The sequence below is a fragment of the Mustela putorius genome, unplaced genomic scaffold (genome assembly GCF_011764305.1).
Source record: "Mustela putorius furo isolate JIRA1106 unplaced genomic scaffold, ASM1176430v1.1 tig00003834_pilon_pilon_pilon, whole genome shotgun sequence".
In the NCBI taxonomy this organism is placed as follows: Eukaryota; Metazoa; Chordata; class Mammalia; order Carnivora; family Mustelidae; genus Mustela; species Mustela putorius.
Window position 1 is genome coordinate 84700805 of NW_025421987.1, and position 50754 is coordinate 84751558.

Here is a 50754-nt window from a genome sequence, read left to right on the forward strand (position 1 = left end):
CAGGACAAACTAAGGGTTGCTGAGGGAGTGGGGGTGAGAGGGATAGGGTGGCTGGGTGATGAACTTTGGGGAGGGTATGTGCTATGGTGAGTGCTGTGAACTGTGTAAGACTGATGATTCACAGACCTGTACCCCTGAAGCAAATAATACATGTTAATTTAAAAAAATAAAATAAGATAAAGGAATTTAAAGAAAAATACAATCTTAAACAAGAAAAACAAAGGACATGATCCCTGACCTCAGGGATCTCAGTTGAGACATGCAAATGTTTATAATGAGAGATGGAAAAGAGGCCTAAAAAGCATATTTTAAATGCTTTCTTTATTATTTCCATCACTGGTCATTGGAACACATTCCATTATTTAACAAGGGCATGGCTGTATTCATAAAGTATAGAAGAGAGAGAAGTTATAACTCCGGTATCAGAAGCCAAAAACTAGTTAAATGTTTCAAAATCAGGAGGTATATTCATCCTTAAAAATATATATACTTGCAGAAACAAAGGAACAAAATATGCCTTAAGGAATCTATGTACCTTGGAAAATAGGGATTTGCAACAACATTATAACACTTGCATGCACGTTTAAAATTAAGAGGTAACCTAGAATTTGATATGACCGACATGAACAGATTTGCAGGGAAAGGCGGTTTGTCTGGGCTGTCTAGCGACCGGAGTTCTAGTCCCTTTCACCTCTCAGGCCCTCAAATTTCCCGATTGTTTATCAAGGGGTCAAATAAAAAGATCTCTATGTCCTCGGCCCAATTCTGAGAATTCTTGGTAATGTGCTTTTGCCTTGGGACGTGGCAATAAACATACGACTCAGGTTTCTCACTAAGGCTCCTAACATGGATGGATTTCCTTAACCCGTCTCTAACTAAAGCAAAGTGTTTCCGAATCAGCAACCCCTGGACTGGGTTTCCTCACACTCCGCACAGACACCCGCGCTATAGCGGGAAACCCAAGCGGCCCCGGCAGGCGCCCCCGGAGTGGAAACTACATATCCCAGGATGCCCCAGGGCAGGGGGCGCCCACTCGGATTGGCCAGGGGTCGGTGACGCTCAGTGTTTTGGCCCCGGCGGTCACATGTTTCCTTTGTTGTGAGCTGCTGCAAACACTGGTGGTTGGAGGGAGACGCCGGCGCTGGAGAGAGCGCTGCGCCGCCAGCCGCTGAGGGAAGTCAGGAGCTGCCGCTGCTGGCCACTGCTGCTGGCTCTTTCCAGCCTTCGCTGAGAGGTACCCGGGGATGACAGCTCCGGAACTATCCGAGAGGCGAGGAACCGACTAGAACCGGGGGCGGAGGGGCGGCTGAGGTCGCTACCATGGGGGTGCCTGCAGGAGGGAAGCCGGCGTTGGCCAGCGTCTCGGAGCCAGACGTGGGGTCTGAGGAGAGATTGAGGCTGGGACTTGCAGCGTCTCTGTCTGGGGCGCGGGGTCTCCTTCAGTGCCGTCGCGGTAACGGCAGTCCTGAAGGGAGGGCACCCCCGCCTCCTGGCACTACCGCCCCGGAACCGCGGCGTTGCTGGCGCAGCCCTCCGGGGGCGGGTTGGGAGGAGCATGGCCGCCGGGGCTGGGGGTAGCAGGTGCGGGTCCCCCTCTGCCCCAGGGGCAGGGGCAGCTGGTGCACAGGGCTGGGCGGACGGCCCCCGCATGTTGCCAATGGGCTTTGAACCAGGCGCTGCTCTTTTTTAATCGAAGGAAGCACTAAGAATGCGAAGGTCTCGAGCCAATACGTTTCGTTTGGTGGGGGCAATCATTGGTCCTGTTCGGGAGGGCTGAGGGGGTCAAGGTGGGTCTCAGGGCATCGGGCCAGAGAAGCCCCATTAAAGCAGTTGCGAAATGTGCCAGGCACCGTCACCTGACCGTTACCCCCGCCCCCACCCCCCGTGAGCCTTTGTTTACCACGGATGGCGGCTGAGCCAGCGCCGGGAACCCGGCCCTAGAGCGACCGTCCCCGGGGAGTCGGGGCGGGCGGGGGCGCAGGCTTTTAGCCTGCAGAGTCCCCGCCTAACCTCCCCACCTTCCTACCAGTCCCGGACGCGGATTCTTAATTTAGTTCCTAATGTTCCCGCCCCCAAGTTCTGGACACTCGAGGCGCAGACGGTTACTACAGCTGGGATTGGGCGCCTGCGGCGGACTGTGGGCGGGACGACGGGGCAAGTTCCGAGTGTTTATTGGCGGACGTCTAGTCGCTGTGCCCTTAGCCGTTCTCCCCCGCCCCCTTGAAGGTGATCTGGAGGACGCGCGGAAACGCGCGTTCTCGCCTCTGGTGCCGCTGCGGCCCAACTGTAGCTAGCGGCGCGCGTTCCCGCGCGGAAGGACTGGCGTTCTAGGACGGGCCACCTTGTTGTTCCTCGGTGACCGCCGCCGCTTCTGCCCCAGCCTTAGGCAGTTCTGGGACTGCAGCGGACGGCAGCTCCCTTCGAAGACCGGAAAATTAGCCCCCTTTAACTAGTGCCGCTTTATTACCGAGATGGTGGGAAGGAAGTTCTCTTGCGAAATTGTCTTTGCTGGTTCTGTAAACAAGGTTTAAGTAGCGAAATAAGGACTTTAACGCCATATTTTAGGATGCCTCACTCACCTCTGAGGCAATGACTATTCACAATTGAGTTTAGTGGTTAATCACTTGCTTCCAAGCAGCTTTTGAAGAATTACGCTTACTATTTGCAGCTATGGCCTTTTAGGACCACCAGCTGAGTTTGATTTTTATAAGGAGTGTAAAACATTTAAAATCTGACCCGCGTCGACCAAGATTAAAATTAGAATTCTACTTTTAAAAAGATACAGCTTAGGGGCGCCTGGGTGGCTCAGTGGGTTAAAGCCTCTGCCTTTGTCTCGATCCCAGGATCGAGCCCCGCATCGGGCTCCCTGCTCGGCAGCGAGCCTGTTGTGTTGTGTTTTGTTTTGTTTTGTTTTGTTTTTTAAGAGGACTATGGCACAGTCATATATTTACCCACGTTAGTAAAATCTCCAAGAAAATATGCAGTTTGCCTAATTTCATAAGTTAATAGTGTACTTGGGCTTTATCAGATTTTTCTTTCCCTGTAAATTTGTAAGAATTCACCCAAGACCTAATGCATATTTGCAGAAGGTAGATGGAGTTCCCTGGGTGAAGCAGGAACTGAATATGAACAGCTCTCATTTGTTACGCACTCTTAATATATTTTTAATATTCAAGTGGAGATGACTACACCAGAAGGGAGCTTCTGTGATCCCAAACTGTCTCTTCACTTGTGCATTGAGGACACTTAACATATAAATAAGTACAAACTGCAAACCTCTAACCTTTTTTTAAAATCAACACTCAGAAGCTTGCTTATCTAGACAAAGCCTGTAACTTTGTCTCAGAACAGGAAAAAGAAATGAGTTAAGGCTCTTAAGCTTTAATTTAAACTTTCCTACCTTTTGTTCAGGTTGCTAAAACCTTAATACTTAAAAATAAAACAAACTTCCTTGTTTTTCTGCCATTTCATTAAAACCCAAAAGTCAAGCCTGTGAAAAATAAATACTATTAAATAAATGACAGCAGTTATTTTGTATATACCTTTTTATACTTATTTTGTATATACTTTTTTAGTTCTTTTTATTTTATTTTATTATTACTTTATTTCTAGTTATTTTGTAAATACTTTTTTTGTATATACTTTTTATACTGTACACTCCACCTCTTTTTTTATAAAACAACTACCAGAGACTTCATGCGTTCTTTTTTATTTTTTTTTTTAAGATTTTATTTATTTATTTGACACAGAGAGAGATCACAAGTAGGCAGAGAGGTGGGGGGTGGGGAAGCAGGCTCCCCACTGAGCAGAGAGCCCGATGTGGGGCTCAGTCCCAGGACGCTGAGATCAGGACCTGAGCCAAAGACAGAGGCCCAACCCACTGAGCCACCCAGGTGCCCCTACACTCCACCTCTTTAATGACTGGACTTTTTTTTTTAACTTATTTATTTGACAGAGAGAAAGAGAGACAGGGGGAGCAGGAACACAAGCAGGGGGAGTGGGAGAGGGAGAAGCAGGCTTCCCGCTGAGCAGGGAGTGGGAGGCCTCAGCTGGGCTCAATCCCAGGACCCTGGGATCATGACCTGAGCAGAAGCCAGATGCTTAACGACTGAGCCACCCAAGTGCCCCATATATACTTTTACCTAGAAATTTGAGACATCCTTTTTCAATAAATATTTAGGTATGGACTGTATGCTGACAAATGTAAATAAAATAGGCTTATAAGTATATCCATCTAACTGAAGTTTTATATGATCCTAATTGTGTGACTAAAACAAAATGTGGCCATCTGACAACTTGATATTTTGAAACTTTTATTCTTTCTACTATTAAAAACACAATAGCTAAACTTTTAATTGATGAGTTTGTCATTCTGCCTAAATTCATTACCCAAGGGTTTATAATTTTTCAGCATTTGGCACATCTTAAAGTCTACTAAATGATGTTTAAAAGTGATTAGGCCTGGGGCACCTGGGTGGCTCAGTTGGTTAAGTGTCCAACTCTTGATTTCAGCTCAGGTCTTGATCTTGGGGTTGTGAATTCAAGCCCCACATTAGACTCCACGCTGGGCTTGGAGCCTACTTTTAAAAAGAGTGATTAGGTTTTACTCTTTACTCAATAGTTTCTAAAAGTTATTTCTGTAAATAATTTCTGTCACCCCTAAGGTAAATATAAATCACTAACAAAGATATTTTATACATAAAGAAGTCATCCAAAATACTAGATCTTAAACTTGGTCTGGTCGAGTGGCAGAGCAGTAGGTAGTGTCCTTGCAGATTTAATTTGATTTTAATATGGAACAATGTATTAAATACCATGTTTCTAAAAGAAACATGTTAGCAGGGTAAAACCAAATGACATTAAGTCTACAGGTTAAGTCTAGTGAGAAGCATGAATTGGCTTAATAGGGAGCTTGATAGTAGGTGTGATGTTTGATAATTAACATTTTTTTCCTCCTTTGTGGGTTGGGGAATATTAGTATGCAAAAGTTTTAAGGCAAGGGAGAGAAACACTGAATGAAGGTATTTGATTATTTTGTTCTGTTATTTAAGATCATATTCTTTTTTAGTTACAGGACCATATTGTTAAGTCTGACACATTGTTTAAGCACTGCTAAATTTTTCATCATTAGACACTTAGTTTTTTTCTCTCATTAATCAGAATGTATTCACCATTTGAATTCTAGTCAACAAGGGATAACCACTTGTTGCTCTAATCCTAGGGAAAGAAATTGAAGTGTCAGTTGGTTTCTAATGTCTGATGGTAAATGTGTTCTTGATTCAACATTTAAAATGTTGAAAATAACATCTTGTTTATTTACTGTTTATTTTTTATTTAGCTGTGTAAAATAAACATTTATTTAGCTATGTAAAATAAACTCTTCTTCCTCCCCTCAAAAGAAAAGAACACCTTGAAGACTGGACTTTAAATACTGAATTTGTAAAACTTGGTTCAGTTTTACAGATGCTCCCAAAGTAAAGCTTTATTTTTTTTTTTAAAGATTTTATTTATTTTATTTTATTTGACAGACAGAGATCACAAGTAGGCAGAGAGGCAGGCAGAGAGAGAGGGGAAGAAGCAGGCTCCCTGCTGAGCAAAGAGCTCAATGTGGGGCTCGATCCCAGGACCCTGGGATCATGACCTGAGCCGAAGGCAGAGGCTTTAACCCACTGAGCCACCCAGGCGCCCCCAAAGTAAAGCTTTAAATTGAAATTTTAAGAGTGTAAATTTATAGTTTTTAAAAAGTCATTAAATAGAATGGTTCAAATAAATAAATTAGCTTTTGTGAAAATCGGGTGAAAGTATTTGAAATGTATAAAAATATAAAATGTATAAAAATATATAAAATCTGCATGATTTTATGTAGTACCATGTTAAGTATAATTTTCTAGTCATTTTTAAATAATGGACTTACTATGTTATACTTTTCTGGCTTTCTTTTGCTTTATATCTATATAGCTTTATATTAAAAATAAACCTCTTCTTGGTTAGTCTTCTCATTGCTGTTTTCTGCACTCAAAGTTAAATTTGCGAAAATGTAGCGTAGAACATAGTATGTGACAGCTCACTATCACTAGTTGTAGGGACCACATTAGTGAAAATGTTGGTTTCCTTTGCTATATGGTATGTATTGTCTTAAAAGCTCCTCCTTAACCCACACAATCTTTTAAGATTGATGATAATTTCTTTATTTTGTATAGGATTCCTGCATTCTGAAGAAAAATTGGGCTTAGTTGCAGTACAGCTACATTCTAGATCAGTTCTGATATTATAACTCCTTTGGGCTTTGTACACTGACCTCCTCTGTCCTTTGCTTTTACCTGTTAGGCTGGTAAGTATTTCCTTAAAACTCCACTCAAAATGCCCTAGTGAATTGCCTTGCCCTTCTACTCCTTAAGGTAGTAATTCTAGACCAGGTCAATCATGAGAAAAATCTATTCCAATCTGTGTTTTCTACTAGCAAAACACTAAAAATTTGAATCTATTTTAGTATCAGTCCTGGAGTAGTTGTTGTTCTCCTTTTTTTGTTTGTTTGTTTGTTTAAATAAACTGTATACCCAGTGTGGGGCTCCAACTCACAACCCAGAGATCAAGTTACATGCTCTGCCTAGCCAGCTAGGTACACCAGCCCTATAGAGTCTTGAATTGAATCTGAATCCAGTATTTATGATCCCAGTGCCAGACAGAAACACATTTCTTCAGTTGACTTGGATGCCTACATTGGCTCAGGATTTTATTGTCCATTGGGAAAAAAACCACTTACTTAGCTAGGATTAACAGTCTCCTAATTTGACCAAGTTGAAATATTCTTTACCAGGGATACACCCAAGTTATACTTACTTCTGGGAGTAAGGAAATGTTCAAAATAACTTCTATTTTACAATTGTAGTATAATCAGGGCATAGAGATGTATTTGTGTACATATGTAGGGAAAAATGAGTAGTTCATATCTTGGTTTTCATGATCAACTTTTAAAAATTTGCCTTTTTAACACTTTATGAGTTCTGTTTGTAGATATCTGGGCCAGACACCAGAACCACTTGTGTTTAATTACTATTGCTGTTCTCTGCACAGTTCAGGGTTCTAGTACTTTCTCTTAAGCATTCCTCTCCTTCCCATCCTTCAAAAGAAAAAAAAAAAAGAACTGTGCTGAATTAATTGGTTTTCACAGGTACTAAGTTTATAAGGTTTAACAAAGTAGAAGAAATAATATATATTAATGCATTAAAATGCATGTATAATAATGCATTTATATATTCTAAAATAATTATTTGAGATTCTATATGGATAATCTAGATAACTAAGGATTAAAAACGAATTTTTTCTTGAATTACCAAGATATTTTCTGATTTTCTCAAACTGATTCCATAGTTTTATAATACATAATGACTAAACTGTCAATTTTTGTATTATTGATAGACAAACTCAGAATTATTTAATGACCCCAAACTCAGATGAGACCTCAACTACCAGCTACTCTTCAAATAGCCATAGTGGAATAGTCACAGGATATATATTTTGTCATCTCAGTGCCACCAGTTAACTTGCTATTGACACAAATCTTTGTTTACTCATCTTTCAAGAAACTTTACTCCAAGATAATATTGTCAAGTAAGGAAGTTGACCAATAAGGAAACTAATTTGTATGTAAAAGAGCATAAAATTATTAATTTGCTTTAAGGAATTGTTATTCAGTAGTGATTTCCTATGCAAAAGTAAACTTTTAAACTATGTAGAAGTCAGAAACTGAAGGCTAAAAACTTCTTTAACATATTAGCAAGTAAAGCCAACTATGCTTTGAGTGATTAGTATCTGATAATACATTGCTGTTCTCCATTTATTTTAGGTGTGGAAGTTAAAACAACACAAATATTTTGACTGGGGATTTGGTCAAACAAATGCTAAAAAGGTATTATTTACATTATATTTACATTTATAATATTTATAAAATACCTAAGGGGTGCCTGGGTGGCACAGTTGGTTGAGTGTCTGACTTTTGATTCTGGCTCAAGTTGTAATCTCAGGGCCCTTGAGATTGAGCCCTGTGTCAGGCTGTGCATTCAGTGAGGAATCTACTTGGGATTCTTTCTCCTTCTCCCTTTACCCCTCCCACTTGCATGCTCTCTCACTCTCTCTCTCTCAAATAAATCTTTAAAAAAGAAAAACAAAACTAAGCATTGTTATTGGAGAATCCAAACCATTTTCCTTTCTTTAACCAGGGATTACTTAAGCCTGTCAGTGTATTGGGAAACAATTCTGTCCTCAAGATTATAAAAGGAAACAGTCCCTCTTCTACATTTTTCTACAGAAAATGGAGATATTAAGGAAATTCTCCTCATTTTTCTGAGACACAGGCCAAAAATAATTTTAAATCTCTACCTAGCAGTCAGGAATTAGATCTACAACATGCTTGAGTTCTGCAGTTGGAAATAAACCCTAGAGTACCTTTAACCAGAAAAATCCTTCGTTAAAAATCTTCCTTTCAGGGGCGCCTGAGTGGCTCAGTGGGTTAAAGCCTCTGCCTTCAGCTCAAGTCATAATCCCAAAGACCTGGGATCGAGCCCCACATCAGGCTCTCTGCTCAGTAGGGAGCCTGTTTCCTCCTCTCTCTCTGCCTACTTGTGATCTCTCTCTCTCTGTCAAATAAATAAATAAAATATTTTTTTTTTTTAAATCTTCCTCTCAAGTGAGAGTATTGCTTCAGAAATAAAGCTCCTGGGACGCCTGGGTGGCTCAGTTGGTTGGATGACTGCCTTCAGCTCAGGTCATGATCCCGGAGTCCCGGGATCGAGTCCCGCATCGGGCTCCCAGCTCCATGGGGAGTCTGCTTCTCCCTCTGACCTTCTCCTCGCTCATGCTCTCTCTCACTGTCTCTCTCTCTCATAAATAAATAAATAAAATCTTAAAAAAAAAAAAAAGAAAAGAAAAAAGAAATAAAGCTCCTGAAGACGTAAGCAAGGGAAAGAAAGATACTCCCTTTTCTAGACAAATCATGCAACTGGCAGTCAGGCACTGACATGACAGTCTGATCACCCTTGCATTTGCTACCTTTATCTAGATAAAACTTTGTCGTTGTATTTCTTTGGAACAAACATTTTCCCTCTTACTTTGGTTAGAGATGCTTATTTAGTTGCTTACTTTTTCCTGAAAGGAATGATGATGCTTTGATATTTGTTAAATTTTTAGAAGAATTCTACCTGTTATTTATGTTTTGTTTGCTTGATTGTATATAAATTCATTTATTATAAATCTTGAACCTATATTAGATACTGTACTCTGAGATGTGGTTAAACCTGTGTTCACATTTTCAACCATTACTAGTTAAAATAAAATACTTTGTGTAAAATGGGAAAACAAAAGCTGGTAAATTAAATCTGGAAGCTCAAAAGATACACTTTGAAATACTTCTCCTATTTCTAAGATCTTCTTTTTTATTTTTTAAGATTTTATTTATTTATTTGACAGAGAGAGATCACAAGTAGACAGAGAGGCACGCAGAGAGAGAGAGGGAAGCAGGCTCCCTGCTGAGCAGAGAGCCCGCTGTGGGACTCGATCCCAGGACCCCGAGATCATGACCTGAGCCAAAGGCAGCGGCTTAACCCACTGAGCCACCCAGGTACCCTCTAAGATCTTCTTGCGTGAATTATTTACCCTGTATAGGAAGAGTTTACATTTCGTGTTGTGGACACTGGTTAATGGGAGAGTTGTCAGAAAGTCTAGCAAAAGTGAGGATGTACAAAAAGCTAGGCCAAAGCTGCTTGGAAGGAAACAGCCCAGATCTGTGAGATAGCCTCCCCAAGTACAAAGCAGTAAACAAGTATCTTGTTGCTGTTGAATACTTTGTAATAGCAGCAGGTGATTTTATAGCTGTTATAGTCAGGATTTTCAGTTTTACACTGGGCGAAAGCAGTGGAAGACCTCTTGTCAGTCAACAGTCAAGGAACCAGCTACAAGAATAAGAGGCAGAAAATAACATGAAAGACAAACCTTTAACTCCTACAAAGGTCTAATCAGCCTTATATTAATACATAACTTGCTCAATCTATTATCTCCAAATTTATCAGATAGAGATACTAGGTAACAAATACCAGACACAGTAAGATTATTGGATACAGAAAGCAGAGTATCTTTTCACTTGTTTTCTTTCTTGTCCCTTTTAGCCAAAAGGGAAATTCTTAGTCCTTATAGTCTGTTATTTTGTTTTGCATTTTGTTTGTATTCTGTTGCATTATTTTGTTTCATTTAAACATTGAGAAGGGGCACCTGGGTGGCTAAGTCAGTTGGGCATCTGACTCTTGATTTTGGCCTGGGTCGTGATCTTGGCTTTGTGGGATTGCACCCTGCTTCTGGCTCTGAGCTTGGTGCAGTTCTGCTTAGGATTCTGTCTCTTTCTTTCCCTCTAGCCCTCCCTTGGCTCACGAGCTCCTGCCCCCACAAAATAAATGAATAAATTAAAAAAAAATTCAAATACTGAGAGAACAAAAATGTAGAACAGGAAAGGTATAAAGGTGAAAATTTATGTTGTCAGTAATGCCAGTAATAATATCACTAATCAAAAACAATAATTTGTGAATTTTGTTTTAATCTAAAACACAGTAAGAATTTAAGTAAGCTGATTTGAAGATAAATTCTTTATTTGGGAAGCTGTTTTATGACTGATTCAACCATGAATCAGTGAATCATGAATTTAGCTTGGTAAAGCATTAAGGTTAAAATAAGTTCTATTCCATATCATATTTATTTATGTTCATTATAATTGAATGGTTATCACTTGTGATACTATGTGCCTTGAACTTTTTTCAGTTTCAAGAACAAAAATTGGCCTTCGGGCACAGTAGTGATCTCTCACCTATGGGAGATAGGTTTCTGTGTATTGAACCATTATTGAGATAACTTCATGTTAAAAGTGTATTTGAGGGGCACTGGGTGGCTCAGTCAGTTAAGCATCTGCCTTCAGCTCAGGTCATGATCTCAGGGTCCTGGGATCAAGCCCCACATCAGGCTCCTGGCTTTGCGGAGACTCTGCTTCTCCCTCTCCCACCGCCCCTCCCCTGCTCATGCTCTCTCTGTCTCTCTCTGCTGTCTCTCAAATAAATAAATAAAATCTTTTTTTAAAAAAGTATATTTGAGATATGTGCACATGTCTGGGAGCTTGCAATTTAGAATTGATATGTATTATAAGTGAATTTTTTTTTTTTTTTTTAAAGATTTTATTTATTTATTTGACAGAGAGAGATCACAAGTAGGCAGAGAGGCAGGCAGAGAGAAAGAGAGAGGAGGAAGCAGGCTCCCCGCTGAGCAGAGAGCCTGATGCGGGACTCGATCCCAGGACCCTGAGATCATGACCTGAGCCGAAGGCAGCGGCTTAACCCACTGAGCCACCCAGGCGCCCCTAAGTGAATTTTTTAAAAAGATTTTATTTATCCATTTGACAGCGAGAGGGCACAAGCAAGGGGAGCTGGAGGCAGAAGCAGAGGGAGGAGATGCAGGCTCCCCGCTGAGCAGGGAGCCTGATGTTGGGCTTGATCCCAGGATCCTGGGATCATGACCCGAGCCAAAGGCAGACACTTAATGACTGAGCCACTCAAGTGCCCTATAAGGGAATTTCTACATTTTAACCCATGTATATGTATTTGTGGGTAGCACCCACTTGCATGGGCATCCATAACCCAAGAAGTTTAATGACCTACAATAAGGCAAACTTGAACTCTCTAGTCAGGAAAATCTCCAGAGAGATGGGAGGAAACATCTCCCTTTTTTTTAGTTCTTGAAAATATATTTAATACATTTATGTTCTTGATAATACATTTTAAAATATTTTAAACTCATGTAATTTTATTCATTTAGGTATTAAAATGAACAAAAAATGATTTTTTTAAAAAAGCTTTTCTTCTTAAATTTTATTTATTTATCTGGGAGAGAGAGAGAGAATGAGCACAAGGAGGGAGAGCTGCAGGCAGAGGGAGAAGCAGTCTCCCTGCTGAGCAAGGAGCCCAATGAGGGACTGAATCCCAGGACCCTGGGACCAGGGCCCAAGCCAAAGGCAGATGCTTAACTGACTGAGCCACCCAGGTGTGCCTAAAATGAACAAAAGAAGATTTTTATTCTTAGGAAAATCTGTTACCTAAAACCTCCAAAACATAATAGATTACAGTTCAAAATTTGGCTTTCTAGGACCAGAATGTATGTGTAGACAAATATTTCCTCAAATTTAAGAAAAACTAATTTTACTGACTAAATACCCAGTAATTGACATTGCTCCAAAAAACAGTTATTCATAAGCATTCTCTTAGGTTTTTTTTTTTCTCTTAGGTTTATTTTTATTTGTGTGTTTATTTAAATAAGCTTTCTACATGAGTTTCCACTGCTATATAACAGTTTCATTATATTATAAACTTTGTTATACATTTTGAAAATAATATATAATATTTGAATACTTAAAATTTTCTGTTTGTTTTCTTAAATGTAGAAGTGAGGGTAAAAATTATCCCTGTCAGTCTTTCGCTTACTTTACAAATAGTTTCTGCCTATTTAGAAAAATCTGTCTTAATCCTGTGTATAAAGATAAAGTCCTAAGGCTATAAACAATTTTTCTTGTTAATTGTAGTAACAACCTCATAAGATTGTTGGGAGGTTTAAATTAAATCTCTATGAAGAATTTAGACAGTTGAGGCACCTGGGTGGTTCATTGGTGAGACATCCAACTCTTAGTTTTGGCTGGGGTTGTAATTTCATGGGTGGTCGAATCAAGCCCTCTGTTGGACTCCACACTGAGAGGGGAATCTACCTGAGGATTCTCTCCCTCTGCCCCTCCCTCTTCAAATAAATAAATAAATAAATAAATCTTACCTTAAAAAAAAAAAAAAGATTTATTTATTTATTTATTTATTTAAGAGAGAGCAGAGGAGGGGCAGAGGGAGAGGGACAGAATCTCAAGCAGACTATCTACTGAGAGCCCCTTGTGGGGCTCTGTGACCCTGAGATCATGACCTGAGCCAAAATCAAGAATCAGTTGTTTAACCAGCTGAGGCATCCAGGCACCCCACTAAATTATCTTTAAAAAAAGAGAGAGAGGGATGGCTGGGTGGCTCAGTTGGTTAAGTGACTGCCTTCGGCTCAGGTGGTGATCCTGGAGTCCCTGGATGGAGTCCCACATCGGGCTCTCTGTTCAGCACGGAGTCTGCTTGTCCTAACCCTCCCCTTCTCTTGTTCTCTCTCTCTCTCTCATTCTCTTTCAAATACATAATCCTTAAAAACATAAAAAATAAAAAAGAGAATTTAGAAAATGCCAGGCACATAGCAAGCATATTTTTAAAAAGATTGTTGTGATTTTAAAAAGTGTTGTTCTGTTTTTTTAATGTATTTAAGGAAATATAGCCCCCATGGCATCGTCAAACCAGTTAATACACAATTAGTACGCAGATTTGGCTCTTAATAGTTCCTACAGCGTTACTTGGTAGATTTCCAAGAACTTCCTTAGTTTTAGCCAGAATTCTTAGAGGGAACCAAAATGACCCTCCTTCGGTCATTTTAGCATGTTTTAAATCCACATGAACACAATAGAAATGTCCCTATTAGCATACTGCCTCTGAATCCCCACCTGGTGATCGATCCCAAATAAAAATAGTGTTTATTTTACTTGCATCTTTATTCCATTTGATAACATTGCTTGAATTTTTTTCTGACTTTACCTGCAAAATTAGGAGATAAAGAGAGGGATGGAAGAGAAAGGATTTTGTACGTGCAAACATTTAGGCGACCTTCAAATGTTATTACAACCAGGTACTTTTTCCTACTAATTAGAATAGCCTTGGGCAACTGGGTGGCTCAGTGGGTTAGGCCACTGCCTTCGGCTCAGGTCATAATCTCTGGGTCCTAGGATCAAGTCCCACATCGGGTTCTCTGCTCAGCGGGGAGCCTGCTTCCTCCTCTCTCTCTGCCTGCCTCTCTGCCTCCTGTGGTCTCTGCCTGTCAAATAAATAAATAAAATCTTTAAAAAAAAAAATGGTTTAGAATAGCCTGGTGTACATCTGCCCAGGGAAAATCCTATCACTGGGACTTAAGAAAGATTAAGTGCTAATTTATATGAAGAGGTAAAAAATATTTAATAGAACCTTAAGTGGGAACTGTCTATAGTAGTGTGGTATCATATTGCCTTTGCTACCTTATTAATCTTTTTGTGAATATGCTTTGTCTTAGCTATATATATTAAAACAAAAAAAACCACCTCAGCTGCAATATCTAGTAATATCCTACATCTCCAAAAACTATAGGCTAAGCACAGTATCCTGGCAATGGTAGACACACAATAAACATTTGTTGATAATGTTAGAAAATGGAAGTGACGGGGCACCTGGGTGGCTCAGTGGGTTAGGCCGCTGCCTTCGGCTCAGGTCATGATCTCAGGGTCCTGGGATCGAGTCCCACATCGGGCTCTCTGCTCGGCGGGGAGCCTGCTTCCTCCTCTCTCTCTCCTGCCTCTCTGCCTACTTGTGATCTCTCTCTGTCGGATAAATAAATAAAATCTTTAAAAAAAAAAAAAAGAAAGAAAGAAAATGGAAGTGACAAGGTTAAATACACTCAGTGAAGGAATTGATGAAAGTTGGAAGTATCTAGTGAATATTGCAACTAGGGCATCTGGGTCATTAGTGTGATGAGAAAAGAAGGCAAATATAAGAACAAATTAGGGGGCGCCAGGGTGGCTCAGTCGGTTAAGTGTCTGCCTTCAACTCTGGTCATGATCCCAGGGTCCTAGGAATGAGCCCCAAGTCAGGCTTCCTGCTTGGTACTTGTCCTTCTGCCTTCCCAACTTGTGTGCACGCACTCTCTCTCTCAAATAAATAAAATCTTGAAAAAAAGAATAAATTAGAATATGAAAGAGAATATAATAGCATGAGTTGCTTCTTGGTTTTGGTATTTCATATTTTCTTATTTCACATAAGGATTTTTAAAATGGGGTACAATTTAATATGCGAGGGTTATACAAAAAAACAGGTTTTTTTTTTTATTAATTTGTTTTTAGAGAGAGTGCATGTATGCACATACATGAGTAGGGGGAGGGGCAGGAAGAGAGAATCAGTCAAGCCGACTCCCTGCTCAGCTTGCCCTGGCTCAGTCTCAAGACCCATGAGATCATGACCTGAACTGAAACCAAGAGTCAGTGGCTTAACCAATTGGACTACCCAGAAGCCCCACAAAACACAGTTCTAAATTTAGTTTGTTAACTCGCAGGTCTCCATTTTATTTGTGACTTGTGAATGTAGGATGGCATTTCATTAGGGGGTTATCTTTGATCTTCTTAAACCTTCATTAGGCTTAGTTAAGCCTGGATATCTAACTGTTGAAATATTTCAGAAGGAAGCTGGGACCTTTAGAAGCAATTGTGTGTATGAGATTATGAGATCTTGGGAATAGTTGAGAGTTACTCTGAGTGCTCTTAAGCCAGTTACAGAGACCTTTTGGATCACATATTAACTTATGGAGATATGAAAAGAGTGGCAGCAGAAGAACCACATTAAAAATCAAAACTTAAAGAGAATTGATAGCTGTAGCCCATTGCCTCAGTCTGTTGGCTTAGTCAGTTTACCTATTCATCTTCATTTCTGAGAGAAGTTTGGGGATGTTTCTTATTAGTGAAAGGGAGAAGGGCATAGATACATGTGTCTTAAAGATCTCAAAACAAGATACTGCATATTTATAGTAGAAACTGGGTGAAATAGAGGAAACCAGAAGTTAAATAAATCACTTAACATTTTGGCATATGTGCCTCCTTTTTTCTATCCCTAAGATACACTGATAACATAATTTTTTCTATTTTGAGCATATGTTTTATGATCTGCTTTTCACTTATTATCTGATTAATAAGTCCCCCTGTCATTAAATAGTCTACATAATTTTAAATGGCTGCATAGACTGTCTTCAGTCCTTAAGATGTAGTATGGTTTAACTCATCTCCTATTGTAGGGCATTTAGATTGTTATAAGTATTTTCTACTAATAGAGCATTGAACATCACTGTAGATAAATCTTTCCACTTATTCCTATTTCCTTGGGATAGCTTGCTAGGAAGGGACTGCTGGTCAAACAGTACACATTTAAAAAAAAAATCTCGGGACGCCTGGGTGGCTCAGTTGGTTGGACGACTGCCTTCGGCTCAGGTCATGATCCCGGAGTCCCGGGATCGAGTCCCGCATCGGGCTCTCGGCTTCACGGGGAGTCTGCTTCTCTCTCTGACCTTCTCCTCGCTCATGCTCTGTCTCACTTTCTCTATCTCAAATAAATAAATAAATATTAAAATAATAATAATAATAATAATCTCTGTACCCAACATAAGGCTCCCAATTTACAACTACAAGATCAAGAGTCACATCCTGTACTGACTGAGCCAGCCAGGAGCCCCAGTACCCATTTTTTTTTAAGATTTCATTTATTTATTTGACAGAGAGAGAGATCACAAGTAGGCAGAGAGGCAGACAGAGGGAGAAGGAGAAGCAGGCTCCCCGCCGAGCAGAGAGCCCAATGTGGGGCTCAGTCCCAGGACCCTGAGATTATGACCTGATCCAAAGGCAGAGGCTTAACCACATGACCCCACTGAACCACCCAGGTGCCCCCACCAGTACACTACTGATAGATATAACTGAATTCTTCTCTCACAATACTATATTAAGATTCTGAATGTGGTCAAATTCTTTGTCTTACAGCACTCAAACTTAACTCTGCAGTCAGTAGATATAACCCAGTTGTGTAAAAGGAGAGAAAGAAGTTATTAGTAATTCAAAAAGTATATAGCATCTTTGGGGGGTGGCCTTAAGAAGTACTATTGCAAATTGTACCCATAATGCGAATTGTTATTTGTCAATTCTTATTAAAAAGAGTACTCTATACTCCTTATAAGATACATTAAGTATGTGATTTTATTGTAATGTTTACATCAAAATGAGACTATGTCGTTTCAGTGCTGAGTTTTTTGTATATTGAAATGTTTTCTTTTTTTTTCCCCCTATTTTTAGCCTCATAAAGAAGAGCCTTAACATTTCTCAACAATTACATAGTCAACTGATGTAACAATGGTACTAATATTGGGACGAAGACTAAACAGAGAGGATCTTGGGGTTCGTGATTCCCCAGCAACTAAGCGTAAAGTTTTTGAAATGGACCCTAAATCTCTCACAGGCCATGAGTTTTTTGACTTCTCTTCAGGATCATCCCATGCTGAAAACATACTCCAGATATTCAATGAATTCCGAGACAGCCGCTTATTCACAGATGTCATCATTTGTGTGGAAGGCAAAGAATTTCCTTGCCATAGAGCTGTTCTCTCAGCCTGTAGTAGCTACTTCAGAGCTATGTTTTGTAATGACCACAGAGAAAGCCGAGAAATGTTGGTTGAGATCAATGGTATTTTAGCTGAAGCTATGGAATGTTTTTTGCAGTATGTTTATACTGGAAAGGTAAAGATCACTACAGAGAATGTACAATATCTCTTTGAAACGTCAAGCCTCTTTCAGATTAGTGTTCTCCGTGATGCTTGTGCCAAGTTCTTAGAGGAGCAACTTGATCCTTGTAACTGCTTAGGAATCCAGCGCTTTGCTGATACCCATTCTCTCAAAACACTCTTCACAAAATGCAAGAATTTTGCATTACAGACTTTTGAGGATGTGTCACAGCATGAAGAATTTCTTGAGCTTGACAAAGATGAACTTATTGATTATATTTGTAGTGATGAACTTGTTATTGGTAAAGAGGAAATGGTTTTTGAAGCCGTCATGCGTTGGGTCTATCGTGCTGTTGATCTGAGAAGACCACTGTTACATGAGCTCCTGACACATGTGAGACTCCCTCTGTTGCATCCAAACTACTTTGTCCAAACAGTTGAGGTGGACCAATTGATCCAGAATTCTCCTGAGTGTTATCAGCTGTTGCATGAAGCAAGACGGTACCACATACTTGGGAATGAAATGATGTCTCCAAGGACTAGGCCACGCAGGTGAGAGAACCAATTCTAAAGAACTACAACATAATTAACAAAAGTTTTTATTTTTAAAATATTTTTAAACCTCCTGAGTGAAATCTCAGTGTAGTCATTTATATGCATTGTCTAATTATGGCTTTCCATAATTTAAGATTTGTTTTGGATTACATAAATCATTAAAATTTCTCTCCCCCTCCAAAAAGAATTTTTTTTAAAAAGTCTTTCTCAGTGAAGACTAGATTCAACACTATCATTCTTTGTTATTCTGAGCTGTGAAAGGTTATTGCAGAGTGTCTTCACAACTGTGAACGTCTCAGCATATTTCTGCTTATTTCTCTTAATCTTTGTAGGATCCCAAATAATTCCACTTTTCTTTCTAAAGGGTCTTTTGATATAAAGTAGACTCGGACTCTCTTGTACTGCTTCTGCATATAAAAAACAATTGGCAGGGGTGCCCAGTTGGCTTGATTTCAGCTCAGGTCATGATCTCAGAGTCATGAGATCAAGCACTACATTGGGCTCTGCACTCAGTGGAGAGTCTGCTTGAGATTCTCTCTCTCCCGTCATAGAAGTAAGAAAATCTTTAAAAAAAAAAAAAAAAAAAATCTCAGCGTCCTGGGATCAAGCCCCACATTGAGCCCTGCATCAGGCTCTCTGCTCAGCAAGGAGCCTTCTTCCTGCTCGCTCTCTCTCTCTGCCTGCCTCTCTGCCTACTTGTGATCTCTGTCAAATAAATAAAATCTTAACAACAACAAAACCACACACACACACACACAATAGGCAAATTCACAGACTTCCTTTTTTCCTAACAGGCAACTTGAAATATAAAGGTGAAGTAAGTAAACTGGTATATATTGAGTGGATTCTTGATGTAAAACCCAGGTTTCAGACCTCTTCTTATTGCCACAGTTACTTAATGTCAATCTTAATTTTTAAATTTTTTTCTGATTATAAAAATTATATCATCATTAGGGAGAATTTGGAAAATATATTTAGAGGTAGGAATTCAATTCAGTATTAGACTTGTATGTTTTTATAGTGCATTATTTCAGTAAAACATTTTAATTTATAAGCTATAGAAAAATAATCATGTTAATACTTGAAGGAATAATATTAAATGTACTATACTGGACTAAGCGAGAAATGGCTATTGTGAGATATATAGTAAAGAATCTTTCAGGATGCCTGGGTGGCTCAGTTGGTTAAGCATCTGCCTTCTGCTCAGGTCATGATTTCAGGGTCCTGGGATCGAGGCTCACATTGGGCTTCTTGCTCAGGAGGGAGCCTGCTTCTCCCTCTGTTTGCTGCTTCCCCTGCTGTGCTTTTTCTTTCATGCTCTCTCTGACAAATAAAATCTTTAAAAAAAAGGGGAGGGAAAAAAAAATAATAAATAAAAAATAAAAAATAAAAAAATAAAAAAAAGGGGAGGGGACCCTAATATTTTTCTAACAAAGCTAATTTGTTTAAATTGTGGTAAAAAAAATATGGCATAAATTTATTATCTTAATTTTAAAAATTGTGCCACTCAGTAGTGTTAAATATATTCACATTGTTGCAAAACTGGTATTTTTATTTTTTCATATCACCTCCACTTTTCCTATAAATTTATTAGAGCGTAGCTCTCAAACCAAAATTTTAGCTTTGCTTTTGATTATTATTGTTTTGGGATGTGATTAAAAATTCAGCATATGATGAGATGGTATGTCTTTAAAATCTTCACTAGTTTGAATATAGAAAGATGTAATCTGTTTCCTCATATGTAAAGTGAGAATGATAATAAATAGTACTTACCTCACAGGTTCTGCCATTGAAACTTTTTTTTTAAGATTTTATTTACTTATTTGACAGAGAGAGAGAGAGAGAGATCACAGGTAAGCAGAGAGGCAGGCAGAAAGAGAGGGGGAAGCCTGCTCCCTGCTGAGCAGAGCCCGATGTGAGGCTCAATCCTAGGACGCTGAGATCATGACCCAAGCTGAAGGCAGAGGCTTAACCCACTAAGCCACCCTGGCGCCCCTGCCATTGAAACTATTAAGGTACTTATCATTGAAAGTGGTGCATAGAAGTTATTAAAAATTAATAGCTGTTATTATTTATATAGTGTAGTGTAGGTCTGACCCACTTAAGAAAACTCCCAGGGGTGCCTGGTTGGTGTGGTTGGTTAAGCATCCAACCCTTCGTTTCAGTTCAGGTCCTATCTCAGGGTCTTGAGATCAAGGCCTGAGTGGGGCTCCTCTCTTAACTCAGAGTCTGCTTAAGACTCTCTTTCCCTCTCGCTCTACTCCCCCACCTCACTTGTGTGCTCACATGCATGGGCACATGTGCACTCGCTCTCAAATAAATAAATAAATCTGTAAAGAAAACTCACAGTACTTGACAGTCTGAACTTTTTTTTAAGATAGATTTATTTATTTATTTGACACAGAGAGGTCACAAATAGGCAGAGAGGGAGGCAGAGAGCGGGGGGGGGGGGGGGGGAGCAGGCTCCCTGCTGAGCAGAGAGCCGAATATGGGCCTTGATTCCCAAGACCCTGAGATCATGACCTGAGCCAAAAGCAGAGGCTTAACCTATGAGCCACCCAGGCACCCAACAATCTAAACTTTTTATATATTAGATAAAATATTGTGTAATTATTATTATAAAAAATTATTACTTCTTTGTATTAAGGTTAGAGCACATTTTTTTCTTCAAAGTCAACTGACTTTAGTGAAAAATAATAATTGCTTTGTAAGAAAGAAATGTATTTGACTCTTTTTTTTAATTTATTTTTTTTATTTTTTATAAACATATAATATATTTTTATCCCCAGGGGTACAGGTATGTGAATCGCCAGGTTTACACACTTCACAGCACTCACCGTAGCACATACCCTCCCTAATGTCCATAAACCCACCCACCCTCTCCCAATCCCCCCTCCCCCCATCAACCCTCAGTTTGTTTTGTGAGATTAAGAGTCACTTAAGGTTTTTGACTCTGTTTTTTAACAAAGGACAAAAAAAACAATTTTATTATATAAATATACTAATTTTTTTAAGTTTTTTTATAATAAAAAACTTATTATATTCATTCGACAGAGATCACAAGTAGGCAGAGAGGCAGCAGAGATGGGGGGAAGCAGGCTCCCCACTGTGCAGAGAGCCCGATGAGGGGCTTGATCCCAGGACCCTGATCATGACCTGAGCAGAAAGCAGAGGCTTAACCCACTGGGCCACCCAGGTGCCCCAGTTGTTTTTGTTGTTTTTTTTAAGGGCTATTAAGAAGCATGGGCTGACCTTAAAAATGTGAAAGAACAGAGTTTGTTTGTTTGTTTTAAAGATTCTGTTTATTTATTTGACAGAGACACCCTGAGAGGGGCAACAGAAAGAGGGAGAGTGGGAGAGGGAGAAGCAGGCTTCCCACTGAGCAGGGAGCCCAGTGCAAGGCTCTATCCCAGGATACTGGGATCATGACCTGAGCCAGAAGAATGCTGAACAGGAGGTGCCTGGATGGCTCAGTCATTCAGTTAAGCTCTGCCTTCAGCTCAGGTCATGATCTCAGATACCTGAGATCAAGTCCCACATGGGGCTTCCTGTTCAGCAGGGAGTCTGCTTTTCCCTCTGCCCCTTCCTCCTGCTCACTCTGCTCTCATGCTCTCTCTCAAATAAATAAAATCTTTAAAAAAAAAAAAAGTTGAACAGTTTTGGGGCTCTTCTAGAACTTTTCTGGAAACACAGTATCCTTCTAAGGGGAAAAGTGTGTGTTTTCAAACAGATTTGTCCCCTTTTAGCAGACAGAACGGCTTTGGGTCAAATAGGGCTAATAATAACTTTCCAGCATCTGTCTCCTATATATGTACAGGATTAGAATTAGGAATGAAAGGATGTATATTGTAAAATCAAGTAAGTTATTATTAACATTATTTATAAAAATATGACCTAAGTGAAATCAGATTGCCCTCTAAAGGTAATTAGGCTTAGATAATACAGAGATAATTTTCTACTTTGCTTAATTATTTGATTTGTAAACATGTATTTTACATCCAGTTTTTAAGAGAGCCAATCCATTTCATACAGTGAAGCACATCTTTATATAAGATTTCGATGTTATCTTTCTTTAGGAGGCAAATAAGAAAAAAACTATAGTTATATTGAGCTTGCAGATTGTTGTGAATATAATAAAAGGTATTTATTTTATGTAGGCATTGCATAAGGAATATAAAGATAAATCCTTTGTTTTATAACTCTTATCATCACCTTCTGTTCCTTATATTCCTTCACTTACCTGTTACTGCATATTAGTACCAGTCACTAGGAATTTCATTATCTGAACAATGTGTATTGTTTGTCAGGTTCTCATCTTTCTGAGAAATTCCAAACTTCTTTGAAAGAGAAGTGATATCTCCACTTCAATTGTAGTTCATTCCTCTGCTTCCCCTCCAGTCACTTAGCTGAAACTCCTCTCAATCAGGCCATCACTGACCTTCTATTTGTTATTTGTTAGCCTCTTTTCAGTCTTTATTCACCTTGATCTCACTTTAGGATTTGACTTTATCAGTTGCTTTACTTTTTCTTGAAAGTCCTCCCTTAGCTTCTGGAACACCATTTCCTCATGGTCCTCTTCAACTGCTCTTTTTCCCATTTGATCGTTCCTTCTCTGTCTGGCCTTTGAAATGTTGATAGTCCCCTCAGTTCACACCTCTCTGTCTTGCCTTATATCCCATCTTCCTAGGTGATCTCTTTTTTTCTCTTGATTTTAATTACCATACATGTTATTGGCTATCAGACCTAGAACTCTAGCCCAGACTTTCTCTTTCATTTATTCATCCATTCATTCAGCCAGTTTTTAAAAATTTATTTGTTTGTTTATTTTTACCTCAGGACACATCTTTAAAACAATAACATAGGCTAAATAACATCCCGCTTGAAGTTAGTAATATTTCTTTCATATTAACTAATACCCAATCTGTATTCATATTTCCCCAGTCTTTTCCAAACTGTTCTTTAATGAACCTTGATCCAATTTAGTACCACTTATTGCATCTGGTTATTCCCATGAAGTCTCTAAATCCAGAACAGTTTTTTTTTTTTTTTTCCATGATTTTAACTTGTTGATGGGGAAGTTGTCCAGAAAAATAGTCCACCTTCTATATTAGGTTGCTGCCTTACACTGTCACTTAGCTAAATTTAGCTGTGTTTTCTGAAAACTGGAAGTTAGCTCTATAAGCTTCCATTTAATAGAGACAAGTTAAATATTTTTGGCTAGAATTCATCCTAGGTAATGTGTATATTGTATTGCATTACATTAGAAGATACACCATATCTGGTGGTCCCACCATTAGTGATACAAAGATTAACTCTGGATTAGGGTGATAACAGCTTGCTACCACCACTGTTAATTAGGTTATAGTCCTCACATCAGCCAGTATTTCTTCACTGTTTATCCTGTGCCGAGTGTTCTCCACAGTTCAATCCATACTGAATATTCTACCTATACATACCCACGTGTCTCTTAAATAAGAGAGAAAACCTCAACATACGTTAAAAAAACAGAGTATGGGCGCCTGGGTGGCTCAGTGGGTTAAGCCACTGCCTTCGGCTCAGGTCATGATTTCAGGGTCCTGGGATCGAGGCCCACATCGGGCTCTCTGCTCAGCAGGGAGCCTGCTTCCCTCTCTCTCTCTCTGCCTGCCTGTCTACTTGTGATCTCTCTCTGTCAAATAAATAAATAAATAAAATCTTTTAAAAAAAAACAGAGTATGAGTGATGCCTGGGTGGCTCGGTTGTTAAGGGTCTGCCTTCGGCTCAGGTCATGATCCCAGGGTCCTGGGAGTGAGCCCCGCATCAGACTCCCTGCTTGACAGGAAGCCTGCTTCTCCCTCCCCCACTCCCCCTGCTGTGTTCCCTTTCTCGCTATGTCTCTGTCAAATAAATAGATAAAATCTTTTTAAAAAGAAAAAAAACAGGGTATGGTAGCGATTACCTAGAAACAGGATATGGGCTGATCTAAGAGCACAAAAGCTTTGGTAATCTGCACTCTCAGTTGTAAACCCTCAGGAGAAAAAAACAGTAGAAATCAATCATAGGAACAAATCTTACGAATACTTGTCTTTTGATTAATATATATTATGCAACTTGAAATCTCTGTACTACTACATGATGACTATTTTTAAATAAATGGCGAGTAGAAGTACCATGATGTGTTCAGAGTACTGGCTTCAGAATCAGGTCTGGACTGGGATGTGGCTCCATACAAATAGTTAATACCACGACCTTAGACAAAACATTTTAACTTCTGTATCAATTTTCTCACCTGCAAAATTAAGCATAATACCACCTTGTAAGATTGTGAGGATTGGAAATACAATATGAAAAGTATATAACCTAGTATTTCACACAAAAATGCACAGTAAAAATTTTTGCTGGTTTCATAAAGAAAATAATCAAAATAGATTGTAAATTTGTGCTCTACTTTTACAGAATAGGAAATTTGGTTTGAAAGATATGCTTGATATCGAATGGTTTATTTTAAGAATAATTTATTCAGTTCTATGGGAAAAAAATGATGCTCTTTGCCACATTCCATTGAGCAACAGAGATAACTAAGATTTAAGAAGCTTGTCATTTTGAGGTTGGAATTAAGTACTTTTCTAATACTTCTTACTACCTCTTGTCTAACAGTTACTGTATAATGAAAATTAAGTCCATAAGGAAGACAAAGCTCAAGTTCCTATTGAAAACCAGTAAGAACATGAAGATTATAATTAAGATTTTTTTTTTTTTAAGATTTTATTTATTTATTTGACGGGAGAAAAAGAGCACAAGCAGGGGGAGTGGCAGGGAGAAGGAGAAGCAGCTCCTGCTGAACAGAGAGCCTGAGGTCTCAAGACCTAAGCCAAAGGCAGATGCATAACCAGCTGAACTATCCAGGTGTCATTCATTTTTATTCTTAACTCAAACATTTTTCATGAACATATACATATAAGTTTCCCTCTACCTGATCCCTGATACATCAGTTCTAGCCAAAGGATACCACTGTTACCAGTTTCTTGAACTCTTTGAAAATATTCTTTGTGTGTATATTTTATGTGTGTGTGTGTATACACACACATTCCTCCCTGCTTCTCTTTATACACTCAGTTCTGCACCTTGTTTTTTTCATTTATAAGTATCTTGGAGATTATTCCACATCGACACATACAGATCTTTAAGCCAGTCTGTTCACCATATTCTTTTACTATGGACAAATCACTAAGTGGGAAGTCAAAGTTTTCAAGGGTTGTTTTGCAAGCATGGAATCCAAACAAAGGGAATTAGTAGATCTTTAGAACTGGAGTCCTCTCAGCTAGTACAGCTTAAGGAAGTCTCACCCACCATAAAAATATTCTTACCAAAGAACCAGTAATGTTCAGGTTAGCTAAGCTAAGATTCTTTCCCTTAAGCAAGAACTTGAATGGGCACAAGAGATGTTTGTTCTTGTAAGACCTTCTGTGATTACTTTTTCATTCATTTACTTATTGCTTTTGTGATTAACCAGTCCCTCTTTTGATATATAGTTTTCTTTATTTTTATTTTTTTAAAATTTTTATTTATTTATTTGGCAGAGAGAGATCACAAGTAGGCAGAGAGGCAGGCAGGGTGTGGGAAGAAGCAGGCTTCCTGCTGAGCAGAGAGCCTGACTCCGGACTCGATCCCAGGACCCTGGGATCATGACCTGAGCCGAAGGCAGCGGCTTAACCCACTGAACCACTCAGGTGCCCCTAGTTCTTTCTTTAGATATATTAATTAATACATTAAGTTTAGTAACTGTCATATCGTACAGACTAGAGAGCCATGTGTCTCTCTGTCGAAGGGCTTCAAGTCTCATATCTCTGTTCTAGTTAATTAATTTGTTTGATGGCTCAGTTTTCAGATATTTTTGAGTCTTGGAATGGTGAATAGATTATATTACTAATATCATTCCTTTCTTTCTTCCAGTTTCCTGCTATATGGAAACAATGGCTTTCCTATTGTGCTTTTTAAATACATTCAGTTATTCTTCCATTAGCCATTAACCATTCCCAGTGACCCCTTTTATTGATGAGAATGAGTTTGGCCTATCTCTGGCATAGATAATAACTGAGTCTGTTATTTCATCCAACAAGTCCTGTATTTTGCCTTTTGAGATTTTTTTTTTTTAGATTTTTAAAATTCATTTATTAGCACAAAGGGGGAGGGCCAGAGGGAGAGAATTATTTTAAATCTTTCACATAAATCAAAGAATGTAATCTTTTAATTTGATCTTTTCTTTAATTCATGATAAAAGAGGATGGTGATTTTTTTTAAAAACAATACTTGTCATAGTAAAAAAAAAAAAGATAATTTAGTTGTAATACATAATACTTTCCCAGGAACAAATGGTAAAATTTAATACTAAAACAGCAGATATTTTTTATTTTATCACGGCAGAATCAGGATTTTCACTTTAAAGCATTAATAAAATAAATGTTCACTCCAAAAAATAGATTGAACTAGGGTATCCAGACTTTTATTCATCCTGTATTATCTTGACTGCCTTTTTGTTCCAATTGCCATTATTAGCTGGAATAACACATTTCCTTCAAGGCGGTCATCTCCCTGCCTTAGATAAAAGTTTTTCCAACCTCAAGAAATAAAGAATAACTTCTAAGAAAGATTTATTTATTTTAGAGAGAGAGCCCTCATGCAAGCATGAAGAGGGGCAGAGGGAGAGAAACTCAAGCAGACTCCCCAGTGATCTGGGAGCGCAGTGTAGGGCTTGATCCCACAACCCTGAGATCATGACCTGAGCCAAGACCAGGAGTCAGTCATTTAACCAACTGAGCCAACCCAGGCATCCCTAAAAATAACTTTTGGTGTATTCACAGTCTTTAATGAAAACACCAGGCTTGTCTTCAATTAAGTTAAAAACCATTTGGTTGCAAGTAAGACCTTTAGTACAGGCAAAACTACCAGTTTATTGATCTTTTCAGATAAAAACACATTTCCAGTAGACACTGAAAAGATCCTTTATTTAGTGGGGCTACTTGTTTTAGTCATTAGTTTTTGGTGCTATTCTCTCTTCTTATTCAAAAGTACAAAAATAGACAACATATGTTTATTAGGCTAAGAAGTGTTAAAAAAAAGCTAGCAAGTTTAAGCAAAGAGAAGCTATAACATAAATCAAATGTGGGACAGCTGAGTGGCTTAGTTGATTAAGTGTCTGACTCTTGGTTTTGACTTAGGTTGTGATCTCAGGGTTTTGAGATTGAGCCCCATATTGAGCCTGATGCTGGGTGTGGAGCCTGCTTAAGATTCTCTCTCTCTCTGACCTGCCCCTCCCCCCAATCTGTGATGCCCCTTTGCTCTCTCTCTGTCTCTTCAGAAAAGAAAAAAGTAAAAATGTTATAAGGAAAGTGTATAAAACACAATTCTTATAATATAGTTACCTTGATTTCATATTAAAATAACTGGGAGTCGTTGAACCCTAGTGACAGTATTAAGTAACTTTTGATCAGTCAATAAGTAAGGCTTTGAGGAAAATCACCTGGATTTGTTTTAGAGGTATTTTAAGTATAATTTTAAGAAACGATAATTTTAGGAAGTGATACTTTTATGAAAAGGATAAGTTAGTTGTACCAAGTATCTGGTGTTACTCTTGATTTACTTTAATAGTTTCTTTATGGAACTAATGTGGAAAATAGTATTGATAATATTTCAGTTCTTCTGATGATGTCTTACTATATACTAGATTAGGGTTATATGATTTGCTAGGCTCCTAAAAGTAATTTTTATTATATCTGTGAATACAATTCTTTTCTACAATACATTTTTCTGATTTTGTAAAGGAAAAGTATGCCTGGCCTGGAACAGGTAAATGATTATTAGTTGGAAAAGCTATGAGTAAATGTAGCTAGAATATAGTATCTTTGTTAAAGTGACGTACCAGTATTGCTTAATTTTTTTTTCTAATGTAATTGTGAAACATCATACTGACTAAAACTACAAATTAGCGTTCCAATGTGGTCTTTTTTCCTTCCACATTTAAGTTAAGAGAAGAGGGATTGTCAGCATTTTGTATCATGAGATTAAAATTGTAACAACCATAAAATGTAGTTACAGGACCTTTTTCATTTCAGTTATATTTGTGAAAAAATATAAAAGTCAAATAATTTTAAAATTACAAGCTTTCTATTGAGCCTTATGAGTAACAACAAAAAACTTGAATAAGCTTTTAGTTTTTCCTGTATCTAAACAGGAAATTTTTTTTAAAGATTTTACTTATTTATTTGACAGAGAGAGAGAGACAGCGATAGAGGGAATACAAGCAAGGGGCGTGGGAGAGGGAGAAGCATAATCCCAGACCCTCGGATTATGACATGAGCCAAAGGCAGACAACTTAACAACTGAGCCACCCAAGCACCCCAACAACAAATTTTTTTAAGGTTTTTTTTTTTGTTTTTTGTTTTTTTAAGATTTCTATTTATTTATTTGACACAGGGAGAGATCACAAGTAGACAGAGAGGGGGAAGCAGGCTCCCTGCTGAGCAGAGAGCGGGATGTGGGGCTCAATCCCAGGACCCTGAGACCATGACCTGAGCTGAAGGCAGAGGCTTAACCCTCTGAGCCACCCAGGTGCCCCTAAAGGTTTATTTATTTATTTATTTATTTGACAGAGAGAGAAAGAAAGCACAAGGAGGGGGAGGGGCAGGCAGAGGGTCCACAGAGCAGGGAACCCAATCGGAGCTCAATCCTAGGACCCTGAGATCATGACCTGAGCTGAAGGCATAACCACCTAAGCCACCCAGGCGCCCTGTATCTAAAATTTAAACTACAAAATAAAAGAAGTCCATGATTACCATAAACCTTAGGATTCTCTTCATGCTGTAAATGTTTTTTCCACTCTGAAAGTAGAACATGCTCATTATCATTGTGGAAATTTGTGTTGATAGAAAGAAAGAAGCCACGCTATCCAGAGTTAACCATCATTAGCCTTTGGTGGTATAGGTATATTCTTTCCACACACATTTTTTACATAGTATTGATGAGACCTTCAGTACAGTTTTTGGTCTTGCTTTTTTTCCTTTAACATTCTTTGTCATAAACTGTTAACACTTTGATTGCTCAGTGTTTTGATTTGGATTGCTTTAATGTACTTAACTTTAAAAAACTATTTTAAGAAATAGTTCCAAGCAAATACATATACTTCTTTAAAAGGTACTTAGATTATAATATGAATTAGTTTTTTTAGAACTAGCAATCCGGGGTGCTTGGGTGACTCAGTATGTTAAGCATCTGACTTCAGCTCAGATCATGATTGCGGGGTCTTAAATCAAGCCCCTGCATTGGGCTCCCAGATAAGCAGGGAGTCTGCTTGTCCCTTTCCCTCTATGCCTCCTCCTATTCTTGTTCTTTCTCTTAAATAAATAAATAAAATCTTAAAAAAAAAAAAAAAAAGGACTAGCAAGCTTATGAAAAATCACCATTTTTCTTCATGATCTTACCTTAGTATGGCTGCACACATCTGAATTACTACAAAACTACCTTTGGAAGTCATCTTTACTATTACCAGGATTCCAGTTGAGTTAGGTAGGATTTTTGGACTGCTTTGTAATTTTTAAGGCAAAACTGATAGAAAAAAATACCCATAGAAATTTTCTGTGGAAAACGACATCACTAAATCCCTTGCAAATGTCTCTCAAGGTCTCTCAAAATGTCTCTCAAAATCCTTCTCAAAGTCTTTGGCAGCCTGTGTTATGTGGCACGTGCTCAGGGAATAAACAACTGTTTACTTTCTACTTTCTTTACATTCATGTATATTTTTATATACATGAATGTAAAGTTCTGATCCAACCAAGTTTTCAACAATCTTGAGTGTATTTTATATTTATATATTCTTATAATAATTGTTTTAGGTCAACTGGCTATTCTGAGGTGATAGTTGTCGTTGGAGGCTGTGAACGGGTTGGAGGATTTAATCTTCCATACACCGAGTGCTATGATCCTGTGACAGGGGAATGGAAGTCTTTGGCTAAGCTTCCGGAATTTACCAAATCAGAGTATGCAGTCTGTGCTCTAAGAAATGACATTCTTGTTTCAGGTAAATAAAAATTATTATTACTGTAGCTACTTTTTAAAAAAAATTTTAAGTTTTTTTATAAACATATAATGTTATTATTAGCCCCAGGGGTACAGGTCTGTGAATCGCCAGGTTTACACAATTCACAGCACTCACCATAGCACATACCCTTCCCAATGTCCATAACCCCACCACCCTCTCCCTCCCCCCATGCCCCCACCCCAGTTTGTTTTGTGACATTAAGAGTCTCTTATGGTTTTTCTCTCTCCCGATCCCATCTTGTTCCATTTATTCTTTTCCTACCCCTCAAACCCCACACGTTGCATCTCAACTTCCTCATATCAGGGAGATCAGATGGTAGTTGTCTTTCTCTGATTGACCTATTTCGCACTGTAGCTACTTTGAATTTGAACACAGCTTGGCTATTTTAAACAAATAGTAGTGTCTCAGAAGAAAACCATGAAAGTGAATAGGCCCGCTTTCAGCAGATCAGTTTATACAACAAATAAAGCTGGGAATGACTTTTTCTCTTAAAAACAGGCTCAGGATGATCCAGAATGATTTATAAACAATCCACCAGAAAAATGCCTTTAATTGTCATATTTTAAGTGCTCTCAAATGCAGATGGGATATGGCATAATTTTTAAAACTTGAACACGTTAACTTTGTTTTAAAGAACACTGTGAAGTATGCAAAGTGAAACTTACTCATAGAATTAATTAAGAAAAAAAAAGCAAAAAAAAAAAAAAGAATTAAGCATTTCTGATCCAACCAAGTTTTCTGAAATTCTCACCAAAGTTTATGAAATAGGTTTTTCCTTAAAATTCTTAACTTGTAATTCTTTTATGTTGATGTTATATCTAAAATCTGAGACAATGAAATGACAGACTTATACAGAGTATAACTGCATTATCATTGGTCCTGAGTCATTTATTTGGTTAATAATTTTACCAGCTTTGGAGTTACTCTATTACTACATGTTACACAATTTAACAAGACATAATTCATTTTGTATAGTGGTATGCTTTTGAATAAATGGGTGATTTTTTAAAATCTTTTTTAAATAATTCTGTTGTTTGGGTGCTTCTGATGTGTGATTCAAATTAATAGCCTTATACATTTGTAAAACTTGTATTTTGCATTTTATTACTTAGGGCCTATGATTCTCAAGATAATAATCGGCAAGGTTTAAATCTACTCTGTAGAACTATTTTCATTAAGCTTTAAGAGGGTCATTCTTTCATTCATTGAACTAAATTCACAAATTCTTAGACGGGGTAAATAAATCCTATATTATAATTATCTATGCCTTGAGCATAAATCCCTTGATGACATACATACTGTGTATACATTGTTTTGCATTTAAAGGTGGAAGAATCAATGGCCGTGATGTGTGGATTTATAACTCACAGTTGAATATTTGGATCAGAGTTGCTTCTCTAAATAAAGGCAGATGGCGTCACAAAATGGCTGTCCTCCTTGGTAAAGTAAGAGAAACTATTTTTTATTACTATTGCTGGCACATTTCCAAAATAAATACCACAGTTAAATCCTTCATCTTACTCAGTCTCAGGGTATTTTGGATTCAAATTGTATTTCCTTCCATTTCTAACCTCAATAGATAAACTGAAGATATAAACAATTTGACACTGTACTTTTGAATGGATATTTTATTCTCCCAATTTGGAATTTGTGGCAGTGCAGCACATTTCTCTTTTCATGCTCCATTGGAGTCTGAAAGCTTAAGAAGCATTGGAAAATAAAGGAGTTACATCAAGTACAAAAACAGGCCAATGTCTAATCCAAGCAATCTTTTTCCCTTTACTGACTTTGGCAGTCAGGCAAAGATATATTTACCTAGACTGATGTTATTTTATCTTTTTTCTTTATACAAGTTAGGGACAAAACAAATTTAAAATAGTGTTAAGATAAATTCACCAGTGTATTTTAAAGAAAATTGATTATTGACTGTGGCTAATAAATATTTTAAATACATAATTTGGGGGGGTGCCCAAGTGGCTCAATTAGTTAAGCATCTGACTCTTGATCTCAGCTCCAGCCTTGATCTCACAGTTCAAGCCCCATGTTGGGTTCCATGCTGGTTGTGGAGGGTACTTTAAAAAACAAATAAATAATTATATGTTGGTTCTAAGCCATTCTCTGTCCTTAGGAACTTGAGAAACACTTGTAGACCCGTGGTTTCCAAGCTTTTTAAAAGCAGCTACATCCTTTTTAAAGTTAAAAAGTTAAATCTAACATAAAAACCCATTATGTAGAACAGATAAAAATACAGCAGCATATACCAAGAACCCTTTAGCTTTTCTTTGCCTCCATCTCTATTAGCTCCTTCAAAGCTATCTTATATTAATAAGCAATCTGAATAAAAGCAGTATACTTGCTTGCATGTGTATTTCTGACTGGTTCCCTGATACCCCCTTCTAAAAAGATTGCTACCTCTTGGGCCCTCATGTGGAGACATTTTAGAGTCACCGATGAGAAAACAGAGCTGCCCTAATAGAAACAGAGATGGTGTAGGAACCCTTCCCACTCAGCCTGGTCCCCTCCCCCTATTTCCCCATAGAGCCTGCTTGAAATTTCTATACTACAGAATATTAAGAGTGTCTCAAAGCACAGCTGGAAAGCTAACTTCCTAAGGCTATTGATCTATTGTGCTGCTGCTCTCGACAAGGTCACTGAAATAATGGGGACCTTGAGATAGATATAATAGAAATAAACTAATTCTGATTGGCTATTTTCTGAAATCACTAGTTTGTCAGTAATTGCTATATAGTTTTGGTAGCCATCCTTCAAGAATGATAAAATATTACTGAAAGGGGCAGCTAAAATATTGAAGTGGTTGGAAAGAGAAGAGATCTGACTAAAAAAAATTGTAATTATTTAGTCTGAAAGTACAAAGGCAAATGCAAATGATGGATGTCTCAAATATCATGTATGGATTGGCGAACATAGATTTATTTGACAAATGTTAGTATACTTGACTTGAAGTTACCTAAAACTTAGAAGTAATAAATCAAGACATGAAAGGAATCTTTCATACCTTAAAAAGTAAGTACTCACGTCATGGAAACTGTTACCCTAAAAAATTACAATATAAACTGAATTCAAACCTATAAAAGTATTTAAATTTATAAATGGTTTCTATTAAGAAAACCTAGGTAAGATGATTTGGAATAGAGAATCTAAGAGTAGGAAAGAATCTTAGAGAAAATTTTGTATAACTTTTGCAGTTTTTAAAGAAACCTAATTCAGAGAAATCAAGTCACTTGCCTAAGGTTACACAGAAAGTAATAAAGCAGGAGCAAAGCAAAAGTTCAAGATTTTCTTAATCTAGAGTACTTTCATCTTGGTGCTCACAACATATATTTTTAATTTATGAATGCAAGAGAATGGTAAAAAAATTAATCCTCAAAATTATATTATGTGATAGGTACTATTACTGTCTACATTTTTATTGAGGAAATGAAGACTGACTCTCAGAGGATAAGTAAACTGCCCAAGATTTACATTTCATAGCAGTGCTAGATACTGAACCCTGCTTCTACTAACTTCAAAGCCATGCCCTTAATTGCTACATTGTGCCACAGTTTCCATATACTCTTCCAGCTGGGTGACTTTGAGTTGTTACTTAACCTCTCTGAGCCTCCTAGTGTTGGGAGAACAAACCCACCAAGAGATCATTTTAACATAATATGAGAAGTGCAGCCTTGAAATACAAAATAGCATTGGCTGTTCTAGAAATTTGGAGGCATACAGAAAGATAAATTGTGAACAGACTTGAATGTAGGTGTATAAGGTTTGGCCTTGACCACTTAGGCATCTGTTGCTGAACTATTAAAAGGAGCTGATGAAGTATTTAGGAAGATTAATCTGTGGTTGATGGAGCACAAGAGTGGAGACCAGGAGATTAATTGAGAAGTACAAAATGGTATGGATCCTGAAGTAGGATAGTGGCAGTAAGAAACAAAAGGGACAGATGTGGGATGCTGTAGAAGAAGACTCAGTGGGACTTAATAGTTACTTCATATGGAGGGAAGAGTTGATAATGACTGTCGATTAAAGGAATTGTGGATGTTAAACTGAAGAACCTCGCTTAAGTTAAAAGTTTCTTTCTTTTTTTCTTTTAACGATTTTATTTATTTATTTGACAGAGAGGGAAATCACAAGTAGGCAGAGAGAGGGGGAAGCAGGCTCCCTGCTAAGCAGAGAGCCTGATGTGGGGCTCGATCCCAGGACCCTGGAATCATGACCTGAGCCAAAGGCAGAAGCTTTAACCCACTGTTAAAACTTTTAACCCAAGTTAAAAGTTTCTTATGTATCTCATTCTTCTTTTTTTTTTTTTATATATTTTATTTATTTATTTGACAGAGAGAGATCACAAGTAGGCAGAGAGGCAGGCAGAGAGAGAGAGGAGGAAGCAGGCTCCCTGCTGAGCAGAGAGCCCGATGCGGGACTCGATCCCAGGACCCTGAGATCATGACCTGAGCCGAAGGCAGCGGCTTAACCCACTGAGCCACCCAGGCACCCCACGTATCTCATTATTCTTAATGGATTATCTACATATAGGTCATTTAATAAATGACTTGTTGATTAGTTCAGCTGTCACATAAAGATTAATATGTCTGCCTTCCTTAGATTTGTGGAAGCCCTTTGAAATATATAGTATAGAGTTAATTGTGTGGTAGATACTTTGCTAAGCACACTTGATACTAAAATGAAAAACAAGATAGGCACTGCCTTCATTGGTCTTATGGTCTAGTATTCCTTATCTAATATTTTAGATTTGTAGCTTTATTACTTCATAATAATCGAACATTTTCATCATCCATGAGTGTGAGCATTTAAACAATCATGTAATTCTCAGTGCGAGCAGTATCACCCTTAAGGGGGTGAAGGTTATTTTGGGGGATGAAAACAACTGTACTCTTCCATGTGTAAAACACAGATATACATATAGGACATAAAAGGATATACAGTATATGGTGGTATTAAAACTTCATTTGCAGGGGCTATTAGGAAAAAAAAGTCTAAAAAGTCTCCCCCGTGGTGAGAGGGTGCTAATGAAAGTTTCAAAAACTAAGCTAGATTTATTGCAATTATAGTTATCAAGGGCTTTTAAAGGGAAGAGATCCTTTAATTCCTTAACCAACTAGTTAAAAAATTCAGACTTTTGACAATTGAGATTTTTCCATGTATTTCACATACAGGTATATGTTGTTGGAGGCTATGATGGACAAAACAGACTTAGCAGCGTAGAATGTTATGATTCCTTTTCAAATCGATGGACTGAAGTTGCTCCCCTTAAGGAAGCAGTGAGTTCTCCTGCCGTGACTAGCTGTGTAGGCAAATTGTTTGTGATTGGTGGAGGACCTGATGATAATACTTGTTCTGATAAGGTAAGCCATGTTCTCTTACAGAAATTACCAGTTATGTATACGGGAGGAAAAATACAGAAAGCTTATCAAATAAATAGCGAGGTCCCTTAGTGTGAGGAGCCTTTTAAAAATTGTCTAGTACTTTATACTTTGGGGGGAAAACACTAAGTTTCAAGTTACTGAAGTGAAGTCCTAATATATCTAACAGTTTTTTGTAAAAAGCATTATTTAATCTTTTTGAAACAAAACTACTCTCAGCATTGGGATATTCTACTAAATAGTTTAAAACCTTTTCCTGTTACAGTCTGTAGAATCAAAAAATTACTCACAAAAAACAGTTGGGAATTGAATTAGCAGAGAATAAAATATAGTAACTACACTGCTTCCACTGGCTCATCTTCTGCATACTTTATAAGTATTTTTTAGAGCAAAAAAGAGGAAGAGAAACATCTGTAATGTCAATAGAGGACAGCTCAGAGTTGCTGCAGTTCATTGAATCCCTGGGACAAAAGAATATTTGCCTTCCTGACACCTTAGAAAATACTGTTATTCTGGAAACTACTGTCTGATGCCAAACTGTTTAGCAGTTGTTAACTAAATTTTGTCAATCTGTTATTTATTGATTTTATTTATTTGAGAGAGGACACGGGGAGGAGCATGGGGAGAAGGACAAGCAGACTCCGTGCTGAGCACAAAGCCCAATGCGGGACTCCATCTCACAACCCTGAGATCATGACCTGAGCTGAAACTACGAGTCAGACACCTAACTGACTGAGCCACCCAGGCACCCAGTCAGTTATCTTTTTAATTAAATTTAATATAATGTGGCCAAATGTTACTATTTTAGAATTCAGAATTTGTGATCATTCAGAGTATACTGAAGTTTCCTGTGTTCTTTTGCAGAAAGGACTTCCTAAAAGCATAAAGAAATTTTATTCAGATTGAGGCATAGTTATCCTGTATGACACAATATTTTAAAAATCTGGACTGTTGGGGCACCTGGATAGCTCAGTTAAGTGTCCAGCTCTTGATTTCAGCTCAGATCATGATCTCAGGGTGTGAAATCAAGCTCCACATTGGGCTCCATGTTCAGCAGGGAGTCTGCTTGAGATTCTCTCTCTCCCTCTCCCTCTGTTTTTCCCTCTTGCACCCCAATTCACGTGCATTCTCTCCTCTTTTCTCTCTCTAAAATCTTAAAAAAAAAAAAATGTAGACTGTTTAGTAGAAATAAGTAAAGAAAACCTATCATGATAGTGTAGTATCTGTTCTTCCTGGAAACAACTTGTGTTTATTATTCTATTCTGCTTGATAGTAATAAATTTGCATTTCTTTTGAGAATTTTATAATTCAGGCATTTCTCTATCAAGCTAACCTCTCTTAATTCTGTGAATTAATGTGAATTACTATAATTAATGGGATTTCATTTTTAATTGTGTTTCTATATATTGGTAGACTTTTATTAAGTAAATATGCATTTTGGTTTAGAAATTTCAATAAAATATTTCTATATATTACTAGGTTCAATCTTATGATCCAGAAACCAATTCTTGGCTACTTCGTGCAGCTATCCCAATTGCCAAAAGGTGTATAACAGCTGTATCCTTAAACAACTTGATATATGTTGCTGGTGGGCTGACCAAGGCAATATACTGCTATGATCCAGTTGAAGATTACTGGATGCATGTACAGAATACATTCAGCCGACAGGTAATGACCTAAAATAGTCCAAAAGAGAAATCAATTTAGGAGGGACCAAATACATGACCATTATAAATATACTGTAATTTCACTGTTAATATCATTCATGCATGCTGGAATTATTTCATAATTTTTAAAACCACATAAAGCATGTGGTATTCCTGTTTTAAACTTGTTTCAGGGAATTGTTTTATTGAAATACCTTATTTTCTACCATCCCATGGTGAAGCAACCATTGCACTTGGGTAGTTTTTTTTTTTCCTTGACCTCTTTCAGAATTTACTCCAGTCCTTATCCCTATATCTTATGTATTTTGAAAGAGAAGAAGTGCTCCCAAACTGGTTTCTTTCCTTCTGTGGTTTTATTATGAAAGAAATGGGTGAGGGCACCTGGGGGCTCAGTTATTAAGTGTCACCTTCAGATCAGGTCATGATCCCAGGATCCTGGGATCGAGCGCTGCATTGGGCTTCCTGCTCAGCGGGAAGCCTGCTTCTCCTTCTCCTGCTCCCCCTGCTTGTGTTCCCTCTCCCACTGTGCCTCTCTCTATCAAATAAGTAAAATCTTAAAATAGAAAGAAAGAAATGGCTGGACTTAGGTCTCATCCATGCACACTGCCTATACCCCTACTCCATCTCCACCCCCTGCCTCCCAAAAAGCCTCTGCTCAGCCTTTGGTTTATGGTCCTACTCTCCTTCTAACCACCAAAATGCTTGATGGCTCTAATGCTGGAAATCTGGATCTACCAATCTACTAGTCTAGAGTTACTCTCTCAGAGGTCATTACTGATAATCTCCTCAGTCTCATCCATATTCTCTTATTTTTTCTGCCCAGCCCTTAAATATGGGTATTCCTAGAGTCTCTTTTCCCTACCTGCTTCCTAGTTTATACTCCATTTTTGAGTGGTCACATTTATTGCCCAGTACTAATTTCAAATTTTGATCTTCATTAAAGCCTTTTTCTCATGCTCCAGACTCAAATTTCCAACTGCTTATTTGATATTTTCTATGATGTCCCAGGAGTTCAAACTTAGAACAGAATTCACCTTCTTGGGGCGCCTGGGTGGCTCAGGTCATGATCTCAGGGTCCTGGGATCAAGTCCCGCATCAGGCTCTCTGCTCAGCAGGGAGCCTGCTTCCTCCTCTCTCTCTCTCTGCCTGCCTCTCTGCCTACTTGTGATCTCTCTCTGTCAAATAAATAAATAAAATATTAAAAAAAAAAAAAAAAGAATTCACCTTCTTCCCCAAGCCTACTTTTTCTGTTTCCAAACAACCTAGTGAATGGAAAACCTAGTGAATGGAAAGGGGTAATTCTACTCGTCTTTGAAGAACCACTTCATAGTTACAACAAACTGCAGTTTCCTGTTTAGGATTGATCTTCCTTACTCACACAACACTTCTGGCACCAGATATGTGGATTTATTCCCACACCAACCAATTCTCCATCTCCTGCTGAATGTCTTACAGTTCAGTTCAGTTCCAACACTATCTGCCTGGAGTTAGGGCCAGATTCCACAGGTTGAGGGCACCGTTCAAGACTGCCACTGCTTCCGGGCACCTGGGTGGCTCAGAGGATTAAACCTCTGCCTTTGGCTCAGGTCATGGTCCAGGGTCCTGGGATCAAGCCCCGCATCGGACTCTCTGCTCAGTAGGGAGCCTGCTTCTCCTTCTCTCTGCCTGCTACTCTGCCTATTTGTGATCTCTCTCTCTGTCAAATAAATAAATAAAATATTTAAAAAAAAAAAAAAAAGAAAGACTGCCACTGCTTCCAAAGCCAACCGCTAGTTCCAGCTTGTCCCTCAGTGCTTTTGACTGACTGGCTCTAAATTAACATTCCCACAACCGCCTCCCTGGGTTCAGTAATTTGCTAGAACAGCTCACAGAAATTAGGGAAATACTTGTGTTTATCAGTTTATTATATAATAAAGGATATCATAAAGGATACAGATGAAGTGGCACATAGGGTGAGGTCCAAAAGAGTCCCAAGCACAGGAGCTTCTGTCCTGGAGCTGATGTGCACCACCCTCTCAGCACATGGATATGTTCACTAACCCAGAAGCTGTTTGTATCCTGTATTTGGGGAATTTTTATGGAGGCTTCATCATGTAGTTATTAATGTAATTTCCAGCCCCTTTCCACTCTCCAGAGAATGGGGAATGGGGATGAAAGTTTTAAGATAATGATTATGGCTTGATCTTTTTGGTGACTAGCCCTCCCATCCAGAAGCCCACCAACAATCGCCTCATTAGAACAAAAGACTTATCACTTGGGAAATTCTAAGGGATTTAGGAGCTCTGTATCAGGAACTAGGGGCAAGACCAATATATATTTTTCTATTATTTCATACCTAGACTTAATTTCTTAGAGTTTCCTCACTTTCTCCTAAATTGAATCCGGTATATCAGTTCTGTGTCCTCTAGAGTGTTTCCTCTTCTTCCACTCCTGTAGTTCCTGCTTTTGTTCAAGTTCTTACCAGTTCTTCCCTAAACAAAAATAAAAATATTCTAATTAGTGTTCTTTAATGTCTTCTGTCTCCCATTTTGCCACTGATTATTTTCCCATAATTCTTATTATGTCTCTCCTTTGATTGGAAACATACTGAATAAAATCCAAGTTTCCCCACTTCATTCTAGGCCTTCTATCGTCTGACCTCTGCTTGTCTGTTCAGATTCACTTTCTGCAACTTCATCCCAATTATGTTAAGTGTCTGTTAAATTGCATTTGCTATATAGATCCTACGTGTTCTTGCCTTGGTTCATGATGCCGTCTCAGACTCTAATGTCTTTTCTATCTTCTCTACTTGTAATTCTACTCCTCTTCGAAGGACCACTTCATAGTTACAACAAACTGCAGTTTCCCTGTTCAGGATTGATCTCCTTCTTTTCTGATCTGTCACTGCACTTGCATTTATATTATGGCAGTCATAATCTGTTATGGGTATAAATGTTTATTTCCATACCAGAATTCCATCTTATTGAGAATACTGTTTTTTCTTTTTTTTTTTTTTTTTTAAATATTTTATTTATTTATTTGACAGAGAGAGATCACAAGTAGGCAGAGAGGCAGGCAGAGAGAGAGAGGGGAGGAAGCAGGCTCCCTGCTGAGCAGAGAGCCCGACGCGGGACTCGATCCCAGGACCCCGAGATCATGACCTGAGCCGAAGGCAGCGGCTCAACCCACTGAGCCACCCAGGCGCCCGAGAATACTGTTTTTTCTAACTCATTTTCTATGTATCTTGCATTAATTGGTGCTCAGTAAATATTTATTGAATAAGTAAACAAATGAGATAGTGCAGTAACAAGGGACCTAATTTTAAGAGTCTTATATGCAAATGTGTAAAGAGATATAGACTGTAAAGAAAATGAAATAGGGTTTGAATGTAACACCATTTTTCTAAAGTTTTTGACATTGAGGTATAATCTCTAATTAGTAATGTATTCAAAGTAACATTGCCTCAGCTGATAAAAGGGACATAATAAGACCTTCATGGTACAGAGGGGATATAATAGACCTTCAGCTTCATGGTACAGAGGGAATATAATCTTCTATCCCTCATATATCACAGTTAAGTAAAAATGAATCACATTTCTGTAGCTGAGTGGCCTGTCTTGGAAAGGACAGTCTGTAGAGCTGAGGTGTGCCCTACCATATAGAAACCCATATTATAGTCACATTCACCTGTGTGACAAGTGTTTACACTTATAAATTTTTTTTAAGTAAACTATACCCCCAACATGGGGCTTGAACTCCCAGTCTTGAGATCAAGAGTCATGCTTTGCTAACTGAGCCAGCCGGATGCCCCAATTTCTGAATCCTTTAATGAAAGCTAACCTTTATTGGCTTATAGTGGGTATTTTTTTAAAAGGTTTTATTTATTTATTTGACAGAGAGAGAGACAGCGAGAGAAGGAACACAAGCAGGGGGAGTGGGCAAGGGAGAAGCAGACTTCCCACTGAGCAAGGAGCCTGATGTGGAGCTCCATCCCAGGACCCTGGGATCATTACCTGAGCCGAAGGCAAACACTTAACAACTGAACCCCCCAGGTGCCCCTTATAGTGGATATTTTAAAGTACAATGCATTTTCGCCAAGAAGTACTATTCATTCAGAACTTGGCTATACTATAGAAAATGATAACAATTTAGGAAGATAGTTTCTAGCATCTATCATAATGCAGGGCATATAATGAATATATTTCTAACTACGTGGTTGAGATAAAGCTATGAAAAAGCAACAGGACAAATAACAGTGACTTTGAAAATTTCAAAGAAAAATCACTTAGCTCAGAGGTATATTAAATCTATGATGACAAAATCATTGAAATCCAAATCAAATACTCTACGTCAAATTTCTTGAAGCAAAAAAACACTGAGATTTCTGGGATTATCTTTTCTCCTCAGTCCATTCTTACTACCAATACCCTTACGTATATCTGTGTAGGGGCACCTGGGTGCCTTAGTCAGTTGAGCGTCTGCCTTCGGCTTAGATCATGGTCTGAGGGTCCTGGGATCCAAGCCCACATCGAGCCGTGAATCAGGCTCCCTGCTCAGCAGTAAGCCTGCTGCTCTTTCTTCCTCTGCTGCTTCCCCTGCTTATACTCTCTCTCTCACTCTGTCAAATAGGTAATAAAATCTTTAAAAAGATCTTAAAATTCTTAAATAAGAATCTAGAAGAATATCTTTGTAAGCATTATTTATAGGTAATTTTTGAGCCATCTTTAAGTGTTTGCCTACCATTTAATGCTATATGTGAAAAAGGGAAAATCAACTGTAATTTCCTATTACACAATTTTTTGAGTCAAACTTTTTTCTTTTTTCTTTTTTTTTTAAAGATTTATTTATTTATTTGGCAGACAGAGATCACAAGTTGGCAGAGAGCCAGGCAAAGAGAGAGAGGAGGAAGCAGGCTGTCTGCCGAGTAGACCAATGTGGGGCTCAATCCCAGCACCCTGAGATCATGACCTGAGAGGAAGGCAGAGGCTTTAACCCACTGAGCCACCCAGGTGCCCCAAGTCAAACTTTTTTCAAATGCTTAGAATACTAAGTGGCAAAAAAAAGCTGGGGGGAAAAAAAAAAAACTCTTTGTTGCAGATCTAATGGACCTAATGTAGCCTTTTTCTGTTTCTGTCCCTTACCATGTCCATGCCTCTTGACTCTTCATAATCCCCAAAAGCCACAGCTTGCTATTTTCAACGTATTTTGCTTTTTAAACTTTTGTCAGAAATATCCTTTGGAAAATTGTGGAATTTTTTTTTAGGTCTGTTATAAAGTTTGTTCAATCCCTCTTCAGTAGCCCAGGTATTTAAACTGTCATTAAAGTTTAGAATAATAAATGAAAAAGTCTGACTTTGTTTATTATTGGAATTTTAACATTTAAACATTAAGCATTATAAAAAATAATAATTAAGGGAAGGGCTTCTCTTTTTTTTTAATACTAGGATCATGTCTCGTTCCAGTCTTGAAAATTAACATTAAAACTTCATGTGGTGGGGCACCTGGCTGGCTCGGTCAAGAGAGTATTCAACTCCTGATCTCAGGGTTGTGAATTCGACCCCCATGTTGGGTTTAGAGATTACTTAGAAAAAAAAAATCTTTAAAAAAAAATTTCATGGAAAAGGGTGCCTGGGTGGCTCAGTGGGTTAAGCCTCTGCCTTCAGCTCAGGTCATGATCTCAGGGTCCTGGGATCGAGTCCTGCATCAGGCTCTCTGCTTGGCAGAGAGTCTGCTTCCTCCTCTCTCTGCCTGCCTCTCTGCCTACTTGTGATCTCTCTCTCTGTGTCAAATAAATAAATAAAAATCTTTTTTAAAAAATCATGTATTGATAATTTTTCCATTTTTTTAAGATTTTTATTTATTTATTTGACAGATAGAAATCACAAGTAGGCAAAGAGGCAGGTAGAGAGAGAAGGGGAAGCAGGCTCCCTGCTGAGCAGAGAGCCCGATGTGGGACTCGATCCTAGGACCCTGAGATCATGACCTGAGCCAAAGCCAGAGGTTTAACCCACTGAGCCACCCACGTGCCCCAATTTTTCCATTTGGAAAAAAAAAAAAAAAAAAAAAAAGACTTTATTTGACACAGAGAGAGAGAGCACATAAGCAGGGGGAGCAGCAGAGAGAGAGGGATAAGCAGGCTCTCTGCTGAACAGGAAGCCCGACATGGGGTTTGATTGCAGAACCCTGGAAGTTGAAGGCAGACGCTTACTGACTGAGCCACCCAGGCGTGCCCCAATAAATTATTTTTCTTACTAGCTGTCACAACTTTTGAGATTCTAATAGAGTGAAATAAGCTACTATATCTAATACAAGTAATTTCCTGATATGAAGGAATAACTGATTTCAAGGTTGCTTGCTTCATTTATTTCTGAGCATTATTACCTGAAATGACATTGTAATAAGATCCTATAATCATATAGTTTAAGAATCATCATTAAAGTGACTGTAAGGTTCAACCTGTAGCCTAGGTTCTATCTGAAAACTGAGGATGATAAAGTTTTTTATTGTATTCAGAACTTTTAGAGTTTATAGAAAGAGCTCACTGTGCTTCAGATGAAAAATGTAGTTTGGCACATAATTGGTGTAATTCACGGGTGTTATTCCAGATAAAAGTTTGTCATTCATTAATGATAATGAGGCAAGTTATTCTGGGTATGTGTAAACTCTCATATAGGTACTTTCAAGTACTCATGAATTCTTTTAGACCTGAAGATATTACCTTCTGTTACATAAGTCTACCAAGATTTAATTTCTTCTTTAAGAGCAAAACTTAGGGACTCCTGGGTGGCTCAGTCAGTTAAGCATCTGCCTTCAGCTCCAGTCCTGATCTCAGGGTTCTGGGATCAAGCCCCATGTCGGGTTCCCCGCTCACCTGAGAGTCTGCTTCTCCCTCTCCCTCCACTCCCTCCCCACCTGTTCGTGCTCACACTTTCAAATAAATAAATAAAATCTTAAAAAAAAAAAAAAAAAGAGCAAAACTTATATACACAGCAAATCTAGTTAAGTAAAAATTATTATTGTACTGATTGGTAGAACCCATCTCATTGCTAGTTATATAGGAACAGGATGATAATAATTTGCAATAACTTTCTGAATTAAAGTAATTGAATAATTAAACTAATGTAAATAGAATGTTTGACCTGCAGCATAACCAGATCCAGGAAATAGGGAGACAGTTTTAGTGTAATTTCTTTCTTGGAAGAATCACTCTCGTCCTTGCAAGAATATTTGTTTCTTATAATAATTATGTTATTGACAGAGAAGAGTAAAATTCAGCTAAGAATCCCATTTTGTGCAAAGTTAAAATATTATTTGGGGAGTTTATATAACCCAGCCAAGGCTCCTATAACAGTGCTTTGTTAATTTGTTTTTGAGTCTTTCTTTCATTCATTCATTCAGCTTGTGGGTAATCCCACATAATGAATAATGTTCCTACTCCTTGGTCATGTAATAGCCACTTGCTGTAATAAAGGACCTCCCTGTAATAGGAGAAGCAAGCCATACTCTTCGAAAATATTTTTGTTCAACTACTGTTAAGTTAAAACCCTTCTTTCAGCCCACTACCCCCACTTCACCTCCTGCGTCTTGGCCCCAATCATAACATATATTTTATTTTAACATTTAATTCATGCAAAATTATCTAGCACTCACACATAGAGCAGGAGTTCAACAAAAGGGAGTTTATTTCATGACTTTTGTCTGCTAAAGCATGTCTTATTTTACTTTTCAGCTTGCTACCAAATCCCTTGCCTTCCAGAGTTAATTTTTTTTTTTAATGTATTTGGTTCAACAGGAAAACTGTGGTATGTCTGTGTGTAATGGTAAAATATATATCCTGGGTGGAAGACGGGAAAATGGAGAAGCCACAGACACTATTCTCTGTTATGATCCTGCAACAAGTATCATCACAGGGGTGGCTGCAATGCCCCGGCCAGTGTCCTATCATGGCTGTGTGACTATACATAGATACAATGAAAAATGCTTTAAGCTCTAAAGCCAGGATACCTCACCCAAGAAGCCACACTGATCCAAGATGAGAGGTTTTAAGAACTCCAGAGTGGGAACTTGACATATCTCCTTTTGTGCCATGTACACAAAAAAGTAAAGATAATAATTGTGGTGCCTTTTCCCCTGAAATATTGATCTTTTAAACTGTAATAAAGTCTTTCCTGTAATTGGAAAAAAAATTTTTGTTGTTGAAGATAATAGTGGTTATTGCTTGGGTTTTGAGAGTGTACCTTTGTAAGTATTTGTAAGAAATTCATGTGGAATAGGAAATAATGCCTGCCTGTATAACCTTTAGGAATTTCTGAATGGTTTCTTCATTTATATACATTTATCTGTAAGCCTGTATATTCCTTATTTTGTCATATATGTATAGAAAATTGCATGACTTAGGCTTCATTTAGGTTAAATCACATAATGCTTAGAATGCTTACAAAGGAGAGAAATCAGTTTAAAAAATCTTTTTCACTAAAAATACATCCAAACTGATAAATTTTATTGAAGGGTTTTTTTAATAACTGATAAAAATGTAATGACAACAATTTGAATATGATAAAATACTGAATTATCATGACTTCCTAGAATTGCTGTCTTATATCAAACATATTTTTGGAAGAACATTGGATAGGAGATAGAAAAGCAGGTGCCCCTAAAATGGGGAGTAAAATTGTAGGTTAATTCCTAAGAAAAATTATGTAAGACCTTGAAGGGAAGAACAACCCATTGTGGCTCTCAAAATACCTCTGTATCATCTCTAAATCCTCTAGGGAACATCTTTTTAGAACCTGGCAAGAGAGTTGAAATCCATTTTGGAAAACAGGGAAAAATTTTCTCCCTAGCCCAGTAGGGTTTGACTTCATTAGGATGGTGCTTTGGGAGAGGACCTCTTCCCTGGTTATCTTCCTTTCCAGTGAACAGGTAAAAATCTTGGAGTCTCCACTCTTGAATTACCTTTAAAGGATAAAGGTGGGACCACCTGTCAGTGGGTCCATTTTTCTTTTAAAATTAGCTATCCAAAAAAACCTAACAGTGGTATTTGCAGTCTTTGAAGATATATCTTTCAGTTGGTACCCATTGTGGAAAATACTGGTCAACATTCTCAAATTGCCTTCGTCTAGATTTTTCAACTCTAGTTGATAAGCTTACTAGTTTTCAGTGAGGAATGTAAAATGTTTTCTAAGGCAAATGGAATGACAGGAACTGTAGAATAAGTGATTACTGTTATTCCTGGGTGAACAGATAAAATTTACAACATTTTAGGGATATTCCAGGGATGTTCCGGGTAGCCTGCTGGATTTCGACTGCCCAGGCACTATTGTTGTCTCAGATCATAATTACATACTCTTTGTCACAGGAGAGATGATGCAGATGTGTGATTATAGTACCACCAGATATCTGTTAAAACTAAGTTAGTAATGAAAAACCTAACATAGATAAATTATTTTGTTTTCTCATCTTAGGATGATTCAGAGATTTCTAATAAACTGTATGGCATCATCATCAATTTAGCTGGAATCTGAATTCTGAGGAAAACTCTAAAGATCTTATAAATAATTAGGGAATTAAATTTTTCAAATCATAATTTGAAATGACATGTACCTTTTCCTGATAATTATCAGAGCAATTCAGGAAACAGTTTTCTATTGTTTTCATTGAAAAGACAATTGTAAATACAATTGGGATACTTGTTTTAATTCTGAAGTAAACATCTACTTCTGCATTATACCTTTTGTAGATAATGGAACCTATTTAGTTCAGAGATTCTTTGCAGCAGATGGGATAATGTATGAGAAGTGTTTTGTAAATGCTGAGGATTAGACAAATGATACTTGTTATTTCATGTGTATTCGTAAGATCATGCCCATACATAAATAGACACTGCACACACACACAAAACTCTCAAGATCACTTGTATTTTAGCACTTTTGTCTATTGTAAAAATATTAACTAGTTACTTGTATTTCTTTATACATTTATTTTTACTATCCATGTATTGTACTAAATTTGAAATGAAATCCTATAAAACAATTTGTTTAAACATAGACCTCATGCCAATATTGTTTCATTTTTTTCTACATAATTTAAAACTATGTAAATTAAGTAGGCCACCAAGAACTTCACTTGAATTCTATGAAATTAACAGTTTTTGAAATCACTCAGCTGATATTTTAATATACTCTAGTTATCTTCCTTTATTGATTGTTGATAAATAACAGTGTTAGCACTGATCAAAGAATTTTAGGATATAATTAGTATATCAAAAGGGATTCATCAGCCAAATTGTGTCAGATTATATTCATACTGTCATCACATAGTTGACAGATTTTTTTTTTTTTAAAGATTTTATTTATTTATTTGACACAGGGAGAGAGAGAGAGATCCCAAGCAGGCAGAGAGAGAGAGAGAGGCAGAAGCAGGCTCCCTGCTGAGCAGAAAGCTCGATGCGGGGCTCGATCCCAGGACCCTGAGATCATGACCTGGGCTGAAGGCAGAGGCTTAACCCACTGAGCCACCCAGGTGCCCCGACAGATTTTCTTTTGATAGGAGATGCTCATATAAGCCTTTGGATTAGTATGTATGTATACATGTATAGATAGATAGCAGAGTCATGTACATGCATATATACAAACACCAAGAATTTGATCAGTTTGTGATGATCAGAAAACACATAAAGTAAAAATTAGTTGACTTAATTAATTTCAATCCCAGAAATTTTTATTTGGGCATTTCTATAATATGTTTTTACATTTGAAAGTACACGATAAGGGCCACTTGGCTGGCTCAGTCAGTAGAGTATGCAACTCTTGATCTTGGGGTCATGAGTTTGAGCCCCACATTGGGTATAATGATTACTTAGAAAAAATTTTGAAGTACATGGTGAGTATTAGTATAATGACTTATATACAGTCAGAATCTATGTAATACATAAGGTTTCACGAGATTAGAAAACAAATTGGAGGTAGAGACGAGTTTGCTAAACCCAGCTGTGATACCTCAGTGGGAAAAGGAATTCAAGCATATGTTTTGTAGATTAACAAGAAAGTATAGTTGTTTTTTGTTCATGAACGTGTGTTTTCCTGTCTATGAGTGAGCTATAAAGTGGTCTGATTTTTGAAGCAGTAGACCTTCGTTTTCAAATTTAATCTCCCCACTGACTACTACTGCACAGGTATGAAATAGTAGCTTATTGAGTCTTCAGTAACCTTCTGTTTTCCTAGATGACTGAAATATAGATATTTTCCTCCATTTAAACCAGGTGTTAAGAAAAAAGTGATGTAAATACTCAGGGAGGGTATTGTCATTTTGGCCTATTGGGGTGTTTAAAGTGCCATAACTATATAACCTTCAGTTCATGATCCTAGAGTAAATTTAATTTGGTAAAGGGGCTTCACACAGGCAGTGGTTGAACATTCATTCTTTTATATTTAGAAAGATGAAAATGTTTTGTGGACTGATACATTTTCTCTTAGTGAATACGAATTGTTTATGTTTCTCTACTGTCATATACCCTTTTGAAACTCAGGAAAGACAAAGGCTCAGTTATACTACTTTTGTCAATATGCAAACCAGGTGTGTGTTGTTCGTTTTGTTTTGTTTTCCTGTTGTCTGGATATGGCAATAGATTAAAAAAAAAAAAAAGAATTGCTGTGAGAACCCATACATGAAAAGAGAGGGTTTGAATTGTTGTGTGTGCCTTTTGTGTCTTGAGATTTATGTGTGGAAAAGACCTCTCCAGACTTTATTTTCAAAGAGAAGAGATAGCTATTTATGTGGTGCCAAGTAATAAGATAAATGTCTCTTAAAGGTTTCCTATGGAAGCCTTTGTTTTACTAAACTCAAGACACAAGTTAACCTCAACATAATTTTGGCCTTATTAGAATTTCTTGTGCATTATATCAAAAGCCAGGTTTACATCACCTCACCCCATTATTATTTTTAGTTAATAAATTCACCATGTCAAGTAACCAGAATGGGGGCGATTTGGTTGGCTTTTAAGTAGGTTTGATTAGGTAGCTCTACTCATTGTCACATTTAATGCTAGACATCAGAAACCACTTGAGCCAGAGTGTGAATTGATAATTCCAGAGACATTTTCAACAGACTTCACATTTTTTAATGTTTTTTATGAATGTGTTATGTTTGTGTGATTGCCTTAGATATTAAATTTACTTAGTGCTGAAGATGATCATCATAATTTTTTTAAAAAAACAGCAGTAGTCATAACTTATTTTATATATTGTTCCAAAGAGAAAAAATTTGTTTTGATGTTTTCAGAATAACTGCATCGGAATTTGTTTATGTGCCTTAAGTTCTCTAGTTCTATTTTAGCGTTCTTTTTTTTTTTAATTCTGAATAAAGCTTACCTTAGATGTGTTTCATATTTGTTTCCTACAAAGTAAACTCCCCTTCTTAAAAGTTTTAATGAACACCATGTGATTGCTTGGCAGAACGAGAATGTTAAGAAATGTTGTTGAGTGCTTGGAGTTTTATTATATTTGAGGGTTTTGTTTTGGTTGCCAAGGTGCTTTTTAAGATATTTAGACAAACATCTAACATTGATTAAACCTTTGAAAACATCATTTGCAGTATCTGCATCTAATGTCAGAAAAGTAAATGTACTTACTTTTGTTCCATCCTTATGCACTATTTTTTTTCTTACTCTTGCTTTCCTCATCATCCTCCCCCCAACCCCGAGTTTCTTTATTTAAATTCTTGAGAATTTCTGGAGCTAAGACAACAATTACAGAGTTGAAAAAAAGCACAATATGCTTTACAACTTGTACAGACCTATGGTAGCCAAATGTCATTTGCTTTCAGTGAGAGGCTCCAAGAATCTTCACAGTGAAAAAAAAAATGCTTTGTACTTTGTTCTCAATTTGGTTGTAGCATATTAATACTTACATGTCTTGTTTAAATATACTTTGTGCATAGTTTAATTTTTTAAGTCATATCTAATAAAATGTCCTTTAACCATTATTATTTGACTATACAGTTGTATTAAATTTTGTTTACCAAAACCTTCTTGTTTTGTTTTACTTTAAATACATCCAAAAGGTTGTGCAAAAAAAGGGATGGAGGGAGATTCATATTAGTATATGTGAATATTTACTGGTATGTCGATAAATTAACTAGAAGAATAAATAAAGCATTAGTGTATATGAAGAAATGAAATGTTGGCTGAAGAACAGTTAAAAAGGAAATGCCACTGCTTATTTATATATAATTATATGTAATCATGTATAAAAGTGCATGTAATCAATGTTTTAGTCTGAACCACATGGAAGTGTTACCTATCCACAAAAAAATTTTAGGGATGCCTGGGTGGCACCGTCAATTAAGCATCTGCCTCTGGCTCAAGCCCTGAGTTGGGCTCCCTGCTCAGTGGGGAGTCAACTTCTCCCTCTGCCCATCACCCCACTTGTGTTCTCTCAAGTTAAAAAAAAAGAGAGAGAAAATGTTAAAAAAAAAATTTTGTAATTACCAGAAAGTTACCCATAACATGTACTCTAGTGTTCTTTGATTTGACTCTCAAAAGTATCCCTGTAGTAATATTAAGAGTAAAGAAATTTCCTTTCAAATGTCAAAGAAAGGACATATTATTTACAATATAGGTAATGTCTGATTCTACATTTAAAAAAGTAAAATTTTGGAA

General features: G+C 37.7%; 1 protein-coding gene across 8 annotated transcripts; it reads left to right on the forward strand.

The window, feature by feature from the left end:
• The first annotated feature begins 1100 nt into the window (after positions 1 to 1100).
• On the forward strand, positions 1101 to 50078 carry KLHL24 (kelch like family member 24). Of its 8 annotated transcripts, none has more exons than XM_004745093.3 (9): positions 1114 to 1234; positions 6201 to 6331; positions 7847 to 7909; positions 17009 to 17985; positions 29856 to 30040; positions 31388 to 31506; positions 35245 to 35433; positions 36931 to 37119; positions 44890 to 50078. In XM_004745093.3, the coding sequence occupies exons 4-9, from the start codon at positions 17066 to 17068 to the stop codon at positions 45088 to 45090; spliced, it is 1803 nt and encodes a 600-aa protein (XP_004745150.1). In that variant the 5' UTR covers positions 1114 to 1234; positions 6201 to 6331; positions 7847 to 7909; positions 17009 to 17065; the 3' UTR covers positions 45091 to 50078. The 8 variants fall into 8 exon arrangements, with proteins under 8 accessions (XP_004745152.1, XP_004745153.1, XP_004745150.1 ...); XM_045088669.1 differs by lacking the exon at positions 44890 to 50078 and adding an exon at positions 44827 to 44874; XM_004745095.3 differs by lacking the exon at positions 6201 to 6331 and having other exon boundaries at positions 1101 to 1234.
• Positions 50079 to 50754: the final 676 nt, after the last annotated feature.

Excerpts from the sequence above, each read along its gene's own strand:
- KLHL24 (XM_004745095.3), top strand. The coding sequence starts at position 17,066 with ATGGTACTAATATTGGGACGAAGACTAAACAGAGAGGATCTTGGGGTT. Across the intron at positions 17,986-29,855 it reads CCAAGGACTAGGCCACGCAG|GTCAACTGGCTATTCTGAGG; the intron begins GTGAGAGAACCA and ends TAATTGTTTTAG. Across the intron at positions 35,434-36,930 it reads ATAATACTTGTTCTGATAAG|GTTCAATCTTATGATCCAGA; the intron begins GTAAGCCATGTT and ends ATATATTACTAG.